Source organism: Triticum urartu, chromosome 4 (assembly GCF_003073215.2).
Source record: "Triticum urartu cultivar G1812 chromosome 4, Tu2.1, whole genome shotgun sequence".
NCBI lineage: Eukaryota > Viridiplantae > Streptophyta > Magnoliopsida > Poales > Poaceae > Triticum > Triticum urartu.
Window position 1 is genome coordinate 472340498 of NC_053025.1, and position 72089 is coordinate 472412586.

The 72089-nt window shown below is 42.8% G+C and overlaps 2 protein-coding genes across 3 annotated transcripts; both read right to left on the reverse strand.

The window, feature by feature from the left end:
• Positions 1 to 43748: 43748 nt before the first annotated feature.
• LOC125553959 (histone H2A) lies at positions 43749 to 44422 on the reverse strand. Its single transcript, XM_048717596.1, has one exon. It carries the CDS (start codon positions 44340 to 44342, stop codon positions 43872 to 43874), a length of 471 nt encoding a protein of 156 aa, XP_048573553.1. The 5' UTR covers positions 44343 to 44422; the 3' UTR covers positions 43749 to 43871.
• A 3538-nt stretch (positions 44423 to 47960) lies between these two features.
• On the reverse strand, positions 47961 to 53277 carry LOC125552117 (histone H2A-like). 2 transcript variants are annotated; one of them, XM_048715596.1, is made up of 2 exons: positions 53179 to 53277; positions 47961 to 48521 (listed from the first exon to the last, which is right to left on the reverse strand). In XM_048715596.1, exons 1-2 carry the CDS (start codon positions 53218 to 53220, stop codon positions 48087 to 48089), a joined length of 477 nt encoding a protein of 158 aa, XP_048571553.1. In that variant the 5' UTR covers positions 53221 to 53277; the 3' UTR covers positions 47961 to 48086. The 2 variants fall into 2 exon arrangements, with proteins under 2 accessions (XP_048571553.1, XP_048571554.1); XM_048715597.1 differs by lacking the exon at positions 53179 to 53277 and having other exon boundaries at positions 47961 to 48642.
• Between the last annotated feature and the right edge of the window lie 18812 nt (positions 53278 to 72089).

A 72089-nucleotide genomic window follows, 5' to 3' on the forward strand; every position in this document is an offset into this window, starting at 1 on the left:
CAATAAGCAAGGCTAGTTACATAGTGCATATGTATACATGATTGAAAGTAAATATCAACCATGAGTGACTAATATCTTGATGGAAAACTCGAAACTATGGAATAGTAGGGAAAAAATTGCATGGTTGGAAATACTAGCAATGTTCATGTGCGTTGCAATGAATCATAATTAGAATAATACTTATTCACAAACTTGATACAAAACACTCTAATTTTGATATACACATATCACTAGAGATATATTATGTTTCAATTAGAATATATTCCTTGGGTTGTTTTGGTGAGCTCAGGGAGGGATGTGGTTGGTTTTAAGATACTAATTATGGGTTTTTCTGCAAATTGGTAGACAAGTGGGATGTTTGTGAGAAAAGGCAACAACTTACCTCACAGTCGTTAGATGTAGATCTAATGGTCACAAACGACGGATGGCAGACACACCATCATCACCAACTTAGTCTTCTGTAGGAGTACTAGCAAGATCCGTGCATTGCACGGAACATCAAGATGCATTTTTTATAAAACCACTCGTTGTGATTGACCCATGCGGGAGTAATCCCATGTGTAAAAACTAATGATATCTCAAGAAATAGGATATAAGGTGAAGAGGAATGGGGCGTGGTGGTGATTGGTGGTCGGACTGAGCGGAGCCATGGGGATTGACGACGCCGGCAGCGGCCACCAGGACAGTTTGTTCCAGAGGCTTCCTTTCTTAATTGCTCAACAATGAGGTTGTTGGAGATAAGGATGAATGAGGGAAGGCCTTGTCTGCAAATGTGGAGAGGGGTGCGGGTATCTTTTAGTTTAATTTCCATCAGTCAGATATAGATCGGACGGTCTATATTGCAAGATGGCACGCGTACCATCATCACCAACTCGGTTTTTTATAAGAGAAGAAATATAAGTATGGAGATACAAATGTATTATCGATACTTGTTTCCGTAAACTAGCATCTACATTCTATTCAATGCCTCAGCATGTGAGGCCTTAGCACAATGACTTCTCGACTGTGTAAAACAAAGGTTTTCCCGTCGCCGATAAGGAGGGGGTGACGGTGGCGTGCTTTTTGGCTTGCTCTAGTCCTAGTAGTCATACTAGGTGGTCTAAGCACGTGTATATTTATTCTTTTTCATGTCTCGTGTTCTCCGTACTGCCACGACTGTTGATGAATAGATGATAAGTTATTCACGGGGAAACCCTTGTTGAGCGTGTTTGCAAGAGAGAGAGATAGTGTGCGTGTGTGATATGTCTAGAGACTGGGGCAATGATAACATATTCTTTGTGTCTATGTGTATGGAGGATAGAGAGAGACATGTACATGGGGCTTTGTGTTGTGTAACATGGAGACACATATACATAATTAGAGAGTGAGTGTGCGAGATACACATGCAGACATGGGGAGAGATGAGGATCCAGATTAATGGGTGTTTGTGCGCGCGTTTGTGTGTGAGAGGGAGTGTGTGTATGTGGAGTAGAGAGACCACTAATGATGTAAACCTAGTATAAGGGAAGGGGAATGGTGTGACATGTGTAGTAGCAGGATAGCATGGGTGCAGGCGGGGGGAGCGGACTATTTGGAAGAGACATCGATTGTGTGTGGGAGAGGGGTGTGAGAGCGAGAGAGAGAGCTAGCGACGGAGAGAGAGAGAGAGAGAGGAAGAGAGGGGGTGAGAAAGGGGCGTTTGTGTCCATAAATGGCGTATAGATAGGGAGACAATGTTGATGTTGTTTGAAATTAGCCTATGTACGGAGACGCAAGGGAAGCGAGTCATCGTGTGTGTGATAGGGACTTCATGAGAGATATAGAATAGATGGTGTAGAGAACAATGTGCGAGATCGAGAACGATGATACATTAGGGAGCTATGGAAAGAGTCACGACATATATGTATACAGGGAGGAGCTGGGGCGGGTCCGCATGTGGGAGAGATAGAAAGAGGAGAGTGGTGCACAAGGAGACAAAGTGTGCTTGTTTTGCAGTGGGGGTGGTGTGTGAGGTGAGTGTGCGAGAACCACATAACTAGGGAGATAGACGTTTGGGGGCGACGTTTTGTGTGTATGGGAAAGATACACTCTACATAGTGTGTGTGCTTGGGAAAGAAAGATGACGGGAGACCTAGCTAGAGAGTAGGGGAAGATATGTGTGCATGCCCAACAGACAAAGTGATAGAGACCTATATTGGGGTCCGGACTTTAGAAGAGAGAGGGGTGTTAATGTGCTCGTGTGTTGGTGTTTGGGGAGAGAACGACTTCTGTGTGGGGGGGCAACGAGGGGGGGCTTCAGATAAAGAGTGAGGTGTCTATATTTGAGGGACTTTAGCGTAATTGAGATATACAAGGTTAATAGTGTGTGCACTTAAGGTTGATCAATTTGTTTCACAGTTTGGACTATGAGATAACGATACTTTTGAACATGCATGATATACTTTGATGTACCATAATTACAAACCTAAGATTGGAATTTTGGAATTCGACTCCATCATTAGCTTTTGTAATTCATTTAAACGGAGGTACATTTTTAAGCCGGGATTTCATGATTTCAAATTCATATGTCAAACCTAGAGATATACACATACGGGCATGTTCAAACTTTATAATCATCCACTTTATTCATACACATACACAATTTTGCTTTTGTCATCATATTTAGGATAAACACATTTGGAATTTCATTTGAATTGGACCATATGATGGTATTTGCTTGTAGTAGCTGAATGATCCATATTTGAATTGAATGGAAAATCTAAGTTTCGAGTTGGAGATATTGATTTTCAAAACTTGCACTTTTTTGTGTGCAAAACAAACAAATTCTCGGCCATGATATCATAGTAGGCCGTACAAGAGCATAATATAATTTCAGGTGCCAAAAGCTTTCAAACTTCCCACTCACATCGAAATATCTCGCGCCCGAAAGTTTAGCCCTGCGATATTCCTGTTTTACCCCTGGCACATGAACGGAAAAGGGTTGCTTTGGTAACTCCATTATTTTCCTCTCTTTGCCCCCAACATTCTTCCCCAGAGCCCCTCCCCTTCCCCTCCTCGACCCCACCTCAACCACGGCAAACCACCGAATCTAGTCCTCCACCTCAGCGGTGGACCTCACACCCCGACGGATCTACCTTCCGCACCTTGGAACCCCCAACTGCCAACTCACCACTTCACCGGAGCCGCTTCAGGGACTGGCTTGTACACCGCTCAAGATCTCCTTGACCGCTATCATGGTCCATCGCACCAGACCTGCTTAACCGGCGTCCTCGTCCACCACAATGTAGGCCCTTCACTGACTCCCTCGTTCGTCCCTTCGATGGCCCTTCATACAAGCCCTCGTCCGCCGCAACAGATCCGCCTCACCGAAAGCACTGTACAACGCGCCTGCCGAAGCCTTCGTCCACTGTACCGGACCCGCTCCACGGCGCCATATTCAACTCCACCGGCCCTGTTTTACCGACGCCACAGCCTCATCAGGTTATTTTGCTCTGTACTCCTTCGGTTTTTCTCTTTATCGTGCAACAGTTCACTTACCACAGATGAGCTTTCTTGTATGTCGACGGGCGCCGCAATCGTAGCACCGGAGCCGCTTCAGCGACGACGATAGTCGGCCCAAACTCAACCGCAACACGAGCACCATTGACGATCCTTAGCTATCAAGTATGCCAACGATACCCATACGCCGCCGAGAATCAGGTACTATTATCCAACGGCCGGTGCCTACGTTCACTTTCTTAGCATAAGCACCGCACCTTTGAATTTCTTCAGCGCATCATTCAGTTTTTCATGAGACGCGTTATCCTGCTTGCACCTGTAGGGCCATACTTTTGGCAGTGGACATGTTACATGTGCTAAATTACATACCAGTGCACATATAGTTAATATGCTTTAGTTTTTTCCTAAGTATTACTATACTTCCTAGATATCACTGCCTACTATTTTACTTCTTGCATGCTATATTTATGATAATGGTGTTGTTCTAATGCCACCTATTGGTTCCATCATACTGCTCCATGTTCTCTATGCTTAATTACACATCAGCAAACTAGCATGTGGTTCCGCTGGTTTTTGTTCGTTTTACCCTACATATCTGATGCTAGCTATTGCATCACTGCTATGCGCCTCTGTTCATTAAATTTTTGTGTGTTCTTGATCTTCCCAAGTTGCATGACTAATTTGATGCTTCTATTAATTATGGAGCTGCCAACCCCATCAAGCAAAATATTTGTTCTTTTGGGGCTGGCACCTCGAACAAGCATAAAAATAGAGGGAAGCAGATATATTGTCGTGTATGCACACACCCTTCTTTCATTAGTTTAGATGAACCATTGATGATCAATTCAAACCAGTGCATGTGATTAAAATTAATTTTACCTAAATAGAGGGTGCAGAATAAACTACAACAAGTAGATTTGCAACCACGGGATGCTGACGATATCTTCAAAGAACATTGCAACGGCAGCGAGGCTTCACAGCAACATATGGTAAGCCAGTGTGTTTTAGTACATGTGAAATGTAATGTGTGTGGGCTGCTTTCTTGGCTTGTGCCCTCAACTTGTAATCCTACAGAATAACAAATAGTTCAGTTGTCTGCTTTGTTGTATTGCTTGATTTGAATGCTCGTTTGTTACTTGTTACGCTATACCTGAGTTGGCCAATATGTCAGAAGTGCCCGCTGTACTATCGTAAAGAAATGCATGCCTAGTTCATTTGAGTCCTTAACTTTTCCTTTAAACTTCATCACAAGACTGTCTTCGTAGTTTATTTGAGGCCACACTGTTAAGTGCTTTCTCAAATTATTTCAACTGCTTAGATGCCTTGGCAACTTAAATATAGCGGTGGTACACTCCCTTTCAACTAGGGATGTGAACTGGGTCCCGTTTAATACCGATTAAAGTCCACTAGTGGTATGATAGTTCAAAAGAGTTTTTGTTTTTTGAGGAAAATGAACCAGGGAGCTAGCAAAAACTAACTAGATGGGACTGGCGGATGTCGTTTATTTGCCACTTACATCCCTAGTTTCACCGTACCATTCTAAATTTCTTTTCGGCTGATGCTGCTTCGAACCATTTAAATATAGCTTGCCATGCTCGGCAATAATTTGTATGTCGTTTACCATGTAAGCTTACTGCCTGGATCATGCGATAACTATCTCTTACTTATGTCCAGCGGAAACCTTTCAGGATGCCGTTCACACTAGGACACAATGTACAACCCCAGAATCTATTTTTGGAAGCAGTGCGCCATCCATGTTACAAGATGGTAGCAGTTCAGAGGCAACACCGCCGGAGAGCAGTCTGAGCACATATATTATAGTTCTTGAGGCTCTACTAGAGGCAGAAAGAGATGGTGTGGCTGCCATGAATGAGGTAATCTCGATCTTGAAGCTGGAAATTATGCAATTAGCTGCACGCATTATGCAAGCAACCCAAGAATTGGAGGAAGTAAGAATGTTGCATTTGAAGACGAAGGAGGTACTGCTGCTTCTGCTATCTGAAGCCCAGGGTAATCCCAGTTCTTCTTTAGATAGTAGTTGAAATTGTCATTAGATTATTGTACTTGCATGTTGTGTCATGTCTCTGAATGGATTATGTTGTAAGACCCCCTATGTTGTCCATGTGTTGTAATGATTTGAATTTTTTAGGTGAGGTAATCCTCAGTACTTGTATGATTGACATAAGGTGAACTGTTTTTCGTGTGAGCATATTGTATTGGATGAAATAACTGTTTGACTCAAAGTGTATCCAACCTACTGAATTCGAAGATCACGGCATTTCTAAATCATAATCATATATAAAGGTGGAATAAATCTTTGTTGTGGTTTTGAAGAAATAAATAACAAAATGTAGAATTATTTGTGGATATTTGTAATCGAATAAAAATTGGATTTGGATTTAGTTGCCAGGGCCCAGGGCAAACGTTAATGCTAATTCTCCCAAGTTTTGAACGAAGCGGCTAAACACCCACCATCATTTGTGGGCTGCCCGAAGCAAGTGTTTGCGCGATGGAAATTATTGTCTACCCCTGACACTTGACATCCTTATCGACCGAATTTACACTGCTGTCGATAGGGGTAGACTAGTAACTTCAATCAGACGTGACACGACGGCTTCTGAACCCATTCAGACACGGTGGGCGCCAAACGTGGGCGGCAAAACACATTTGATTCAAGCTCGTCCGAAAGACATGTGTCTCTCCCTCCATTTCCCCATTCATCCACGATGGGTGGCAAAACAAACTCTCCTCGTCCGAAATCGATGTAGGCTAATATTTTAAATAGGGGCAGATGTGTAACTTCCCTCAGATGTGACACAACCGCCCTACCTGTCAGCCCCGTTAATACACCATGGGTGCCAACCGTGGGCGGCAAAACACCCTCTCCTCGCCCGAAATCGTTACCGGCAAATACTTGGGAGATGCGAGATTACCGTCCTATCCCCAACCGACGTGATGTCCGAAATTTTAAACGGGGGATAAGTTCATAACTTTCCCATATTTTAGACAAGCGCGTTGATATGTCTCCGTCGTATCTATAATTTTTTATTGTTCCATGCCAATATTATACAACTTTCATATACTTTTGGCAACTTTTTATACTATTTTTGGGGACTAACATATTGATCCAGTGCCCAATGCCAGTTCCTATTTGTTGCATATTTTTTGTTTCGCAGTAAATCCATATCAAACGGAGTCCAAACGGGATAAAAACGGACAGAGAATATTTTTGGAATATATGTGAAATATGGGAAGAAAATCAACATGAGATGGTGCCCGAGGGAGCCACGAGACAAGGGGGCGCGCCCCACCCCCCTGGGCGCACCCCAGACCCTCGTGGGGCCCCCGTAAGGTGGTTACTGCTCTTCTTTGGCCGCAAGAAATCTAATTTTCGGGGAAAAAATCGGAGTGAAGGTTTCAATCCAATCGGAGTTACGGATCTCCGGATATATAAGAAACGGTGAAAGGGCAGAATCCCAGAACGCAGAAACATAGAGAGACATAGAGACAAATCCAATCTCGGAGGGGCTCTCGCCCCTCCCATTCCATGGAGGCCATGGACCAGAGGGGAAACCCTTCTCCCATCTAGGGAGAAGGTCAAGGAAGAAGAAGGAGGGGGGCTCTCTCCCCCTCGCTTCTGGTGGCGTCGGAACGCCGCCGAGGGCCATCATCATCACCGCAATCTACACCAACACCTCCGCCATCTTCACCAACATCTCCATCACCTTCCCCCATCTATCTATAGCAGTCCACTCTCCCGCAACCCGCTGTACACTCTACTTGACATGGTGCTTTATGCTTCATATTATTATCCAATGATGTGTTGCCATCCTATGATGTCTGAGTAGATTTTCGTTGTCCTATTGGTGGTTGATGAATTGCTATGATTGATTTAATTTGCTTGTGTTATGTTGTTGTCCTTTGGTGCCCATCATATGAGCGCGCGCGTGGATCACACCATAGGGTTAGTTGTATGTTGAGAGGACTATGTATTGGAGGGCAAGAGTGACAGAAGCTTCAACCTAGCATAGAAATTGATGCATGCGGGATTGAAGGGGGGCCAATATATCTTAATGCTATGGTTGGGTTTTACCTTAATGAACGTTAGTAGTTGTGGATGCTTGCTAATAGTTCCAATCATAAGTGCATAGAATTCCAAGTCAGGGATGACATGCTAGTAGTGGCCTCTCCCACATAAAACTTGCTATCGGTCTAGTAAAGTAGCCAATTGCTTAGGGAAAATTTCGCAACTCCTACCACCACTTTTCCACACTCGCTATACTAACTTTATTGTTTATGTATCTAAACAGCCCCTACTTTTTATTTATGTGCTCTTTATTATCTTACAACCCTATCCAAAAACACCTACAAAGTACTTCTAGTTTCATACTTGTTCTAGGTAAAGCGAACGTTAAGCGTGCGTAGAGTTGTATCGGTGGTCGATAGAACTTGAGGGAATATTTGTTCTACCTTTAGCTCCTCGTTGGGTTCGACACTCTTAGTTATCGAAAGAGGCTACAATTGATTCCCTATACTTGTGGGTTATCAAGACATTTTTCTGGCGCCGTTGCCGGGGAGCCATAGCATGGGGTGAATATTCTCATGTGTTCTTGTTTGCTTTATCACTAAGTAATTTTTATTTGCTGTTCTAAGTTGTTCTCTATCTTTAGTTATGGGTAGGAAATGCAAAATACCAAAAAATTAGTTGTAGCTATTACACCAATGGTTGAAGAACCATTCAAAATCTATCACACCCCTAAAGCTTTTTACTTGGATCATCTTCGATCCCTTTGTGCTCATGCTGAAACCCCAACTAGCTTAGTTGAGGGCAAATCTTTAGATGAGCATGCTTGTTATGTGTGACACCGCTTATCTCAAAACGGGGAACTTTTACAGGACCAAATTCATCGTTTGCAGTGCTATGCTTGGAATTTATGTGAAATATATGATGTTACTTGTTGTTCTGAAAACCCTAAGAAACACCTTCCCTACCAATGTGAGTTTAGGAATCGTATCTTCTTGTGCTAAGGGTGTTTATAATTACTATGATGTTCAACAAATTGAAGAATTTGTTGCTTTTAAGGGTGCTTATGAGATTGCTTCTTTGATTGAAAAGTATGATGCTACTCTTTACAAATCTGAAAATTTTGCCATAATTAAATATTGTTATGATAATTATGCTTCTAATGCCTATGTTAAACCATATATTGAGGACTCCTCCGCTGTCCAAGAAGAAACTAATATTTTGCAGGAGTCTATGGAAGAAGAAATTGATGAAACTGTGAGCTCATTGGATGAAAAAGATGAGGAGGAGAGCGAAGAACAAAAGGAGGAAGAGCGGATTGATCATCCGTTCCCACCTTCTAATGAGAGTAACTCTTTATCCCATACATTGTTTAATTTTCCTTCGTGCTTACCGAAGGATGAATGCTATGATGATTGTTATGATCCCGTTGATTCTCTTGAAATATCCCTTTTTGATGATGCTTGCTATGCTTGTGGCCAAGATGCCAATATGAATTATCCTTATGGAGATGAACTTGCTATAGTTCCTTATTTTAAACATGAAATTGTTACTATTGCACCCACGCATGATAGTCCTATTATCTTTTTGAATTCTCCCGACTACACTATATCGGAGAAGTTTGCTCTTGTTAAGGATTATATTGATGGGTTGCGTTTTACTATTACACTTGATGATTTTGATAGATATAATATGCATGTGCTTGCTGCTCCTACTTGCAATTATTATGAGAGAGGAACTACATCTCCTCCTCTTTATGTCTCCAACACGAAAAAATTGCAAGAAACTGTTTATACTATGCATTGGCCTTTACTTTGTGTGCATGAATTGTTCTTGTATGGCATGCCAATGCATAGGAAGAGAGTTAGACTTCATCATTACATGATATATGTTACTTTGTGCTCACTACTAAATCACAAAATCATTGTTAATTAAAATTGGCTTTGATATACCATGGGATCCGGGTGGATCCATTACTTGAGCACTATATGCCTAGCTTAATGGCTTTAAAGAAAGCGCGGCCAGGGAGACAACCCGGAAGTTTTAGAGAGTCATTTATTTCTGTTGTGTGCTTTTATAAGGTTTAAAATAAAAATAATGTGCCAAGATTTGCCTTTAGGATGTTTACTTTGCTTGTTGGTTTGTACGGTGCATGACAATAACTTTGGCTGTAGTGCGCGATTTTACATTTTTTACTGGAATGTCAAACGGTTCTGAAACTTTTTGCAATGTATTTATATACAAATTTTTTATTTTCCTAATTTTGGTAGAATTTTTGGAGTACCAGAGGTATGCTGAATGTTAAGATTATTACAGACTGTTCTATTTTAGACAGATTCTATTTTTGATGCATAGTTTGCTTGTTTTGATGAAACTATCGATTTATATCAGTGGATTAAGCCATGGAAAAGTTATATTACAGTAGCTACAATGCAAAAACAAAATATGAATTGGTTTGCAACAGTACTTAAAGTAGTGATTTGCTTTATTATACTAATGGATCTTACCGAGTTTTCTGTTGAGTTTTGTGTGGATGAAGTGTTCGAAGATCGAGGAGGTCTCTATATGAGGATAAGGAGGAGAGACAAGAGCTCAATCTTGGGGATGCCAAAGGTACCCCAAGTAAATATTCAAGGAGACTCAAACGTCTAAGCTTGGGGATCCCCCGGAAGGCATCCCATCTTTCTTCAACAAGTATCGATATGTTTTTGGATTCATTTCGTTCATGCGATATGTGCAATCTTGGAGCGTCTTTTGCATTTAGTTTTCTTTTTTATTTTATGCACCATGCTGGTATGAGATGGTCCTTGGTTGATTTATAGAATGCTCTTTGCACTTCACTAAAATCTTTTGAGTATGGCTTTATAGAATGCTTCATGTGCTTCACTTATATCATTTGAAGTTTGGATTGCCTGTTCCTCTTCACATAGAAAACCGCCATTTATAAAATGCTCTTTTTCTTCACTTATATTTGTTAGAGCGTGGTCATATCTTTTGTAGAAAGAATTAAACTCGCTTGCTTCACTTATATCTATTTAGAGAGATGACAGGAATTGGTCATCCACATGGTTAGTCATAAAATCCTACATAAAACTTGTAGATCACTGAATATGATATGTTTGATTCCTTGCAATAGTTTTGCGATATAAAGGTGGTGATATTAGAGTCGTGCTAGTTGAGTAATTGTGAAATTCAGAAATACTTGTGTTGAGCTTTGCAAGTCACGTAGCATGCACGTATGGTGAACCGTTATGTAACGAAGTTGGAGCATGAGGTATTTATTGATTGTCTTCCTTATGAGTGGCGGTCGGGGACGAGCGATGGTCTTTTCCTACCAATCTATCCCCCTAGGGGCATGCGTAGTAGTACTTTGCTTCGAGGGCTAATAAACTTTTGCAATAAGTATATGAGTTCTTTATGACTAATGTTGAGTCCATGGATTATACGCACTCTCACCCTTCCATCATTGCTAGCCTCTTCGGTACCGTGCATTGACCTTTCTCACCTCGAGAGTTGGTGCAAACTTCACCGGTGCATCCAAACCCCGTCATACGATACGCTCTATCACACATAAACCTCCTTATATCTTCCTCAAAACAACCACCATACCTACCTATCATGGCATTTCCATAGCCATTCCGAGATAATATTGCCATGAAACTTCCATGGTCATCATATACATGACTTGAGCATTTATTGTCATATTGCTTTGCATGATCGTAAGATAGCTAGCATGATGTTTTCATGGCTTGTCCGTTTTTTGATGTCATTGCTATACTAGATCATTGCACATCCCGGTACACCGCCGGAGGCATTCATATAGAGTCATATTTTCGTTCTAGTATCGAGTTGTAATATTGAGTTGTAAGTAAATAAAAGTGTGATGATCATCGTTATTATAGCATTGCCCCATGAAAAAAAAGAGGTCAAAGAAGGCTAAATAAAAAGGGGGGCCAAAGAAGCCGGCAAAAAAGAGGGGGCAATGTTACTATCCTTTTACCACACTTGTGCTTCAGTGTAGCACCATGTTCTTCATATAGAGAGTCTCTTGAGTTATCACTTTTATATACTAGTGGGAATTTTCATTATAGAACTTGGCTTGTATATTCCGATGATGGGCTTCCTCAAATGCCCGAGGTCTTCATGAGCAAGCAAGTTGGATGCACACCCACTTAGTTTCCAGTTTGAGCTTTCATACACTTATAGCTCTTAGTGCATCCGTTGCATGGCAATCCATACTCCTCGCATTGACATCAATTGATGGGCATCTCCATAGCCCGTTGATTAGCCACGTCGATGTGAGACTTTCTTCCTTTTTGTCTTCTCCACACAACATCCATCATCATATTCTATTCCACCCATAGTGATATGTCCATGGCTTGCGCTCATGTATTGCGTGAGGTTTGAAAAGGCTGAAGCGCGTTAATAAGTATGAACCAATTGCTCGACTTGTCATCGGGTTTGTGCATGATTTGAATGCTTTGTGTGGTGAAGATGGAGCATAGCCAGACTATCTGATTTTGTAGGGATGAGCTTTCTTTCGCTATGTTATTTTGATAAGACATAATTGCTTGGTTAGTATGCTTGAAGTATTATTGTCTTAATGTCAAATGATAAACTATTGCTTTTAATCACTCGTGTCTTAATATTCATGCCATGATTAGATTACATGATCAAGATTATGCTACGTAGAATTCCACATCAAAAATTATCTTGTTTATCATTTACCTACTTGAGGACGAGCAGGAATTAAGCTTGGGGATGTTGATACGTCTCCGTCATATCTATAATTTTTTATTGTTCCATGCCAATATTATACAACTTTCATATACTTTTGGCAACTTTTTATACTATTTTTGGGGACTAACATATTGATCCAGTGCCCAATGCCAGTTCTTGTTTGTTGCATGTTTTTTGTTTCGCAGTAAATCCATATCAAACGGAGTCCAAATGGGATAAAAACGGACGGAGAATATTTTTGCAATATATGTGAAATATGGGAAGAAAATCAGCGTGAGACGGTGCCCGAGGGAGCCACGAGGCAGGGGGCGCGCCCCACGCCCCTGGGCGCACCCTTGACCCTTGTGGGCCCCCCGTAAGGCGGTTACTGCTCTTCTTTGGCCACAAGAAAGCTAATTTTCAGGAAAAAAAATTGGAACGAAGGTTTCAATCAAATCGGAGTTACGGATCTCCGGATATATAAGGAATGGTAAAAGGGCAAAATCCGAGAACGCAGAAATAGAGAGAGACAGAGAGACAGATCCAATATAGGAGGGGCTCTCGCCCCTCCCATGCCATGGAGGCCATGGACCAGAGAGGAAACCCTTCTCCCATCTAGGGAGAAGGTCAAGGAAGAAGAAGAAGGAGGGGGGCTCTATCCCCCTCGCTTCCGGTAGCGCCGGAACGCCGCCGGGGGCCATCATCATCATCGCAATCTACACCAACACCTCCGCCATCTTCACCAACATCTCCATCACCTTCCCCCATCTATCTACTGCGGTCCACTCTCCCACAACCCGTTGTACCCTCTACTTGACATGGTGCTTTATGCTTCATATTATTATCCAATGATGTGTTGCCATCCTATGATGTCTGAGTAGATTTTCGTTGTCCTATCAGTGGTTGATGAATTGCTATGATTGATTTAATTTGCTTGTGGTTATGTTGTTGTCCTTTGGTGCCCATCATATGAGCGCACGCGTGGATCACACCATAGGGTTAGTTGTATGTTTATAGGGCTATGTATTGGAGGGCAAGAGTGACAGAAGCTTCAACCTCGCATAGAAATTGATGCATACGGGATTGAAGGGGGACCAATATATCTTAATGCTATGGTTCGGTTTTACCTTAATGAACGTTAGTAGTTGCGGATGCTTGCTAATAGTTCCAATCATAAGTGCATAGAATTCCAAGTCAGGGATGGCATGCTAGTAGTGGCCTCTCCCACATAAAACTTGCTATCGGTCTAGTAAAGTAGTCAATTGCTTAGGGACAATTTCGCAACTCCTACCACCACTTTTCCACACTCGCTATACTAACTTTATTGTTTCTTTATCTAAACAGACCCTACTTTTTATTTACGTGCTCTTTATTATCTTGCAACCCTATCCAAAAACACCTACAAAGTACTTCAAGTTTCATACTTGTTCTAGGTAAAGCGAACGTTAAGCGTGCGTAGAGTTGTATCGGCGGTCGATAGAACTTGAGGGAATATTTGTTCTACCTTTAGCTCCTCGTTGGGTTCGACACCCTTACTTATCGAAAGAGGCTACAATTGATCCCATATACTTGTGGGTTATCAAGACCTTTTTCTGGCGCCGTTGTCGGGGAGCCATAGCGTGGGGTGAATATTCTTGTGTGTGCTTGTTTGCTTTATCACTAAGTAATTTTATTTGATGTTCTAAGTTGTTCTCTATCTTTAGTATGGGTAGGAAACGCAAAATACCAAAAACAATAGTTATACCTACTACACCAATGGTTGAAGAACCATTCAAAATCTATCACACCCCTAAAGCTTTTTATTTGGATCATCTTCGATCCCTTTGTGCTCGTGCTGAAACCCCAACTAGCTTGGTTGAGGGCAAATCTTTAGATGAGCATGCTTGTTATGTGCGGCACCGCTTATCTAAAAAACTGGAACTTTTACTGGATCAAATTCATCGTTTGCAGTGCTATGCTTGGAATTTATGTGAAATATATGATGTTACTTGTTGTTCTGAAAACCCTAAGAAACACCTTCCCTACCAATGTGAGTTTAGCGATAATGGAATCGTATCTTCGTATGCTAAGGGTGTTTATAATTACTATGATGTTCAACAAATTGAAGAATTTGTTGCTTTTAAGGGTGCTTATGAAATTGCTTCTTTGATTGAAAAGTATGATGCTACTCTTTACAAATCTGAAAATTTTGCCATACTTAAATATTGTTATGATAATTATGCTTATAATGCTTATGTTAAACCATATATTGAGGACTCCTCCGCTGTCCAAGAAGAAACTAATATTTTGCAGGAGTCTATGGAAGAAGAAATTGATGAAATTGTGAGCTCATTGGATAAAAAAGATGAGAAGGAGAGCGAAGAACAAAAGGAGGGAGAGCGGATTGATCACCCGTGCCCACCTTCTAATGAGAGTAACTCTTTATCCCATACATTGTTTAATTTCCCTTCGTGCTTACCGAAGGATGAATGTTATGATGATTGTTATGATCCCGTTGATTCTCTTGAAATATCCCTTTTTGATGATGCTTGCTATGCTTGTTGCCAAGATGCCAATATGAATTATGCTTATGGAGATGAACTTGCTATAGTTCCTTATGTTAAACATGAAATTGTTACTATTGCACCCACACATGATAGTCCTATTATCTTTTTGAATTCTCCCGACTACACTATATCGGAGAAGTTTGCTCTTGTTAAGGATTATATTGATGGGTTGCGTTTTACTATTACACATGATGATTTTGATAGATATAATATGCATGTGCTTTCCGTTCCTACTTGCAATTATTAGAGAGAGGAACTACATCTCCCCCCTCTTTATGTCTCCAACATGAAAAAATTGCAAGAAATTGTTTATACTATGAATTGGCCTTTACTTTGTGTGCATGAATTGTTCTTTTATGACATGTCGATGCATAGGAAGAGAGTTAGAATTCATCATTACATGATATATGTTACTTTTTGCTCACTACTAAATCACAAATCATTGTTAATTAAAATTGGCTTTGATATACCTTGGGATCCGGGTGGATCCATTACTTGAGCACTATATGCCTAGCTTAATGGCTTTAAAGAAAGCGCTACCAGGGAGACAACCCGGAAGTTCTAAAGAGTCATTTATTTCTGTTGTGTGCTTTTATAAGGTTTAAAAATAAAAATAATGTGCCAAGATTTGCCTTTAGGATGTTTACTTTGCTTGTTGGTTTGTACGGTGCATGACAGAAACTTTGGCTGTAGTGCGCGATTTTGTATTTTTCACTGGAACGTCAAACGGTTCTGAAACTTTTTGCAATGTCTTTCTATACAAATTTTTTATTTTTTCTAATTTTGGTAGAATTTTGTGAGTACCAGAGGTATGGTGAATGTTCATATTATTATAGACTGTTCTGTTTTAGACAGATTCTGTTTTTGATGCATAGTTTGCATGTTTTGATGAAACTATCGATTTATATCAGTGGATTAAGCCATGGAAAAGTTATATTACAGTAGATACAATGCAAAAACAAAATATGAATTGGTTTGCAATAGTACTTAAACTAGTGGTTTGCTTTATTATACTAACGGATCTTACCGAGTTTTTTGTTCAGTTTTGTGTGGATGAAGTGTTCGAAGATCGAGGAGGTCTCGATATGAGGATAAGGAGGAGAGAAAAGAGCTCAAGCTTGGGTATTCCCAAGGCACCCCAAGTAAATATTCAAGGATACTCAAGCATGTAAGCTTGGGGATGCCCCGGAAGGCATCCCATCTTTCTTCAACAAGTATTGGTATGTTTTCGGATTCGTTTCGTTCATGCGATATGTGCAATCTTGGAGCGTCTTTTGCATTTAGTTTTCATTTTTATTTTATGCACCATGCTGGTATGAGATAGTCCTTGGTTGATTTATAAAATTATCTTTGCACTTCACTTAAATCTTTTGAGTATGGCTTTGTAGAATGGTTCATGTGCTTCACTTATATCATTTGAAGTTTGGATTGCATGTTCCTCTTCACATAGAAAACCGCCATTTATAGAATGCTATTTTGCTTCACTTATATTTGTTAGAGCGTGGTCATATCTTTTGTAGAAAGAATTAAACTCGCTTGCTTCACTTATATCTATTTAGAGAGATGACAGGAATTGGTCATCCACATGGTTAGTCATAAAATCCTACATAAAACTTGTAGATCACTCAATATGATATGTTTGATTCCTTGCAATAGTTTTGCGATATAAAGATAGTGATATTAGAGTCATGCTAATGCGGAGTTGTGGATTGTAGAAATACTTGTGTTGAAGTTTGTGATTCTCGTAGCATGCACGTATGGTGAACCGTTATGTGATGAAGTTGGAGCATGATTTATTTATTGATTGTCTTCCTTATGAGTGGCGGTCGGGGACGAGCGATGGTATTTTCCTACCAATCTATCCCCCTAGGAGCATGCGCGTCGTACTTTGTTTCAATAGCTAATAGACTTTTGCAATAAGTATGCGAGTTCTTTATGACTAATGTTGAGTCCATGGATTATACGCACTCTCACCCTTCCATCATTGCTAGCCTCTTTGGTACCGTGCATTGCCCTTTCTCACCTCGAGAGTTGGTGAAAACTTCGCCGGTGCATCCAAACTCCGTGATACGATACACTCTATCACTCATAAGCCTCCTTATATCTTCCTCAAAACAGCCACCATACCTACCTACTATGGCATTTCCATAGTCATTCCGAGATATATTGCCATGCAACTTCCATCATCATCATATACATGACTTGAGCATTTATTGTCATATTGATTTGCATGATCGTAAGACAGCTAGCTTGATGTTTTCATGGCTTGTTCGTTTTTTGATGTCATTGCTATGCTATATCATTGCACATCCCAGTACACCGCCAGAGGCATTCATATAGAGTCATATCTTTGTTCTAGTATCGAGTTGTAATATTGAGTTGTAAGTAAATAAAAGTGTGATGATCATCATTATTAGAGCATTGCCCCATGAAAAAAATGAAAAAAAAGAGAGGCCAAAGAAGCCTAAATAAAAAAGGGGGCCAAAGAAGCCCGCAAAAAAAAGAGGGGGCAATGTTACTATCCTTTTACCACACTTGTGCTTCGGAGTAGCACCATGTTCTTCATATTGAGAGTCTCTTTACTTATCACTTTTATATACTAGTGGGAATTTTCATTATAGAACTTGGCTTGTATATTCCGATGATGGGCTTCCTCAAATGCCCGAGGTCTTCATGAGCAAGCAAGTTGGATGCACACCCACTTAGTTTCCAGTTTGAGCTTTCATACACTTATAGCTCTTAGTGCATCCGTTGCATGGCAATCCCTACTCCTCGCATTGACATCAATTGATGGGCATCTCCATAGCCCGTTGATTAGCCGCGTCGATGTGAGACTTTCTTCCTTTTTGTCTTCTCCACACAACCTCCATCATCATATTCTATTCCACCCATAGTGCTATGTCCACGGCTTGCGCTCATGTATTGCGTGAGGGTTGAAAAGGCTGAAGTGCATTAAAAAGTATGAACCAATTGCTCGGCTTGTCATCAGGGTTGTGCATGATTTGAATGCTTTGTGTGGTGAAGATGGAGCATAGCCAGACTATATGATTTTGTAGGGATGAGCTTTCTTTGGCTATGTTATTTTGGTAAGACATAATTGCTTGGTTAGTATGCTTGAAGTATTATTGTCTTAATGTCAAATGATAGGCTATTGCTTTGAATCACTCGTGTCTTAATATTCATGCCATGATTAGATTACATGATCAAGATTATGCTACGTAGAATTCCACATCAAAAATTATCTTGTTTATCATTTACCTACTTGAGGACGAGCAGGAATTAAGCTTGGGGATGCTGATACATCTCCGTCGTATCTATAATTTCTGATTGTTCCATGCCAATATTATACAACTTTCATATACTTTTGGCAACTTTTTATACTATTTTTGGGGACTAACATATTGATCCAGTGCCCAATGCGAGTTCCTGTTTGTTGCATGTTTTTTGTTTCGCGGTAAATCCATATCAAATGGAGTCCAAACAGGATAAAAAAGGACAGAGAATATTTTTGGAATATATGTGAAATATGGGAAGAAAATCAACGCGAAACGGTGCCCGAGGGAGCCACAAGGCAGGGGGGCGCGCCCCTGACCCTCGTGGGCCCCCGTAAGGCGGTTACTGCTCTTATTTGGCCACAAGAAAGCTAATTTTCGGGGAAAACAATTGGAGCGAAGGTTTCAATCAAATCGGAGTTGCGGATCTCCGGATATATAAGAAATGGTGAAAGGGCAGAATCCGAGAACGCGGAAATGGAGAGAGACGGAGAGACAGATCCAATATCGGAGGCGCTCTCGCCCCTCCCATGCCATGGAGGCCATGGACCAGAGAGGAAACCCTTCTCCCATCTAGGGAGAAGGTCAAGGAAGAATAAGAAGGAGGGGGGCTCTATCCCCCTCGCTTCCGGTGGCGCCGGAACGCCTCCGGGAGCCATCATCATCACCGCAATCTACACCAACACCTCCACCATCTTCACCAACATCTCCATCACCTCCCCCCATCTATCTACTGCGGTCCACTCTCCACAACCCGTTGTACCCTCTACTTGACATGGTGCTTTATGCTTCATATTATTATCCAATGTTGTGTTGCCATCCTATGATGTCTGAGTAGATTTTCGTTGTCTTATCGGTGGTTGATGAATTGCTATGATTGATTTAATTTGCTTATGGTTATGTTGATGTCCTTTGGTTCCCATCATATGAGCGTGCACGTGGATCACACCATAGGGTTAGATGTATGTTGATAGGACTATGTATTGGAGGGCAAGAGTGACAGAAGCTTGAACCTAGCATAGAAATTGATGCATAGGGGACCAATATATCTTAATGTCGTGGTTGGGTTTTACCTTAATGAATGTTAGTAGTTGCGGATGCTTGCTAATAGTCCCAATCATAAGTGCATAGAATTCCAAGTCAGGGATGACATGCTAGGAGTGGCCTCTCCCACATAAAACTTGCTATCGGTCTAGTAAAGTAGTCAATTGCTTAGGGACAATTTTGCAACTCCTACCACCACTTTTCCACACTCGCTATACTAACTTTATTGTTTATTTATCTAAACAGCCCCTAATTTTTATTTACGTGCTCTTTATTATCTTGCAACCCTATCCAAAAACACCTACAAAGTACTTCTAGTTTCATACTTGTTCTAGGTAAAGCGAACGTTAAGCGTGCGTAGAGTTGTATCGGTGGTCGATAGAACTTGAGGGAATATTTGTTCTACCTTTAGCTCCTCGTTGGGTTCGACACTCTTACTTATCGAAAGAGACAACAATTGATCCCCTATACTTGTGGGTTATCACGCGTCCCAAAGTTTGAGATCCCCCCCTCCCCCTTCATTTCTCCATTCATACACCGTCGGCGCCACGACAACCTCCCCACTGCGGCCAGCCTCCTCCATCCGCCACCCCACCTCTACCTTGCTGGAGCCGCTACCCCTACCCCGTCGTCCACTACAAGAGATGGACGTCTCTCATCCATGGGGCCGGACCAAGATCCTTTCATCGCATCGTCTCACTTCATAGGCGCCGTCGTCCACTTTGCCGTTGCCGCTCCTACGACCACCTCGTCCACGGCAACAGGATTTATCCCCCAACCCGGCCGTCTGCCATCTAAAGTCTTCTTCCCCGCCGCCGACAGCCATCGCACCCGCAGCACCCTCAACGTATCAGCAGGGGCCTACACGGCGTCGCGAGAGAGGTGGTACTCTTCCATATGTGCTTAAGTTATTGATCTTACCCGGAAAATAGATCTTAAATTGTTTACTGTACTTTTCTTGTCTGTACCAAATCGTAGTGGCTAGTTGAATGCAAACATTGGTTGCGAAGTAGCTTTGTCCGGTTTGCATGTTCAGATCCGCCATGTCACGGTCACTATACTCGTAAAGCTTAAGGTTTCCCCCTTTATATTCACTACCATCATTGTAGGCTCCTCAAGACCTCAACCCATCAAGCGAAACAACATGCCACTCATAATTCCAAAGCTTACGTGTTGAAATACGAATCTGATATGATGCTCATATTACTAAAACAGAGAATGTTTAATTGGTCACCTAATGTTCCTATATTCATTTCGAAAAGCATGTGCGCCACCCACTGGTCCAGCTAGTTCCACTTTCCTGATTTTACTCTTGATGCTTAGGGTTTTCCCCTTCTATCTACTCTACTATGATCTGTGTAGGTGCTTTCTGTCATACTAGCATTACTCCACCCTTCAAGCTAAACAACACAACACTCAAAATTCCAAAGCTTGGTTGTTCAAATATGATTGTGATATGATATTGATATTAGTTAACAGACACATTTAATTGGTTAGCTAAAGGTCCCACTTGAGTTTCCAAATGCATGTCGCGACATATAAAGAGACACCAGAATTGCATTTCTTTGTCACTTGTTGACTTTACTTTCTTGTCCATACCAAATATTAGTTGTTATTTCAAAGCAAATATTGGTTGCTAACTACCCTTTGCGCGGTTTGCAGCTTCAGATCTGCCATCCCACTGCCACGGTCAACACTATACTCATCATGCTTACGGTTTCCCCATTTTATGTTGACCACGATCATCCTACGTGGTTCATGTCGTAATAGCACTGCTCCACCCATCGAGCTAAACAAGCTTAGTTGTACAAATTCAAATCTGATATTATGCTGATATTAGTAAAACTGAGAGATGTTTAATTGGTCAGCTAAATGTTCCTACTTTAGTTTCGAAATGCATGTGAGCCACATATGGAGAGACCGGAAGGAATAGTATTTCTCTGTGCGCTCTGGTTCATCATGGGTGGCCAACCGACATTGTATAGAACGACTTGTAATATCTTCAATCTGCTTGCTCTTCTTCTCTTCTTTAAGATGATCCTCTTCTCTTGCGGTCGACTGGTCAGGTCGAGTTATTCTCCCTTAGTATATTTTGAATCTGTCAGGTCAGGTCGAGTTGTTCTTCTTTACTATATGTTGAAGTTGTCATCTGTGAAGTATCATCGCTTTTGGAGCTCTCATATTTTGAGTAGTAGGCCACATTATATTAATGCACACACCAAATTACAGCATGCATGGCACCTCTTAGAAGAATTGCAGAGATAGCACAAAGGGGTTTACAGGGAGGAAGTATTGGATTAGAATCACTTCTGCATTACAAAGATAATCTCACTTGTTTTTATGTTTTCATGCATGTCAGGTATTGAACATTATCAAAATGAATATGAGAATGGGCGCACGAGAGGAATATTGCAGAACAATCCACTGGCTAACAAACTTGGCATGGTGGAGGATGGCCTATCTTATTTACCCATCAAGGTGCATGCTCTAACTTGGCAAGGTTGTATTGGTCGCACGTATTTTGCATCTGACCTCTTGCATTACTTCTACTTTGTTACACCATCTGCTTAGTTTAAGCATCATATATGAGTATATGCCATACCTATCCATTTTCTGTACCTATTCCATGTGTCGTCATACTATGTTTTTCCAGTCAAATGTTGTTCTTTCGTAATAGATGTCCAAAAGGAAGAGGGTGATTGCAGATCCTCAAGGAGTACAAACTAGGTGTTTGGAAAAGGTAGTGATACCTATTAAATCAGATAGATCAGCAGCCACAGAAAACACAGGCCCAACTGTAATAGACTTTACCCCTACTCCAGTGGCCAAACCCCTATTAGAACTGCTGACAGCCCAGCGTCAGGTACTGTCTATGATATCAATTCAAATTTTGAACTCCTAAATTTCTGCATGTGCCTTACCTTCTCTCTTGTATGAAAACTAATTTCAGATGAATCTCCTTGCTCAAAGGATCATAGGATCTCACGACAATACTGGGCTCTGCATTGCTCTTGTCAGTACGTCTTGCCCTTTGTCAGCATACTTACACTCATTGTTGTTTGATTATGTAGCATCATTGTAAATGTTCGCTTCTTTATCCTTCCTTTGCTTGAAATTATAAGATCTATATTTACTCTTAGATAAATGTATAATTAACACAATGGTTATGAAGTTTTGGATTGCTCATGTAAGTACCTGTTGTCATGTACTCCCTCTGTATCGAATTAATTGTTGATCAATTGGATGTATTTAGAACTTAATAGTGCTAGATACATCCATTTGAGCGACAACTAATAACGGACGGTGGTGGTATTACTGTACATGCATCACGAGATAGTTGATTGTCTAGCATTACTCTGCATCTTATCTGCCCCGCCCTCCACTTTCTCCAAATTATCATATCTACATTTACTCTTACCAAAATATTGAATAAAGCCAATGCCACTGCACACGTTGATGTCTGCATTCCTCTTGTCGGTACCTTTTGCCTTGTAACGTTGTACTTAATTAATTGCTATTTGATTATGTATCATCAGTCTGAACCTGAGCTTCATTATCCTCTGTTTCTTCCAATATTATTTGATCTATATTTACTCTTTGCAAAATGTAGAATAATGGCAACGCTTATAAAGAATTTTCTTTGGGGAATTTATTGAATTATCTTTCCATCAACATGGAGAAGGGCTTTGTCCAGCCCATGTTAACATGTAATGTAAGTTCATCCTTCTCAAGCCTTCAAACTTTGTTCTAGTATAGATTTGGATAGGCATCATTTCCTCCACTGTTGTTTACATCTGATTGGATGTTTGCAACAATTACCAGTTTTAAATTGTAGTTGTAAAAACATGTTCCTTATGCAGAACAGATCCATTTATTTGCTTATATAATTGTGAAACCTATTACGTGTCTCCTTGTTTCTCTTTCAGCGTCGTATCTCTTATGCCAGGCAGAACTTTAGGAAAGATAGTGAGCCAAACCATCTTGAGGACAGCGAGATGACCCCAAGGTCCTGTCTTGATGAAGACAGTGAGTTGAAGCTACTCACCAGCAGGTGTGAGACAACCTCTGTGCAGTCGCTGCCTCAATCAGTTCGACTTCTTCAGTCTCAACTTAAAGCGGAAAGGCTTGCTTCATCTCGGCTCTGACTTGAAGTCAAAGATGTAATGAAGATGTCAGGGGACTGCCTTGCGCACTATGGTTCCATACAGCTAGGGATGAAGCATCTATCGTTGACACAACTGAGGTCTCATCAGCTTGTTCGGCTGCTTGCGGGGCCCGAGCTTACCAGGTCTAGTGCCTTTTGAAGTGCTCTCAGTTTTGTATATTCTTTTGTTGGCGCATTTATATGCACTGGTGGCGACCTTTGATGCCCAGTGTATGTAATCCGCGGTCATGTTGCACTTTATTATCACCGGTAGAGAACTTTGATTCCCAGTGGATGTAATATGTCGTAATTCTTTGTTGTATAGTCTAGGTTTATTCTTTGGTCGGTGTGCTGTAATTTAGGCCGGAAGGTTCAGTGGATCTCAGTGTTGTCGGTCTTCAGGCCGGCCCGTTACTCATATGGGCCAAAACATGGGCCTATAATCATCTTGGGCCATTAGCATGTCTAAACCTATAGTAGTTTCCCGACTTTAACAGGCCATGGGCTACATATTTACTGTAGTGACACTGGGCTTCCTACGGGCCGTAGAAACAATGGGCCTTCTACGGTCCGTAGAAACAATGGGCCTTCTACGGGTCGTACCATCAATGGGCCTTAGACGGGCCGTATGGTTGATTAGCCAAACATGGGCCAAAAATAGACCGCATTATGGTCGTAAACGGGCTAGAGTTGGAGTCGTCTGTTCATGGGCCGACCATAATGAGCCGTCATTAATAGGTCGTATTTGATGACGCTATGAGAACGGCCCAACGTATTAACGGGCCACAAACGGGCCGACTGTAACCACGGGTTGAATTTGGCCCACAAGTAGAAAATGGCAGTAACGGGCTATAAGTAACTGAATGTTGGAAATGAGCCCAAGAATAAATGGGCCATGAGAAGGCCGAAAGATAACATGGGCTGCAAACGGCCCAATGGATTAATGGTCGTTAATGGGTATAAAGTGATACACTGTTCAGTACGGGCCAGTTTCACCATGGGTCGTTAATGGGCCAAGAGTTACAAAGGGCCTCATATGGGCCGAAAGATGTCATGGGCCATACATGGGCCGGAACTTAAAATGGGCTGGAATCATATTGGATGGCCCAGATGACGCTACTGGGCCTAATTCGGATAGGTTGTAACGGGCCCTGGGTTAGCGGGCTATAAATGGGCTATATGCGAACAGGCCGTTAACAGGCTTTTCGTGGGCCGGCCCGCCATCTTTTGACCAAGTCAAACGGGCCGGCCTTTTCACGGGAATGGGCCTCTGTTCGATCGTGCCATGTGTCGACGTATCATAGGCGCCTTCGGTCCAATGAGTGGATGACATCTGTCCCAACGGTGAGCCGACACGTGTTTCCTCCAGCCAATGATGATTTTACACATGTAAAATCCCCATTGGTCGGGGCTGTTAGCGGGTTATCAGATCCAAAACCAGGCCCAATAACTAACGGTGTTCCTTTACGGTGGATTCCATGTGTCGATCACCCTTGACGAAAGCACTTTTGTGACGCGCGATTTATCGTCATGGAAGTGGACACTTCCATGTTCATGTAACACTTCTACGATAGCACAGGTATGACTATCTTGATTCTGTCATAAAATTGTTATGGATGTACATGCATGACAGAAAACGTGACCTACTGTGACAAACACGTATCATCACGGAAGTGTATTTTTTTGTAGTGGCTAGGCATGATGATTTTGATGATGCTCGCATAAAAGATAAGAATTGAAACATGAAGAGAGCATCATGGAGCATATGACTAGCATATTTAGGTCTAACCCACTTCCTATGCATAGGGATTTTGTGAGCAAACAACTTATGGGAACAAGAATCAACTATCATAGGAAGGCAAAACAAGTGTAACTTCAAAACAATCAACACATAGAGAAGAAACTTGATATTATTGAGATATGTAAGGGCATAAGTTCCTTTCTCATGATATTTTTCAGAGGCATCATGAATGGATTCAACAATATAACTATCACATACGGCACTCCTTTCATGATGCGCAAGCATAGCAAATTTATTACTCTTTATGGCATACATGTCATCATAATAATCATCACAAATAGCAACTTTGTTGTCATAGTCAATTGAAACCACTTCCAAAATAGTGGATGTATCACTAAATAAAGTCATGACCTCTCCAAATACACTTTCATTAATATTGTAATAATATTCAACACCCTCCAAAATAGTGGGATCACTACTACCTAGAGTTGATACTCTTCCAAACCCACTTTCATCAATGTAATCATCATAAATAGGAGGCATTCTATCATCATAATAAATTTTCTTATCGAAAGTAGAAGGAATCAAAGGATCATATTCATTAAGCAAAGCATCCCCAAGCTTAGTACAAGCATTATTTCCAGCAAATAAATCTTCAAAGGCATATCATAAGGATAATCACTCTCACCATTAATCATATGAATAGAACCAACGGTATAGCAAACTTTATTATCATAATCTTCCAAGCAAGTGCTAAAAGGATTTTCAAGATCATAAGGGATATCATTGTCTTCCCAATCATAATCATCACAACAAGCAATAGGCATAATAAAATCATCATCAATATCATCATCCTCCATCAACATATTTGATTCACTTTCATGAGGCACGATGGTGATGGGAGCAACACTATTTGGGAGAGATACCTTTTTACCTCTTTTCTTTCTTCTTTTCTTCTTCTTCACCACACCATGTGTGGGTTTAATTAATTCTTTCAAGCTTCTTGTTGAAGAGATTGATTGGATAGGAAGCTCCTCCTCGTTACTTGATTCATCATAACAAACACTAGGAGGGTATTGGGAAATATTTTCCCTTTCATTACTACTCTCTTCATATTCCATTTGTTTTCTTATCTTTAGATAGTTCGCAAAATAAGGATTCTCAATGCAATTTACCACACAAAACATATAAATTTCCTCTAGATCAAAACCAAGAAATCTCTCAGGATTTGGAAACCCCTTAGTTATATGTTTCATTTCTTCATACCCCAAAAGAAGACTAAGCTCTTTATGATGCTCAAGGGTAATCAAGTTATCACAATTTTTGGACACTATTTGATCATGAAAGAATTTGCACTGGAGATTTAAATGACCATGTTCATTGCAAAGTTCACAAGGATGGTGAAAAAAATTACATCTTTCAGCACAATCATCTAGCCTCTCTTGCAACCTTTTTGTTTCTAAATATGTATGCTTCTTACAAAATCTATCTTCCCTTTTTGGTGTGCAAAGGCACTCCCAATACATTCCACAAAAAGTGACATGCTTATAAGAAACATTTTTGTCATGACTTGTGCAATCACCACTGGAATTTGGGATATTCGAAGAATTCACACTGACAACATTGCAATCATGCTCATCATTCAAATATTGTGTGCCAAACATTTTATTGACTTCTTCTTCTAACAATTGAGCACAATTTTCCAAACCATCATTTTCAACAAAGATATTATAAAGATGATCAATAATATGATGCAACCTAAATTCCATTTTTTTTGTTTTCTTTTTGTAAACCAAACTAGTGATAAAACAAGAAACTAAAAGATTCAATTGCAAGATCTAAAGATATACCTTCAAGCACTCACTTCCCCGGCAACGGCGCCAGAAAAGAGCTTGGTGTCTACTACACAACTTTATCTTGTAGACACGTGTTGGGCCTCTAAGCGCAGAGTTTTGTAGGACAGTAGCAATTTTCCCTCAAGTGGATGACCTAAGATTTATCAATCCGTGAGAGGTGTAGGATGAAGATGGTCTCTCTCAAACGACCCTGCAATCAAATACAAGAAATCTCTTGTGTCCCCAACACACCCAATACAATGGCAAATTGTATAGGTGCACTACTTCGGCGAAGAGATGGTGATAAAAGTGTAATATGGATGGTAGAAATATATTTTTATAATCTGGATAAATAAAAACAACAAGGTAGCAAATATTAAACAGGCACAAAAAGGTATTTCAATGCTTAAAAACAAGGCCTAGGGTTCATACTTTCGCTAGTGCAATCTCTCAACAGTGCTAATATAGTTGGATCATATGATTATCCCTCAAAGTGTAATAAAGAATCACTCCCGAGTTCCTATTAGCGGAGAACAAAAGATAGGAATTGTTTGTAGGGTACGAAACCACCTTAAAGATATTCTTTCCGCTCGATCTATTTAAGAGTTCGTACTAAAATAACGCAAAGCTATTTTTTCGTTCGATCTATCCTAGAGTTCATACTAGAATAACACCAAAGCATATTCATATTCAAACTACTCAATCCACACAAAGAACTACAAGGAGACCCCAAAGTTTCCGCCGAAGAAAAGATAATAAAAACATGCATCAACCCCTATGCATAGATTACCCCAATATCACCGCGGGAATCCACGAGTTGAATGTCATAACATATATCAAGTGAATCAATAAGATACCCCAATTTTCACCTCAAGTATTCATACCGCAAGACATATATCATGTGTTCTCAAATCTGAACATTCAATCCGACATGACAAAACATCAAAGGGTAAAGATTCAATTCATCACAACAAGAGTATAGAGGGGAGAAACATCATATGATCTGACTATATTAACAAAGCCCATGATATAGATCACGAGAGAGAGAGAAAGATTAAACACATAGCTACTGGTACAAACCCTCAGCCCCGAGGTTGGACTACTCCCTCATCATCGTGGTGGACGCTGGGGTGATGAAGATGGCCACCGGAGATGATTCCCCCCCTCCGGCAGGGTGCCGGAACGGGTCTAGATTAGTTTTCGGTGGCTACAGAGCCCTGCGGCGGCGGAACTTCTGATCTAGGTTAACCGCGAGGGGTTTCGGAATATTTGGGAATTTATAGTGCAAAGAAGGGGTACGGGAGGCCACCGAGGTGGGTACAACCCACCTGGGCGCATGAGCCTATAGGGGCTGGCGCCCTAGCCCACTATGGGCTGGGTTCCCTCCTATTTCAGCCCATGGGGCCCTCCGGGATAGGTGGCCCCACCCGGTGGGCCCACGAGACCCCTCCGGTGGTCCCGGTACAATACCGATAACCCCGAAACTTGTCCCGATGCCCGAAATAGCACTTCCTATATATAATTCTTTACCTCCGGACCATTCCGGAACTCCTCGTGACGTCCGGGATCTCATCCGGGACTCCGAACAACATTCGGGTTACTGCATATACATATCTTCACAACCCTAGCGTCACCGAACCTTAAGTGTGTAGACCCTACGGGTTCGGGAGACAAGCAGACATGACCGAGACGACTCTCCGGTCAATAATCAACAGCGGGATCTGGATACCCATGTTGGCTCCCACATGCTCCATGATGATTTCATCGAATGAACCACGATGTCGAGGATTCAATCAACCCCGTACGCAATTCCCTTTGTCAATCGATATGTTACTTGCCCGAGATTCGATCGTCGGTATCCCAATACCTCGTTCAATCTCGTTACCGGCAAGTCACTTTACTCGTACCGTAATGCATGATCCCGTAACCAGACTCTTGGTCACTTTGAGCTCATTATGATGATGCATTACCGAGTGGGCCCAGTGATACCTCTCCGTCATACGGAGTGACAAATCCCAGTCTTGATCCATGTCAACCCAACAGACACTTTCGGAGATACCCGTAGTCTACCTTTATAGTCACCCAGTTACGTTGTGACGTTTGGTATACCCAAAGCACTCCTACGGTATCCGGGAGTTACATGATCTCATGGTCTAAGGAAAAGATACTTGACATTGGAAAACTCTAGCAAACGAACTATACGATCTTGTGCTATGTTTAGGATTGGGTCTTGTCCATCACATCATTCTCCTAATGATGTGATCTCGTTATCAATGACATCCAATGTCCATAGTCAGGAAACCATGACTATCTGTTGATCAACGAGCTAGTCAACTAGAGGCTTACTAGGGACATGTTGGTGTCTGTTATTCACACATGTATTACGATTTCCGGATAACACAATTATAGCATGAATAAAGACAATTATCATGAACAAGGAAATATAATAATAATGCTTTTATTATTGCCTCTAGGGCATATTTCCAACATCTCCCACTTGCACTAGAGTCAATAATCTAGTTACATTGTGATGAATCGAACACCCATGGAATTCTGGTGTTGATCATGTTTTGCCCTAGGGAGAGGTTTAGTCAACGGATCTGCTACATTCAGGTCCGTGTGCACTTTACAAATCTCTATGTCTCCATCTTGAACATTTTCACGAATGGAGTTGAAGCGACGCTTGATGTGCCTTGTCTTCTTGTGAAACCTGGGCTCCTTGGCAAGAGCAATAGCTCCAGTGTTGTCACAGAAGAGCTTGATCGGCCCCGACGCATTGGGTATGACGCCTAGGTCGGTGATGAACTCCTTCACCCATATTGCTTCATGTGCTGCCTCCGAGGCTGCCATGTACTCCGCTTCACATGTAGATCCCGCCACCACGCTCTGCTTGCAACTGCACCAGCTTACTGCCCCACCATTCAAAATATACACGTATCCGGTTTGTGACTTAGAGTCATCCAGATCTGTGTCGAAGCTAGCGTCGACGTAACCCTTTACGACGAGCTCTTCGTCACCTCCATAAACGAGAAACATTTCCTTAGTCCTTTTCAGGTACTTCAGGATATTCTTGACCGCTGTCCAGTGTTCCTTGCCGGGATTACTTTGGTACCTTCCTACCAAACTTACGGCAAGGTTTACATCAGGTCTGGTACACAGCATGGCATACATAATAAAACCTATGGCTGATGCATAGGGGATGACGCTCATCTCTTCTATATCTTCTGCCGTGGTCGGACATTGAGCTGAGCTCAATTTCATACCTTGTAACACAGGCAAGAACCCCTTCTTAGATTGATCCATATTGAACTTCTTCAATATCTTATCAAGGTATGTACTTTGTGAAAGACCTATGAGGCGTCTCGATCTATCTCTATAGATTTTGATGCCTAATATATAAGCAGCTTCTCCAAGGTCCTTCATTGAAAAACTCTTATTCAAGTAGGCCTTGATGCTGTCCAAGAGTTCTATATCATTTCCCATCAATAGTATGTCATCTACATATAATATGAGAAATGCTACAGAGCTCCCACTCACTTTCTTGTAAACGCGGGCTTCTCCATAAGTCTGCGTAAACCCAAACGCTTTGATCATCTCATCAAAGCGAATATTCCAACTCCGAGATGCTTGCACCAGCCCATAGATCGAGCGTTGGAGCTTGCACACCTTGTCAGCATTCTTAGGATCGACAAAACCTTCCGGCTGCATCATATACAATTCTTCCTTAAGGAAACCATAAAGGAATGCCGTTTTGACGTCCATTTGCCATATCTCATAATCGTAGAATGCGGCAATTGCTAACATGATTCGGATGGACTTTAGCTTCGCTACCGGTGAGAAAGTCTCATCGTAGTCAACCCCTTGAACTTGTCGATAACCCTTAGCGACAAGTCGAGCTTTATAGATGGTCACATTACCATCCGCGTCTGTCTTCTTCTTAAAGATCCATTTATTTTCTATGGCTCGCCGCTCAACGGGCAAGTCAGTCAAAGTCCATACTTCGTTTTCATACATGGATCCTATCTCGGATTTCATGGCTTCTAGCCATTTTTCGGAATCCAGGCCCGCCATCGCTTCTTCATAGTTCGAAGGTTCACCATTGTCTAACAACATGATTTCCAAGACAGGGTTGCCGTACCACTCTGGTGTGGAACGTGTCCTTGTGGACCTTCGAATTTCAGTAGGAGCTTGATCAGAAGTATCTTGATCATTATCATTAACTTCCTCTCTAGTTGGTGCAGGCACCTCAGGAACATTTTCTTGAGTTGCGCCTTTTTCCGGTTCAAGAGGTAATACTTCATCAAGCTCTACTTTCCTCCCACTTACTTCTTTCGAGAGAAACTCTTTCTCTAGAAAGGACCCATTCTTGGCAACAAAGATCTTGCCTTCGGATCTGAGGTAGAAGGTGTACCCAATAGTTTCTTTTGGGTATCCTATGAAGACGCATTTTTCCGACTTGGGTTCGAGCTTTTCAGGTTGAAGTTTCTTGACATAAGCATCGCATCCCCAAACTTTTAGAAACGACAGCTTAGGTTTCTTCCCAAACCATAATTCATACGGTGTCGTCTCAACGGATTTCGACGGAGCCCTATTTAAAGTGAATGCAGCAGTCTCTAAAGCATAGCCCCAAAAAGATAGCGGTAAATCGGTAAGAGACATCACAGATCGCACCATATCTAATAGAGTGCGATTACGACGTTCGGACACACCGTTACGCTGAGGTGTTCCAGGCGGCGTGAGTTGTGAAACTATTCCACATTTTCTTAAGTGTGTGCCAAACTCGTGACTCAAGTATTCTCCTCCACGATCTGATCGTAGAAACTTGATTTTCCTGTCACGTTGATTCTCAACCTCACTCTGAAATTCTTTGAACTTTTCAAAGGTTTCAGACTTGTGTTTCATTAAGTAGATATACCCATATCTACTTAAATCATCAGTGAGCGTGAGAACATAACGATAGCCACCGCGAGCCTCAACACTCATTGGACCGCACACATCAGTATGTATGATTTCCAATAAGTTGGTTGCTCGCTCCATTGTTCCTGAGAACGGAGTCTTGGTCATCTTACCCATGAGGCATGGTTCGCACGTGTCAAATGATTCATAATCAAGAGACTCTAAAAGTCCATCTGCATGGAGCTTCTTCATGCGTTTGACACCTATGTGAGTGACCAAGGCGGCAGTGCCACAAGTATGTGGGACTATCATTATCAACCTTACATCTTTTGGTATTCACATTATGAATATGTGTAGCATTACGTTCGAGATTCATTAAGAATAAACCATTCACCATCGGAGCATGACCATAAAACATATCTCTCATATAAATAGAACAACCATTATTCTTGGATTTAAATGAGTAGCCATCTCGAATTAAACGAGATCCCGATACAATGTTCATGCTCAAACTTGGTACGAAATAACAATTATTAAGGTTTAAAACTAATCCCGAAGGTAAATGTAGAGGTAGCGTGCCGACGGCGATCACATTGACCTTGGAACCATTCCCGACGCGCATCGTCACCTCGTCCTTTGCCAGTTTCCGTTTATTCCGCCTGCTTTGAGTTACAAATATGAGCAACTGCACCGGTATCAAATACCCAGGAGTCACTACGAGTACTAGTAAGGTACACATCAATTACATGTATATCAAATATACCTTTTGTTTTGCCGGCCCTCTTGTCTGCTAAGTATTTAGGGCAATTCCGCTTCCAGTGACCGCTTCCCTTGCAATAAAAGCACTCAGTCTCGGGCTTTGGTCCATTCTTTGGTTTCTTCCCGGCCCAGCAGCTTGCTTGCCGGGCGCGGCAACCTCCTTGCCGTCCTTCTTGAAGTTCTTTTTACCCTTGCCTTTCTTGAACTTAGTGGTTTTATTGACCATCAACACTTGATGTTCCTTGTTGACTTCTACCTCCGCTGATTTCAGCATTGAGAACAACTCAGGAATGGTCTTTTGCATCCCCTGCATGTTGAAGTTCATCACAAAGCTCTTGTAGCTTGGTGGAAGCGACTGGAGGATTCTGTCAATGACTGCATCATCCGGGAGATTAACTCCCAGCTGAGACAAGCGGTTATGCAACCCAGACATAGTGAGTATGTGCTCACTGACAGAACTATTTTCCTCCATCTTACAGCTGAAGAACTTATCGGAGACTTCATATCTCTCGATCCGGGCATGAGCTTGAAAAACCATTTTCAGCTCTTCGAACATCTCATATGCTCCATGTCTCTCAAAACGTTTTTGGAGCCCCGGCTCTAAGCTGTAAAGCATGCCGCACTGAACGAGGGAGTAGTCGTCAACATGTGTCTGCCAAGCGTTCATAACGTCTTGGTTCTGTGGGACGGGAGCTTCACCTAGCGGTGCTTGTAGGACATAATCTTTCTTGGCAGCTATGAGGATGATCCTCAGGTTCCGGACCCAGTCCGTATAGTTGCTGCCATCGTCTTTCAGCTTGGTTTTCTCTAGGAACGCGTTGAAGTTGAGGACTACATGGGCCATTTGATCTACAAGACATATTGTAAAATATTTTAGACTAAGTTCATGATAATTAAGTTCATCTAATCAAATAATTAATGAACTCCCACTTAGATTAGACATCCCTCTGGTCATCTAAGTATTACATGATCCGAGTTAACTAGGCCGTGTCCGATCATCACGTGAGACGGACTAGTCAACATCGGTGAACATCTTCATGTTGATCGTATCTTCTATACGACTCATGCTTGACCTTTCGGTCTTCTGTGTTCCGAGGCCATGTCTGTACATGCTAGGCTCGTCAAGTCAACCTAAGTGTTTGCATGTGTAAATCTGTCTTACACCCGTTGTATGTGAACGTCTGAATAAAACACCCGATCATCACGTGGTGTTTTGAAACAGCGAACTGTCGCAACGGTGCACAGTTAGGGGGAACACTTCTTGAAATTTTTATGAGGGATCATCTTATTTACTACCGTCATTCTAAGTAAACAAGATGCAAAACATGATAAACATCACATGCAATCAAATAATAAACGTGACATGATATGGCCAATATCACATAGCTCCTTTGATCTCCATCTTGGGGCTCCATGATCATCTTGTCACCGGCTTGACACCATGATCTCCATCATCATGATCTCCATCATCGTGTCTCCATGTAGTTGCTCGCCAACTATTACTTCTACTACTATGGCTAACATGTTTAGCAATAAAGTAAAGTAATTTACATGGCGTTTCTCAATGACACGCAGGTCATATAAAAGAATAAAGACAACTCCTATGGCTCCTGCCGGTTGTCATACTCATCGACATGCAAGTCGTGATTCCTATTACAATAGCATGAACATCTCATACATCACATATAGATCATTCATCATTCATCACAACTTTGGCCATATCATATCACAAACCACTTGCTGCAAAAACAAGTTAGACGTCCTCTAATTGTTGTTGCAAGTTTTACGTGGCTGAATTAGGGTTCTAGCAAGAACGTCTTCTTACCTACGTTAAATCCACAACGTGATTTGTCAACTTCTATTTACCCTTCATAAGGACCCTGTTCATCAAATCCACTCCAACTAAAGTGGGAGAGACAGACACCCGCCAGCCACCTTATGGAACTAGTGCATGTTAGTCGGTGGAACCGGTCTCACGTAAGCGTACGTGTAAGGTTGGTCCGGGCTGCTTCATCCCACAATACCGCTGAAGCAAGAAAAGACTAGTAGCGGCAAGAAAGTTGACAAATCTACGCCCACAACAAATTGTGTTCTACTCGCGCAAGAAGAACTACGCATAGACCTAGCTCATGATGCCACTGTTGGGGAACGTTGCAGAAAACAAAAAATTTCCTACTCGTTTCACCAAGATCCATCTAGGAGTTCATCTAGCAACGAGACATCGGATGCATCTACATACCTTTGTAGATCGCGCACGGAAGCGTTCAAAGAACGGTGATGATGTAGTCGAACACGACGTCATCCAAATCACCGATGACCAAGCGCCGAACGGACGGCACCTCTGCGTTCGACACACGTACGGGACGGGAGACGTCTCCTCCTTCTTGATCCAGCAAGGGGAGGAGGAGAGGTTGATGAAGATCCAGCAGCACGACGGCGTGGTGGTGGATGCAGGGCGTCACAGTAGCAGGGCTTCGCCTATACTACGAGGGAGAGACGTAACGGGGAGAGAGGGAGGCGCCAAGGCTCAGGTATGAAGTCCTCCCCTCTCCTCAACTATATATAGGGGTGCCAAGGGGGGGCGCCGGCCCTAGTAGATGGATCTACTAGGGGGGGCGGCGGCCAAGGGTGGGGGGCTTGCCCCCCAAGCAAGGGGGCGCCCCCTCTAGGGTTTCCCCTCAACCCTAGCCGCATGGGCCCTAGGGGAGTGGCGCCCCAGCCCACTATGGGCTGGGTTCCCTCCCACTTCAGCCCATGGGGCCCTCCGGGATAGGTGGCCCCACCCGGTGGACCCCCGGGACCCTCCCGGTGGTCCCGGTACAATACCGGTGACCCCGAAACTTGTCCCGATGGCCGAAACAGCACTTCCTATATATAATTCTTTACCTCCGGACCATTCCGGAACTCCTCATGACGTACGGGATCTCATCCGGGACCCCGAACAACATTCGGGTTACTGCATACACATATCTTCACAACCCTAGCGTCACCGAACCTTAAGTGTGTAGACCCTACGGGTTCGGGAGACAAGCAGACATGACCGAGACGACTCTCCGGTCAATAACCAACAGCGGGATCTGGATACCCATGTTGGCTCCCACATGCTCCACGATGATCTCATCGGATGAACCACGATGTCGAGGATTCAATCAACCCCGTATGCAATTCCCTTTGTCAATCGATATGTTACTTGCCCGAGATTCGATCGTCGGTATCCCAATACCTCGTTCAATCTCGTTACCGGCAAGTCACTTTACTCGTACCGTAATGCATGATCCCGTGACCAGACTCTTGGTCACTTTGAGCTCATTATGATGATGCATTACCGAGTGGGCCCAGTGATACCTCTCCGTCATACGGAGTGACAAATCCCAGTCTTGATCCATGTCAACCCAACAGACACTTTCGGAGATACCCGTAGTCTACCTTTATAGTCACCCAGTTACGTTGTGACGTTTGGTATACCCAAAGCACTCCTACGGTATCCGGGAGTTACATGATCTCATGGTCTAAGGAAAAGATACTTGACATTGGAAAACTCTAGCAAACGAACTATACGATCTTATGCTATGTTTAGGATTGGGTCTTGTCCATCACATCATTCTCCTAATGATGTGATCTCGCTATCAATGACATCCAATGTCCATAGTCAGGAAACCATGACTATCTGTTGATCAACGAGCTAGTCAACTAGAGGCTTACTAGGGACATGTTGGTGTCTATTATTCACACATGTATTACGATTTCCGGATAATACAATTATAGCATGAATAAAGACAATTATCATGAACAAGGAAATATAATAATAATGCTTTTATTATTGCCTCTAGGGCATATTTCCAACAACGCTAACGTGCCGTTTCTTTGACATTTTTGCCCCTCCCTGCCGTACATCTTGGCCCAACTAACGGTTCACTCTCTCTCCCCTCTTTCTTCTTCCTCGCGACGACAGGGGCATTTTTGAGCACGTACTGGATCGGGGCGTTTCCGCGGTCGAGAGAGAGAGGGGCAGGTCAAGCACGGCGTGGTGAGCGATGTCTACGGCGGGCACGGCGGGGATGTCTTCTACGAGCTCGTCGGTGGCCGCCAATGTAAGTTTCAGTGTCGATTTGGGGGAGATATGGGCATATTGCGAAATTAGGGTTCATCAATTTGGTTTTTTTGCTGCTGTTAGGTTGATGGTGTCGGCATAGTTCAGTTTCAATCGGAGTTTTACATCCCCGATCTGACATTCTGTGGCCTTGAGGTTCGCTCGATGCAGCGGTGCCTGGCCACGGGCTTATTCCTGCTCGTCGTGTCGCCTGGGGAGGAGCAAGCTCCGGCAGAAGGTTTCTCGGCTGCCCTCTTGATGTAAGTGTTTGGCTTTTAAGCTTGATTCGATTCTGCTCTTTCCCCTCTTTCTAATTCGATCATTGATTTTGCAGCTTCCTGATGAATGTGAGTGGGTTGTATGGATTGACCCGCCACCGACCGAACGTGTTGCTCGTGCATTTGAGGAGCTTCATGCAGGATTGGAGAAGAGCTGGCTAAAATCTCATGATTTAGAGAGGAGGGTGATGTATCTAACCGAGAAGAACAAGAAACTGAAGCTGAAGATGAAAAAGAGGAACGAGCTTATGCAAGCATGGGGATTTATCATAGTTCTTGGTATTAGCATTGTGGCCACATTTGTTTCTGGGTGGTCTAATAATCCATACTAAATGGATTTCTCTTTGTAGTGTATGTTGTGATGGAGCTTGGTGTGGGTATGTATTATCACAGGACAATGCTGTGATTTGGGAATGTTGTGATGTTGCTATTTGGAAATGACTCAAGAATCTTGCTTTGATCGATGACTGAAATAGCATAGATTGAAATATTTGAACAAATGATATGTTGTGACAAAATAGGAGCTCACAAAAATATTTGAAACTAGCATCTCACAAGATAGCAGCTCACAAATAGCAACTACATATACAAAAGGAGCATTGCACATTCAAGATAGTAGCTCACAAGTTCACCATTACATAAGTTCACAATTTCAGCATCACACACTTAAGATAGCAGATAACAAGTTCACAAATAGTTGTTAAACAACAAAAATAGCAGTAAATGATTCCAGTCACAGGTCTTTCATCTTCTTGCTCCTGGTGTTGCAAGCAGGGTTTGTTAAGAGCCTTGAACTCCTCCTTGTGGTGACAGTTTTGCTCACTTCTTTGCTTAGCTGGTTGCTTCCAGTTACAGATCCTACTGTAGGATCTGGTGCAAAATTGAGTCTCTTCTTGGCTGGTGACATCCCTCTATCAGCTGCCTTTTTGTAGTTCTTCCTTGGGCTACAATGAAATGAGAACATTAAATGCAGCAAAAAAGGAAATGAGAACATCAAACATAAGCCTTTAGAAAAGGTGAGAACATCAAATAAAGCAAAAATTGAAATGAGAACATCTATAGCAGTTGCACCTTACAGCAGATGACACTGTTGGTGCATCTGTAGCAATTGGAGCATCAGGTTCAACCTCTATAGCATTTTCAGCATCAGGTTCAACCTCTGTAGCATTTTCAGCATCTGTTTCAACCTCAGTAGCATTTTCAAGCATCTGTTTCAGCATCTAAATGATCATCTGTTGCATTTTCAGCCCCCCAGTGCTCTTCTTCCCCAGAAGCTGGGTCAATGGATTCCTTGCAGGAGTGCCACGATGGCCAAGCCTTCCACACCTGCCACATTTCTTTCTCCTTCCTCCAAGTCTTTTCCCCTCGGATTTTGCCCTATTCTTGTCTTCCTAGGTCTACCCAGGGGCCCTGTTTTGCATGGATGCAGACAATTTAACCCAGGGTCCCACCAATCCCCTGTTTGTTTGCCCCTCCATTGCAGGTCAAATTCAGCATAAGTAGCATTGAATCTAGCAACAGAAAAGTACTCATGTACATACTGATCAATCTCACTTACTGGGCCTCTCATTGAAGTAATAAAATACAAAGCATGTATGCAAGGCTGTCCAGTTAACTGCCACTTTCTACAACTGCAAGTCCCAGTGGCCAAATTTACTGGATATCTCCACTCTCTCTTTTCCTTGTCAACTGCTGTGATCTCTGCCTCTATGTGCTTCTCTTCACTATCTCATCAAGGTCCTTAGATTTTGCATGAAGCATTTTCATGACTTTGGGGATTATGATGTGGCCATGAATGTAGCAGCTGCAATCTGCTGTCTGAGATCAAACTTCTCCATTATAAAACTGTCTTATTTTGTCTAGCAAGCAATGTGTAACACCCTTCCATTTTTTAATCTTTTAATTAAAGGACTCAGCTAGATTTTTATTAACATAATCTACTTTACATACTTCATTGAACAGTGACCTTGCCCATAGCTATCTATGATGCTCCTCTAAGTACTCCTTCACACCAGCCTTACTGTGCAACTGCCTAAGATGGCAGTTGTGTTTCTTTATGTTGTATGTCAATGAGCAGGGCCGTAAATTTTCATCAAAGAATTTTCCTCTAAACTTTTTTGTGAAATTTGCAGCCAAATGCCTCATGCATTCTCTATGGCTCCACACCTGGGAACACATCTTCCACTGCAGTCTCCAGGCTTTGATGCATTAGTATGGATAACAAGACCTGGTGGGTGTCCTATAAGCTCTCTTAAGTTCTGAAAAAACCAAGTCCAACTGTCTATGTTTTCACCCTCTAGAACTCCATATGCAACTGGGAAGATCCAATTGCAAGCATCCACAGCACATGCACTAACTAGTTGCCCTCTAAATCTGCCATTTAATGCAGTGGCCATCTACTGCAAGATAAGGCCTACATCCATTCAAAAACCCTTGCCAACATGCTTTGAAAGAAACAAATACTCTTCTAAAGCACTCTTTCTGTCTCTCTTCCCATTTAGTTTGTACTCTGCACAGTGTGTTTATCAATGGTAACTACACTACAGGAGATGCTTTCTCCACTTCTGCCTTGAAGGTATACAGTAACTGGAAAGAGTCAACCCACTTACCATAGATATTGTCAAGTGCCATTTGCTTCCCATAGAATACTCTCATATATGGAACTGCCAGGCCATACTTCTTCTTCAAATTTTTCTGCAATTCTGTTGGTCCCACTTCTGAATCCTCTAAAACCCAGGTCTTCACAGCATCAGCAACCCATCTACTCTTAGCTGACTTCAATCTTTTTCTCCTGTTCACACTGGGACATGTATGAGCAGTTTTGTTCACCTTAAACCTGCATTCATGAAAGTTCAGACACATGTTAGAACCCTATGTACTGCAAAGCAAACAAAATACAGTATCAATGCTGCTAACTACAAATGCAATGTTAGTTGCTATATTTGATACCTGAAACAGTGTGCTATGTCTCATTAAGGAGGCATGCATCCTCCATTGACACCTCTTATAAGCACAATGCACTGTCAACCTAGTACTGTCACTCTTGTCTATCACAAATTCACTTTGAGTCTTTATTGAGAAGGTTGCAAGAGCATTTCTACAGTCTAAAGCACTGGAAAATATTGTTCCCTGTGCCAAAGAAGGATCATCTCTATTGTATTGCACATCTGGTCTTTCCTCATCAGATGTTTCAGAGTATCATGTCCCTGTCCTCCTCCTTCTCATCTTCACCTGCCTTAGCAAACATGCTTAAGGGGGTGGAACATAATCTTCCCCCTCATCATCTTTCTCCTTGCCCTTCTTCCTTGTTACAAACTGTGGAAACAACTTTTCATCCTCATCATCACTTGGCAATCATCTGGTAGTCCCTCTTCAGTATAGGGGTCAACTGAATCTCTACTATGAGAGGGACCTGCATTCTTAGGAACTTCTACAGTAGGTGTTCCCTGGTGCCTGCATGGAACTGCTGCTGCCTCTACTATGAGCATTTTTTTCCTGCCCCTTGATTGGCTGGTCCTACCTTTATCTCTAGACCTAGACTGAGATCTTGTTCCTCTGCTCTCTGGCTCTCCTCTCTTCCTTTGTATGACACTGATTTCTAGTTTAGCAGGGAAATAATCATGTATTGCAAACATGATACCAAGCTCATCATCACACTGGACAGGGACCCAAGCTGTTTTGTCAATGTCCCAGTACCTGAATTCCACTGCATCATATAGACCCCATGGATATTGAGCACATATGGCAGATCTAAACTGATTAAAAGTCCATTGATTGTCAGCAACAAAAGGAAAAGAGAATCCTGTATTGGTTGCTTTTGTGCCAGCTCTAGCTAAAAGTGTGGTTTCCATTCTACATTCCATCCCAACTGCTCTATCGGGGTCGATCCTACGATGACCATGGAAAACAGAGACAGATCCCAACGCCATGAGCACTATGAACTAGGTCAACAAATCCCAAATCGAACTACAAATGGCATGAGACTCCGCCAGATTAGAAGAGAAACTTACCCCGCTGAAGCATGCTTCTGTGGCTGCGGTGTGCTCCCTCGTTCGCCGCTGCCGCCGCAACTGCTATCCCCATCCATCCGCCGCCGCCGCCGCCGTAGTAGAGTGTCGCGCAGAGTCAAATCTGAAGCTCCACCATGGCTGCCATCAGGAGATCGAGCCTTGCGAGTTGGATCGAGCGAGCTAGGGTTAGGGTTACGACGGGAGGCGATTTGGGGGAGAAAGAGAGAGCGTGCGGCTCAGGCGAGAGAATGAGAGGGAGAGAGAGTGAACTGATGACCTGGGCCCAGGTGTAAGGATGGAGGGGCAAAAATGTCAAAGAAACGGCCGCTTACCAGTCAAACAACCTTGACTGGACGGAAACGGCACGGAAGGGCAATTCTATAAGGAAACATGACGGCGGAGAGGTATTTTTGAGCAGGCTTGCGAATTAGGGGCAAATGTGAGTAGTGGGTTCGAGTAAGGGATACAGATGTAAAAGACCCATTCTAAAAACCTACTAAAATATAACATATATTTTAGGAAATTGTTTAGCATGTGTTTTATAAAAAGGTTCGATATATATAATAAAAAAAGTTCACCATATATGAAAGAAATGTTTAGTGTGTATTAGAAATGTATATTAAAAAGTGTTAAATGTGACTCGGATGGAGCAGTCATTTTCTCAGCATATCATTATCTTTTCTTTTGCAAAGATACGCTTGAATCCGAGATCAGTGCTGTTTTAGAAGAACGGAGAATGAGCATGCAACGGTCAAGATTACCTATTCCTATTCAATCTGACGGTTTGCTGCATTGACGGACAACTGGTTGGATCTTTCAGCTTATGGACATCTAATACTGGAAATCAGAAAGCTTCTGGAACCTCATGGGTTTATTCCGCAGAAAATTGAGTGTCGTTAATATAGGTTGCTCATAGTCTTGCCAATATTCGTCGTACATGAGGTAGCACCGCTTGTTAGTTGCACCATATTCCAGACAGTGTTTCTAACTTTGTATCAGCAGACTGTAACACTATTACCGAGGAATAAAACCCACCATTATCATGTAAAAAAAATGTTTATCATATACTATTACCGAGTATTATACAATAATGTTGAGTGTGTATTTAAAAAATTATCATATACTAAAATGTTCAGTGTGTATATTGAAAAAAGTTCACCGTATATTGCAAAACCTATATAAAAATAAATATGCAAAATAATAAAAAGAAAAAACCAAAGAAACCTAAGATCTGAAAAAAATAAAAAGAAACAAAAAACAAAAAAAACACATAATAAAAAGATAACAGTCAGAAAAGTCAGCAAAGGCGGCGAGCGAACTAGGACGTGTCTGAAACTACGGTATAGAAACAAATCTGCCTCTACATTGGCACAAAAAATCGAATGGTACAATCGTCAAGCGCCTAGACTTCTAATATCGTGGCCAGGGAGATTGAATGGTGACCTTGCCCTCCTCCAAGGCCCGCGCGTCCGGCGGCGCCCGGTGCCTCCTTCGGCGTTAGGCGTGGCTCCCCTTCCTACAGTTGCAGCTCCGACCTATGCTAAACTTCCGCTTCTCCGGTCCGTGCTCCGATTGCTTGTGATTGCTTGGATGGTGGCCAGGGAGAAATCCCTGCATCCTATGCTAGCAGCGGCGACACTCGCGGATGCCGTTTTCTTCTTGGAAGCGCTGTCATGGTCATTATGTGTGCCCCTCTTCGAGCATCAGGGGAAACTCTAGGTCTGGGTTTCCCGATCAGACGACGACGACGTCTTGATGTCGTTCTCCTTCATGAAGGCGTTGTCTTGTTTGCTCGTTATGTCCTCGGTATTGGATTTGGAGATATTGGTCGTCAAGTTGTCAGTGGGGCTGCTTCTTTGGTCGGCGAGTTTAGCCATGTTATCTTTATTTGGGTCAAGCATCCCATGTCTCTTTATTTTCGGTATCATGTTCATGCCTCTTGCGTTTGTATCATGTGTTGTATTATCTTTTGTATTCATTCTAACTTCTTCTATTAATGAAAGGATACGCAAGCTTTGCGTATTTGCGAAAAGAAATCCTGTCACGGGTTTGAATCACGGCAGAGCGCCCTATTTTTTGTTGCTTTTATTTCCCTGTCTGACTGACAAGTAGGACCCATACAAGGCAGAGGGAGAGTGCCAGACAGCCAGGCGAGTTAACAGCGACACCGTTAGGATTAACGGAAATTGTATCAAATTGTGTTGTTAGATAAGTTATTGTACCATTTTTCTGGGTTTTTAGTTTTTGTATGATTCTGTTAATTCGCTGCAAGTTCTTGTACTACAGGTGTAATTAACTCAAAAAAATTGCCCACTGCCACAGATAGAGCAACTGGGCGATTAAGCTCTCTGGATAAAGATACTGAATGGGAGGGACAACTACTCTGGAAAAACTTTGCAGAGGCCACAGCACCTCACCATCTCAGATAAAATTAACACATGGTGTAACGACAGACCATGATTCAATCAGTCAACGGCAAGGCCGTCGAGCCGAGCAGCATCGGCACGAACATGTTGCCGCACTCTAGCAACATTGATGGGGCCGACAAGCTGACAGCGGCCAAGTGGTGTTGTTTCGACGCCATAGCTCTTGTCAAGCATTCCGTCGAGCAAGACAGGTGCACAGAAGATTCAGCCGCGGGCAGTTTGCACAGACACCACTTGACCGTGGCTTACGGTACCGCCGGACGCCATGGCGGTGGATGGAGTTGCCGGAGTATACCGTGTGGGGATTTCTAGGCACGGAAGGGATCGCCGAAGTGACAGCCGTAGCTACGCGGTGCTACCGTGCAAACTTCCCTTCCATCTCATCTCCGGCGCTGTCTACCGGAGATCGAGCACCTGGTGGGCATTGCTGTTAGGGAAATGTCAAAACCGAGCACTGGGAAACAAGAACAGTCGACAGAGCAAAGAATTTAGGCAAATCAGAGAGATTTCTGACATTTCTCTTAGCAACGAAGATTACATCGGCACCATTAGCCGAACAACGACCACTGTTACAAAGCATTAAACAGCCTACAGCAACCTGTGCGTGTCTCTAAGCCTTGGTTGCCTTCTTGGGGGACTTGGTCGCCTTCTTGGGAGACTTGGGCTCCTTGCCCTCCTTCTCCGCGGTCCTCTTGGGGAGGAGCACCGGGTTGATCTTCGGGATCACGCCGCCGTGCGCGATGGTGACGCCGGCCAGCAGCTTTCCGAGCTCCTCGTCGTTCCTGACGGCGAGCAGCAGGTGCCGCGGGATGATGCGGCTCTTCTTGTTGTCCTTGGCGGCGTTCCCGGCGAGCTCCAGCAGCTCGGCGGCGAGGTACTCGAGGACGGCGGCGAGGTAGACGGGGGCGCCGGTGCCGACGCGCTGGGCGTAGCGGCCCTTCTTGAGGTAGCGCCCGATGCGGCCGACGGGGAACTGGAGCCCGGCCTTGACGGACCGCGTCACCGACTTCTTCCTGGGGCCGCCGGCCTTGCGCCCGGCCGCGCCCTTCTTCCCCTTCGCTGCAACGCCTGAGGCCTCCATTGCTAACGACGGCGCTTTTGAAGAAGAGCTGGAGAGGGGCAGAGAGATTTGGTGATGGTGGATTGCGGGGTGAGTTGGTGAGAATGGAGCAGAGGAGGCAGAGTATTTAAACGGTGCGGGGAGGCGGTGGTGGGTCCGTCGATCCGCGTGCGCGCGCATCGGACGGTTGGATCCAGAGGGGAATGGACGGCCGCGATCGCCAGAATACCCTGGGCATCCCGGATCGGTGTATGCAAACAAAACAGAAGGAGAAAGTGATAGTGACAAGGTTGGAATAGTACTACGTACTAAATTCCGACGAAATTTGAGGGGGGCCGTTGGAGTTGCTCTAAGTTTACAGAATTTTTGTAAAGATGTCCAGCTGACTGATGAAAACGACACTGTTAGATGGAAACTTACTGGGTCAGGGAATTTTACTGTTAAATCCATGTACAATATGTTGAAAGCAGTCCAAGAGGATTGTCCCTTTAAGAAATTATGGTTTGTTGTGGTACCTCTGAAAATTAAAGTGTTATTGTGGTTAATGTTTAAAATAGCATTTCTCACTAAAGACAATGCTGAAGAGGGGTTGGTCTGAACGGCAAACCATCTTTTTTTGCACTACTTTTAGTTAGGTATGATTTGAGTGTCCTTAAATGTGCTTTCAGAGATAATATGAATGTTACTTTTGTTCAATGTACTTAACTGGATGGATAGTTGAGTTATCACCGGTCCGGATTTACATCAACAAAGCCTCGAGAAGAACCTGACTTTGCATTAACAAAGCCATTAACGGCTCATGCCATGGGGAAAATACAAAAATGGGCCTCACACCCAGCCTGTAAGCGGAGCACAAAATAGTATAGTGTATGGCGTTTGTTAGATACTCTAAATTGGTTCCACGACAAAATAAACAATATGGTGAAACACATATGAGAAATTGCAAATAACTTCAGGATAATGGATATCAGGTGGTTGTCAATTTTGTCTCAACATACCCTAAATCAACGCATACAAGTGACAAGAGGGTATACATTGTAGAGATTTCCCCCAGAAAAACATTCTCTCATTTGAATTTTTGTATATCCGAATTGTGACGCACACGAAGAGCTAATCTATGTTTTTTGTAGCATTACACAAGTCATGACATCTCAAATAGCTTCGAAATAATGGATATCCAGGACATGTTGGTTTGGCCTCAACATACCCATATATTTAACAGTATGGTAGACATTATAGTAACTTCCCCAGCAATAAAAAAGGCCTCTCTTTTTTGAAACTTTGATTAAAAATACAATGAAGCAGACAAAGTGACAGTTTCCAAATTTGCAAGGGCGTGTTTCTTGTAGGATTACACAAGCCATGCCATCTCAGGTATATCTTTGAAATAATGGTTATTTGGTACATCTGTACAAGTTAGTTTGACCTCAACATGTCGACAATCAATCCATACAGCATCATCACATATATTATGAATGTTACCACTAACATCTGGTGACATCGTTTATTCGCAGGAAGCAAAAACACTGTTATAGGCCATTTTGATGTCCACATAGATGATATTTGGAGGGCCTGGTTATTTGACGAGTGATTGCCCAACAAGATGTGGGCAATCAAATTTAGATATCCAAAAAATGGTGCATTCCAATGTTTCGCGCAATTGATTTTTCGAGCTTTCCTTTTTGATAATTTGTTGAATTATAGTACAGACATTAGGAGGAAATGTAACCCAAATTTTAAATCTTGATCTTTGAAAATGTTAACCTATTTAGATTTTAAACTTATTAAATATTAGAAGTTTTCCATAGGGAAACAAGATAGAGAACACATATGAATATGAGCCCCACACAGGAGAGAAAGAGGGGTGAAGGAGAGAGATGTGGATAACACAAGTGTGTGGGCCCTGCTCGCATCTCATGTAGCAACGCGCAATGCTAAATCGCCCACCTGCCTCGCCTGTTTTGAGAAAGTATGCGTGTATGTGCCCCTTCCCCGTCCCAACTATGCATTCGGCACTCGACAACTACCAAGGAGGCGCTTCACCTAAACCTCTTGGCACGTGCTTTACACACACAGATAACCATGTAAACATGTAGTATTATGAATTCCTTTCCATAAATATATAAATTCATACTTTTGGTGTATATCATATCTTATGTCCTAATCACTCATATTCAATGATGAGAACATTGGTTATCGATGGGAGTGTCCCGACAAGGGGTTCACTCCGAGCATGCCAAATCTTGCGGCGCGGATTTGTGACTTGATGTGGCCATTTTAGTGATGACTTAGTCATTGACAGCCATCTGAGCATGGATCGAACGACGAGATCCACTCATGTGCGTTATATTGTTATTCACAACGATATAACGGTTTCACGGGTTAGAATCCACCACTTTCTTAACACTCGTACTTGCATCTTATGAAGGTATTATATTCTCTTAGAAGAAAGAGGTCTATCTAGTTTTGAAAATTGCTAAATAATAGCCACAAACAAGTTTTCAAAAACAAAAAGGTAACGGTAAAACGAGAAACATTCACCGGCCGTAAATGTTATTGTAGCTACGGATAGCATACACAAAATCTATATTTTTTTATTAAGAGCTGAAACATGATTTGAAATTAAAAGCATTATTTACAAAAATGCTAAATATTTGACATCAGATTTTTAGGCATGACAAATCTAATATTTTTATGGCAACAAGGGGTTGGCTGTGACCGCAGAGAGAAGTGTTGGTACCTTTCTGCAAAACTGCCACGGTGTATTTTGTATGCGTGAGATGTAGATCCGATGACTCAGTGAAGGATGGCAGACGCATCATAATCAACAACTCGTTTTTTTATAGAAGTGGAGATTTGTGATGTCGTGAAAATGGCAATTTCCTTCTGCAAGCATAACAATTCCTAACAAAAAAATCTGAACATGGCAAGGATTTGCCATGCTTGCTAAAAGAAATTTGTCATCATCGTGAGTTCGTGACAACATAGTCTTTCATCTTAGGCGTTCTATCTGTCATGCTAAAAATCTTATGATCAATTGTAGCGAAATCTTTATTTTAACTTCCGCCCCAAAAAAAACTTTATTTGAACTGTATTTCTAAACGTTGTGTTGAGATTGTACGTTTTGATAGTAAAGAAATTGATTCGTTCCTTGCTTACAAAGGATAGCTGTTTGGTACTAGTGGAGAAAATAGCTAGTGTACCAATCAAACTAGCGTGAATACAGAATAGGTCAGAAAAAAACATGAATGATGTTCTGAGTTCAACAATTAATCCATAATTTTTCAAGGGCTTTCAAAGTTCGGTCACTTATAGTCCATCTTCGTGCTGATATTCAGAAAATTCCAGCAGCAAGCATAGTTCAGCCCAAGCCAACACATACAGTTTTGAGCAGTGGGCTTTCGTGCAGCCACGAACGTTCGCAAATGGCAGCCCACGACTATTGATATGACTGCTAATTATCTAATTCAGATCTTACGACTTGGCACTGACATCTTTGGGATCAAAGCTATTTAGCACTGAGGTGGTGCAGCAAAACAGAATCAAAGAGAACTATAAAACCTTGTGCCAAGGAGCTTCACAAACCGCAGAGTCAGAGACGTCGCAAAATGGCAAATCAGAGTCAGAGACGGCACAATATTTGAGCAAGTCAGAGAGATTTCTGACGTTCTTCCATTAAACATGCACATAACAAGATTAACCGACACCGCTACAGGAACACAACCGGACCACTACTAAGAACACTACGACATGGAATGGGTGGATCTAAGCCTTGGTGGTCTTCTTGGGGGACTTGGTCGCCTTCTTGGGAGACTTGGGCTCCTTGCCCTCCTTCTCCGCGGTCCTCTTGGGGAGCAGCACCGGGTTGATCTTGGGGATCACGCCGCCGTGCGCGATGGTGACGCCGGCCAGCAGCTTTCCGAGCTCCTCGTCGTTCCTGACGGCGAGCAGCAGGTGGCGCGGGATGATGCGGCTCTTCTTGTTGTCCTTGGCGGCGTTCCCGGCGAGCTCCAGAAGCTCGGCGGCGAGGTACTCGAGGACGGCGGCGAGGTATACGGGGGCGCCGGTGCCGACGCGCTGGGCGTAGCGGCCCTTCTTGAGGTAGCGCCCGATGCGGCCGACGGGGAACTGGAGCCCGGCCTTGACGGACCGCGTCACCGACTTCTTCCTGGGGCCGCCGGCCTTGCGCCCGGCCGCGCCCTTCTTCCCCTTCGCTGCAGCGCCTGAGGCCTCCATTACTGACGACGGCGCTTTTGAAGAAGAGCTGGAAAGGGGCAGAGAGATTTGATGGTGGTGGATTGCGGGGTGGGTTGGTGAGAATGGAGCAGAGGAGGCAGAGTACTTAAACGGTGAGGGGAGACGGTGGTGGGGCCGTCGATCCGCGTGCTCGGGCGTTGGACGGTTGGATCCAGAGGGGAATGGACGGCCGCGATGGCCAAAATACCTTGCGCGTCGCGGATCGGTGAATGAAAAAAAGAAGGAGAAAGTGGTACTCCGGCGAAATTTGAGTGCGGCTTTGTTGGAGAGTTGCGCCAGGGATTTTTGTAAAGATGTCCAGCTCACTGATGAAACGACACTGTTAGATGGAAACTTACTGGATCAGGGAATTTTACTGTTAAATCCATGTACAATATGCTGAAAGCAGTCCAAGAGGATTTTCCCTTTGAGAAATTGTGGTTTATCAAGGTACCTCTGAAAATTAAAGTGTTCTTGTGGTTAATGTTTAAAAATAGCATTTCTCCGGTAGTGATAAGTGTAAATTTTGTAATTATAAAGGAAACAGTAAACCATCTTTTTTTGCACTGCTCTTTAGTTAGGTATGCTTGGAGTGTCGTTAAATGTGCTTCTGGAGTTAATATGAATGTTACTTCTGTTCGAGACTTAAGTGGATGGATAGTTGAGTTATCAACCAATCTGGATTTACATCCACAAAGTCTCAAGAAGAGCCTGACTTTAACAAAGTCATTAACGGCTCATGCCATGGGAAAAATACAGAAATATGCCTCACACCCGGCCTGTAAGCAGAGCACAAAATCGTGTAGTGTATAGCGTTTGTCGGGGACTCTAAATCAGTTCCACAACAAAATAAACAATACAGCGAAACACATATGAGAAATTTGAAATAACTTTAGGATAATGGATATCAAATGCTTGTCAATTTGGTCTCAACATGCCGTAAATCAACGCATACAAGTGACAAGAGGGTATACATTGTTGAGATATCCCCCATAAAAACATCATTCTCGCATTTGAATCTTTTGTACTCCCTCCGGTCCTTTTTAGTTCGCATATAAGATTTGTTTGAAATCAAACCTCGTAAACTTTGACCAAGTTTATAGAAAAAATACAAACATTTAGAATGTGAAATCAACAACATTAGATGCGTCATGACTTTACTTTTCATATTGTATAAATTTAGCATTATAAATGTTAATATTTTTTCATATAAATATAGTCAAACTTTACGAAGTTTGACTTCAGACAATTCTTATATGCATAGTAAAAAGGACCGGAGGGAGTATATACGAATTGTGACGCACACAAACAGCTAATCTATGTTTCGTGTAGCATTACACAAAGCCATGACATCTCAGATAGCTTCGAAATAATGGATATCCAGGACATGTTGGTTTGGCCTCAACATTCCCATATATTTGACAAGATGGTAGATGTTATAGTAACTTCCCCAACAATAAGAAAGGCCTTCTCCTTGCCGAAACTTTGATTAAAAAGATATTGAAGCAGACTGACAGTTTCCAAATTTGCAAGGGTGTGTTTCTTGTAGGATTACACAAGTCATGTCGTCTCAGATATAGCTTTGAAATAATGGTTATTTGGTACATGTCAGTTTGACCTCAACATATCGACAATCAACCCATATAGCATCATCACATATATTCTGAATGTTACGACTAACATTTGGCAATGTTGTTCATTCGCAGGGAGCAAAAACATTGTTATGGGCCATTTTGACGTCCTCATAGATGATATTTGGAGGGCCTGGTTATTTGACAAGCGATTGCCCAACAAGATTTGGGAAATCAAATTTGGACATCCAAAAAATGGAGCATTCAAATTTTTAGCGCTATTGATTTTTGGAAATTTCCTTTTTGGTAATTTGTTGAATTATAGTACAAGCAGCAGGGGGAAATGTGGCCCAAATTTTAATTTTTTATCTTTTGACAATATTGACCTATTGAGGTTTTAAACTTGTTGAACTTTAGAAGCTTTCCCTAGGCAAACAAGGTAGAGAACAAATATATGGATATGGGCCCCACACAAGAGAGAGGGGGGGGGGGTGAAGGAGAGAAACGTGGATAATACGAGTGTGTGGGCCTTGCTCGCATCTCATGCAACAACGCGCAATGCTAAATCACCGACATGCCTCGCCTGTTTTCAAAAAGCATGCATGTGTGGGCCACTTCTCCATCCCAACTATGCACTCGGCACTCGACAACTGTCAAGGAGTCGCTTCGCCCAAACCTCTTGGCACGTGCTTTACACACAGATAATCCTGTAAACATGTGGTATTATGATTTCCTTTCCATAAATATATAAATATATACTCTAGGTGTATATCATACTTTATGTCCTAACCACTTATATTCAATGTTGCGAACATTGGTTATTGATAGGTGTGTCCCGACACGGGGTTCACTACGAGCATGCCAAATCTTACAACGCGGATTTGTGACTTCATGTGGCCATTTTAGTGGTGACTTAGTCATTGACAGCCATCTAATCTTGGATCGAAGGGCGAGGTCCACTCATGCGATGTTTATATTGTTATTCATAGCAATATAACGGTTTCACGGGTTGGAATCCACCACTTTCTTAATACCCTATACTTGCATCTTATGAAGGTATTATATTGTTCTCTTAGAAGAAAGAGGTCTATCTAGTTTTGAAAATTGCTAAATAATACCCACAAGCAAACTTTAGAAAACGAAAAGGTAACGGTAAAATGAGAAACATTCACCAGCCGTAATATTATTGTAGCTACGGATAGCATCCATAAAATCTACATTTTTTTATTAACAGCGGAAACGTGATGATTAATAGATTATCTATGAAAATGCTAAATATTTGACATCAAGATTTTTAGGCACGACCAATCTAATATTTTTATGGCAACAAGGGGTTGTCTATGAACATGGAGCGAAGTGCTAGTACCTTTCTGCAAAACTGCCACAGCTTACTTCGTATGCGTTAGATGTAGATTTGATGGCTGCCAGTGGAGGATGGCAGGCGCACCATTTTTTGTAGAAGTAGAGAAGTAGAGATTTATGATGTCGTGAAAATGGCAACTTCCTTTTGCAAGCATGACAAACAACAAATCTGAAAATGGCAACTTCCTTTTGCAAGGGTTTGCCACCGTCAACGACGAGACGCCTACGGTGACTTTGTAAATCTCAAGATGATATGCCGGCTCAGTCTCTCGAAGGTGCTCATAGGGATATGGTGTGCGTGTGTGCGTTCATAGGGGTGAGTGTATGCACGTGTATATGAGCGCTTGTGTCTGTACTGATGCTCAAAAAAAAGGGTTTGCCATGCTTGCTAAAAGAAATTTGTCATCCTTGTGACAACATAATTTTTCAAGCCTTGCTTACAAAAAATCTCAGGCGTTCCATTTGTAGCAAAATACTTATCTTAACTTCTGCACACAAAAAAAAACATTAATAGAACTGTATTTCTAAACGTTGTGTTGAGATGGTGCGTTTTGATGGTAAGGAAATTGGTTCAAGCATTGCTTACAAAGGATAGCTGTTCTGAGTTCAACAATTACTCCATGCTTTTTCAAGGCCTTTCAAAGTTCGGTCACTTATAGTCCATCTTCGTGCTGATATTCAGAAAACTCCAGGAGCAATAGCTCAGCCCACGAACGACAGATACACAAAACCTAGAGCCATGTCTCCCTGTTATGCATACGCTCGCAAATGGCAGCCCACGATTTGATACCCCGCTGTCGACTGTCGATATGATTGCAAATTATCAAATTCAGAGGTTTTGAGACAGCAATGGCATATTTGGGATGAAAGTTATTTAGCATGATGCGCTGCAAATAAGGTGGAGCAGCAAAACTGAATCAAAGAGAACTGGAAAACCTTCTGGCAAGGAGATTCACAAACCACAAAGTCAAAGACAGCGCAATATCTGGGCAAATCAGGGAGTCAGACACAGGGAAATTCGCGAAGAGTCAGACACGGCACAATATTTGCGCAAATCACAGAGAGTCAGAGACGCCGCAATTTTTGGGCAAATCAGAGAGTCATAAACGCCGCAATATTTGGGCAAGTCAGAGAGATTTCTGACATTCTTCCATTAAACATGCACACAACAAGATAAAACAACACAACTACAGGAACACCACCGGACCACTACGAAGAACACTACGACAGTCTACGACATGGAACGCGTCGATCTAAGCCTTGGTGGTCTTCTTGGGGGACTTGGTCGCTTTCTTGGGAGACTTGGGCTCCTTGCCCTCCTTCTCCGCGGTCCTCTTGGGGAGGAGCACCGGGTTGATCTTGGGGATCACGCCACCGTGCGCGATGGTGACGCCGGCCAGCAGCTTTCCGAGCTCCTCGTCGTTCCTGACGGCGAGCAGCAGGTGGCGCGGGATGATGCGGCTCTTCTTGTTGTCCTTGGCGGCGTTCCCGGCGAGCTCCAGCAGCTCGGCGGCGAGGTACTCGAGGACGGCGGCAAGGTAAACGGGGGCGCCGGTGCCGACGCGCTGGGCGTAGCGGCCCTTCTTGAGGTAGCGCCCGATGCGGCCGACGGGGAACTGAAGCCCGGCCTTGACGGACCGCGTCACCGACTTCTTCCTGGGGCCGCCAGCCTTGCGTCCGGCCGCGCCCTTCTTGCCCTTGGCGCCAGCTCCGGTGCCTGAGACGTCCATTGCTTGCAGGTGATGCTCTTGGGGCTCGGGGCGCGGAGGAGGATTGGTTTTGTGATGGGAGATTGGGATTGAGAGCTGTGATGGAAATTGTGGAGGGGCGGGGGTATTTAAACGGCGCGGAGGGCGGGTGGTGGGCCCGTCGATCCGCGGGCGCGGGCGTTGGGCGGTTGGATCGGGAGGGCCTTGGACGGCCGCGATGCGGCTTTGGGAGGAGCGATCCGTGGGAGGCTTGGTTGGACGAATCAGGTGCGAGGAAATTCTGGAGCCCGGAAATTTCTGCCCACAGGTTTCCCGCCTGCCAATTCGAGGCCTGGGCGCGTGATTGAAGTTTCTTTTTTTTGCGTGATTGAAGTCGTTCATTTATCCCGAACAAGATTTGGTTCACACTCAAACCTTGACCGGTCATTTATTTCCCTCACAGCGTGTTTGGCAGTCCGTGGGAAAAGGCATGGGAATTTTTAAGTGGGAGTTAGCTGAGAGATTAGACATGGAAAGTGAACTATCAGTCACAATCCCTCGTTTGGTTTGGGGGTGGGAGTTAGTCGTGGGAATCTTATTTCCGCAGCTTGCGGGACGGGAGCAACGAACATAGTGATTGGTTTTTTCTCTCTCATTTCCCATTCCCTCCTCCAATTACCAGGCCCCCCGTGGGAAGAGATAAGTGGGAGTTTGACTGGCAACTCCCTTTCCCCGTTCATCATCAATTCCCCTGTCCTCCAATCAAACAAGGGAATTTAAACCCCACGCCCTTCTAATTCCCATTCCCTAATACTACTTCCGCCGAAACAAACAGACTGTCAAAACAATACTAGGTCGTTTCTTTGTTTTTTTAACCACACACATTATTATTAACCAATAAACGGAGGATGCGTTTGGTTATCTGCATTATTTTTTTGCCCTTTTGCATACCTGTCTCACTTGGGTCTAGTCGAGCGTATGCAGGTGAAAGACCAACATCTGCATTTTGATTGGTTGTTTGCATCTTCTCTTCCTGCATCGTAGCACCGCCTTTACGCAACATGTTTGGTTGCTCGTATTGGTTGTGCTCATACGGGTACACGTTGGTTGATTGTATACACTGGACATGATTAAGAGTTAACAGCTATACATAACACAGTGTTACACGATGAAAGGCCGTGGTCAAAGTAAACATGTTGTCTAGCCGTGCACGCCTGGTCGTTGATCTCCACTGACTTGCCTCCGGATGGCTTCCCGCCTTTGCTTGACCCGGCCCTTCATGTGTTGCCCTCATGGCCTGGCTAGACTTAATGCAGCCTACCAAACGCATCTGGAGTACAATTCTACATGCATGTGAAAACTACTAGAAAGACTGGGACATGACAAGTGTCCAGGAAATTATTCAAGAGCCCCAAATAAAAAAAATTAGAAACAAGTCCACTAAGGTCCCTGCAAACAAGCAAATCTGAAACCGTCTTCGACCACCAGCGTCGCCAAGACGCACATGGGAGGAAGAGATGGAACACCAACAAACCAAAAATCATGCCAGTGGCATGGCCTTGAAGGCGTTGAGAGTCGAAGACCAGACCTGCAGAACAAGCACTTGGCGATGTGACGTGTCGACCAAGGGTGTTTCCCACGCTGACCTGGATCCAGATTTGATGAATCCCGTCGTTGTTGCCAGGAAAGAACGGCAGATCCGCCGCCATCAGGGCCACCGGCCTTGAACTCGCACCAACATGTCCCACTTGCCTACGATGCGTTGAATGGCAACATCCGCCAGACACAGGAAACAAAAAGCTCACCGCTCCAAACAAACAGCAAGCGAACATGGCCGTCGGCTCAACGACACCGCCAGAGAGAACGTCATCATGGTGAGGGGAGACCTAAGGGCTAAGACATCTTATTCAACGAAGCACCAACCTCACCAAATTGTGCTACTAGACAAATACGAGATCTAAAAATATGGACTAACTTGAGGAGAAGCATGAGCACACTATTAGAAATATGCCCTAGAGGCAATAATAAATTGGTTATTATCATAATTACTTGTTCATGATAAAGGTTTTTATTATTCATGGTAGAATTGTATTGACCAAAAACTTAAATACATGTGTGAATACATAAACAAATACTATGTCCCTAATGAGCCTCTACTAGACTAGCTCATTGATCAAAGATGGTTAAGGTTTCCTAACCATAGACATAAGTTGTCATTTGATAACGGGATCATATCATTAGGGGAATGATGTGATGGACAAGACCCAACCGTAAGCTTAGCAGTTGATAGTATCAGTTTATTGTTATAGCTTTCTTCATGTCAAGTATCTATTCCTAAGACCACGAGATCGTGTGACTCCCTGACACCGGAGGAATACTTAGTGTGTATCCAAACTTCACTTAGTAACTTGGTGATCATAAAGGTGCTCTACAGGTATCACCGAAGGTGTTTGTTGGGTTGGCACGGATCAAGACTGAGATTTGTCACTCTGTGTGACGGGGAGATATCTCTGGGCCCTCTCAGTAATACAACATCGTAAAGAGCATGCAAGCAATGTAGCTAATGAGTTAGTCATGAGATCTTGTATTACGGAACGAGTAAAGAGACTTGCCGGTAACGAGATTGAACTAGGTATGGAGATACCGATGATCGAATCTCATGCAAGTAACATATAGCTGGACAAAGGGATGCACATGGGATTAACCGAATCCTTGACATCGTGGTTCAACCAATAAAAGATCTTCCTAGAATATGTAGAAACCAATATGGGCATCCAAGTCCCGATATTGGTTATTGACCGGAGAGGTGTCCCGGTCATGACTACATGATTCCCGAACCCGCAGAGTCGCACACTTAACGTTCGTTGACGCTGGAGTGGTATTTGGATATTTGATGATTGGTAACCGAATGTTGTTCGGAGTCCCGGATGAGATACCAGACGCCACGAGGAGTCTCGGAATGTCCAAGAGGTAAAGATTTATATATGGAAAGTCATATTTTAGGTTCGGAAAAAAGGTGCAGTTTTTTCGGTATTGTATCGGAAGCTTCCAGAGGGATCCGGAAGTCCACAAGTGGGTCCACCACATCCAATGGGCTGGCATGGGCTCAGGGGAGGTGCCCTGGCCTTATTGGGCTAGGCGCACCAAGTCCTCAAAAGCCCATGCGGCTAGGGAAGGGAAAAAAGTGGAGTCCTAGTAGGAATAGGATTGGGGTTGGAGTCCAAGTCCTCTCCCCCTTGGCGCCAACTCCTATTAGGAGTAGGGCTGGACTCTTAGCCCTCACACGCATATAAATATACAGGAGGGGCGCAGCAGGGCATCCCAAGACATTGGCCTTGGCAGCTACCCCGTCTCTCCCTCCCGGGATAGTTCTCGTCCATGTTTTTTTTGCTTAGTGATACGTCTCCGTCGTATCTACTTTCCAAACACTTTTGCCTTTGTTTTGGACTCTAACTTGCATGATTTGAATGGAACTAACTCGGACTGACACTGTTTTCAGCAGAATTGCCATGGTATTATTTTTGTGCAGAAATAAAAGTTCTCGGAATGACTTGAAAGTCAACGAAGAATTATTTTGGAATATACAAAAATACTGGAAGGAAGATCCACGCCAGGGGGGCTCCACCTGTCCACGAGGGTGGGGGGCGTGCCCTACCCCCTGGGCGCGCCCCCTGCCTCGTGGGCCCCTTGATGCTCCACCGGCCTCAACCCTGACTCCATATATTCACTTTCGGGGAGAAAAAAACCAGGGAGAAGAATTCATTGTGTTTTACGATACGGAGCCGCCGTCAAGCCCTAAACTCTCTCGGGGGGCTGATCTGGAGTCCGTTCGGGGCTCCGGAGAGGGGAATCCGTCGCCATCGTCATCATCAACCATCCTCCATTACCAATTTCATGATGCTCACCGCCGTGCGTGAGTAATTCCATCGTAGGCTTGCTGGACGGTGATGGATTGGATGAGATTTATCATGTAATCGAGTTACTTTTGTTAGGGTTTGATCCCTAGTATCCACTATGTTCTAAGATTGATGTTGCTATGACTTTGCTATGCTTAATGCTTGTCACTAGGGCCCGAGTACCATGATTTCAGATCTGAACCTATTATGTTTTCATCAATATATGAGAGTTCTTGATCCTATCTTGCAAGTCTATAGTCACCTACTATGTGTTATGATCCGGCAACCCCGAAGTGACAATAATCGGGACCACTCCCGGTGATGACCGTAGTTTGAGGAGTTCATGTATTCACTATGTGTTAATGCTTTGGTCCGGTACTCTATTAAAAGGAGGCCTTGATATCCCTTAGTTTCCAATAGGACCCCGCTGCCACGGGAGGGTAGGACAAAAGATTTCATGCAAGTTCTTTTCCATAAGCACGTATGACTATATTCGGAATACATGCCTACATTACATTGATGAATTGGAGCTAGTTCTGTGTCACCCTATGTTATGACTGTTACATGATGAACCGCATCCGGCATAATTCTCTATCACCGATCCATTGTCTACGAGCTTTCCATATATTGTTCTTCGCTTATTTACTTTTCCGTTGCTATTGTTATCATCAATACAAAACACCAAAAATATTACTTTTGCTACCGTTACCTTTTACCACCGTTACCACTACTATCATATTACTTTGCTACTAAACACTTTGCTGCAGATATTAAGTTTCCAGGTGTGGTTGAATTGACAACTCAGTTGCTAATACTTGGGAATATTCTTTGGCTCCCCTTGTGTCGAATCAATAAATTTGGGTTGAATACTCTACCCTCGAAAACCGTTGCGACCCCCTATACTTGTGGGTTATCAAGACTATTTTCTGGCGCCGTTGCCGGGGATCATAGCTCTATTCTTTGAGTCACTTGGGATTTATATCTGCTTATCATTATGAAGAGCTTGAAAGATCCAAGAACCAAGATTTATCCCTCAACTACGAGGGGAGGTGAGGAACTGCCATCTATCTCTGCACTTAATTCACCTTCAGTTTTGAGTAAGCTTGCGACACCTAGACCTACTTCTGCTATTAATTCTGATATGTCGCATGTTATTGATGATGCCACTTCTGCAATGCATGATACTTATGATGAAACTACTTCTATGCTTGATACTACTGTGCCACTTGGTGAATTCTTGATGAACAACTTGCTAGGGCTAGAGAGAATGAAATTATTGAAACTGATAATATTGATGAAAGTGATGATGGAGATTCTCCCCCTAGATATGAATTGCCTGTTGTTCCTGAAGGTTATGTTATGGATGAAGAAACTGCTAGAGACTTTCTTGCTTGCAATGATAGGAGTGATCTTAAGAAGCTTTTAGCTAAGCTGAAACAAAAAACTTTGAATGCTATAATGAAATATGATCCTGCTTATGCTACTTCACCTATCTTTGTTACTGATAAGGATTATGATTTCTCTGTTGATCCTGAGATAATTACTTTGGTTGAATATGATCCTTTCTATGGCTATGAATCTGAAACTGTTGTGGCACATCTTACTAAATTAAATGATATAGCCACCCTGTTCACTAATGATGAGAAAACTCGCTATTATTATATCCTAAATTATTTCCGTTCTCATTAAAGGGTTATGCTAAGACATGGTTTAATTCTCTTGATCCTGGTTGTGTGCGTAGTCCCCAGGATATGATTTATTACTTCTCTACTAAATATTTCCCCGCTCATAAGAAACAAGCTGCTTTAAGGGAAATATATAATTTTGTGCAAATTGAAGAAGAGAGTCTCCCACAAGCTTGGGGGAGGCTTCTCCAATTACTTAATGCTTTGCCTGATCATCCTCTTAATAAGAATGAAATACTTGATATCTTTTATAATGGACTAACCGATGCTTTCAGAGACCACCTGGATAGTTGTGCTGGTTGTGTTTTCAGGAAAAGAACACCAGATGAAGCTAAAATTCTATTGAATAATACGTTGACTAATGAAAATAATTGGACACTTCCCGATCCAATCCCTGATCCAATTCCTGAACCAACTCCTGAGCCAACTCCGAAGAAAAGGGGTATTCTATTTCTCAGTCCTGAAGATATGCAAGAGGCAAAGAAATCTATGAAAGAAAAAGGCATTAAAGCTGAAGATGTTAAGAATTTACCTCATATTGAAGAAATACATGGTCTTAATTTACCGCCTGTTGAAGAAGTACATGGTCTTGATAACCCGACATAGGTAGTAAAGGTAAATTCTCTCTATAGATATGATAAAGCTTAAATCCCTCCTACTAAGTTTGCTAGCCAATGCTTAGATGAGTTTGATAACTTTATGGTTAAGCAAGAAGATTTTAATGCTTATGTTGGTAGACAATTGAAACATAATGCTTATATGATTGAACACTTGAGTGATTATATGGCTAATGTTAAAGGTGAACTAAAACTTATTAGTAAACATGCTTCCATGGTTACCACTCAAGTAGAACAAGTACTTAAAGCTCGGAATGATTTGCTCAATGAATTAAATGGTAAGAAAAATGATAATGTTGTTAGAGTTATGACTAGAGGTGGTAAAATGACTCAGGAACCTTTGTATCCTGAAGGCCATCCTAAGAGAATTGAGCAAGATTCTCAGAGAAATAATATTGATGTACCTAGTCCTTCTAAAAGGAAGAGAAAGAAAAATGATAGGACTTTGAATGCTTCTAGTGAACCTGTTATTGACACACCTGAGAATCCCAATGATATTTCTATTTCTGATGCTGAAACACAATCTGGCAATGAGCATGAACCTAGTGATAATGTTAATAATGATGTTCATGTTGATGCTCAACCTAGTAATGACAATGAAGTAGAGATTGAACCTGCTGTTGATCTTGATAACCCACAATCAAAGAATCAACGTTATGATAAGAGAGACTTTGTTGCTAGGAAGCACGGTAAGGAAAGAGAACCATGGGTTCAGAAACCCATGCCTTTTCCTCCTAAACCATCCAAGAAAAAGGATGATGAAGATTTTGAGTGCTTTTGCTGAAATGATTAGACCTATCTTTTTGCGTATGCGTTTGACTGATATGCTTAAAATGAATCCTTATGCTAAATATATGAAAAATATTGTTACTAATAAAAGAAAGATACCGGAAGCTGAAATTTCCACCATGCTTGCTAATTACACTTTTAAGGGTGGAACACCTAAGAAACTAGGAGATCCCGGAGTACCAACTATACCATGCTCCATTAAAAGAAACTATGTTAAAACTGCTTTATGTGATCTTGGAGCCGGTGTTAGTGTTATGCCTCTCTCTGTATATCGCAGACTTGATTTGAATAAGTTGACACCTACTGAAATATCTTTGCAAATGGCTGATAAATCAACTGCTATACCTATCGGTATTTGTGAGGATGGGCTTGTTGTGGTTGCAAACATTACTATTTTAACGGACTTTGTTATTCTTGATATTCCCGAGGACGATAGTATGTCGATTATTCTTGGAAGACCCTTTTTGAATACTCCAGGAGCTGTTATTGATTGCACCAAAGGCAATGTCACTTTTCATGTTAATCGTAATGAGCATACGGTACACTTTTCGAGGAAACAACCTCAAGTCCACAGTATCAATTCTATTGGAAAAATTTCAACAATTACTATTGGAAGTTTTGAATTTCCTCTTCCTACTATCAAGAAGAAATATGATATTCTTATTGTTGAGGACATGCATATCCCCGTTGAGGTAACCTAGTGTTATTCGAAAATTCTCCAGTTCCATGTTATTCGGAATGAGTTTGTTAACAATACCTGATCAACCTTGTTAGTGGATTCCTTTTGATGAGCATGAGATGGATGAATTTAGAAAACACAACTCTCTATACCCTCTTTTTACTTTCTGCTATTTATATTAAATAAAGCAAAAATAGAATTTTTCTGTCTGTTTTCTGAATTATCAATGCCATAAAAATACCCCAAAAATAAAAGTTCTCCAAATGCCCTGAAATTTAAATATGTTTTTTTTCTGGAATATTTGAGAATATCTGGCACTAAAAACACACCAGGGGGAGCAAGCACCTGGCCACGAGGGTGGAGGGCGCGCCCTACCCCCTGGGCGCGCCCCTGCCTCGTGGGCCCATTGTGGCTCCCCTCCACTTATTCCAGCTACCACACACTCATTCTTCCTCCCACAAACATCACCAACCAGCTCAAACCCGAGTCCAAGCTCATTTTGCTGCCATTTTCGATCTCCTTGCTCAAAGCTCCATTCAAAAAACTGTTTGGGGGATTGTTCCTTGGTATGTGACTCCTCAAATGGTCCAATTAGTTTTTGTTCTAGTGCTTTATTCATTGCAAATTTTTGCTGCTTAGGTGACCCTGTTCTTGAGCTTGCATGTCAAATTTATGTGGTCAAAAGTAGTTTTAATGCATGATATATCCTCTAGGCACTTGTAGGAGTAGTTGCTATCAATTTTGTTGAGTTTGGTTCACTTTTATTTTGAAGTTACTAAAAATTTCAGAAATTTTCAAAAAAAGATGAAGAGATTTTTGAGGGGCTCATCGAGCCAAAGCTCGAAGGATAAACAAAGTGAAGAGAACAAGACGCCCAAGTATAATCTCCCTCGCACCGCGGAGGTCCGGCCATGTGAATGGCCTTGTGATGATTTCTTGAGAGCAGCCAGGATTTATGATGATTTCTATGAATTGGCTGAGAATGTAGGCCTCACCGCCTTCCTCCACGATCAACGTGAACAGTATCTCTTACTCACCAATATTTTTGTGCAAAACTTTCATTTCCATGCTAGGAGCTCACCACCTACGGTGGAATTTTATTTGTATGATGAGCATAAGGGGATGTCACTTCGTGATTTTTGTCGGGTTTGTTTGATCCCTTTCGAGGGCAGCGTAGAGGAACCACATCGTGACGATGTGGATGGGTTTATTGATACCATTGTTGTAGGGGAAACGGGGAAGGTTTCCGACGCACGAATTACTAGCATACATTTTCTTGTTTCATGTTACTTCGCAATATTTGCTAGGAGATGCTTAATTGGTCGCGGAAACTATGGCAACCTTAGTGTCCCTGATATTGTTATTTTATGACATGCCTTGTTCTGTGATGACACATTTATTATGGGCGCTATTGTTGCAAAGTGGTTAAATCTTAACCGTACTAAGGGCCCCGTCCTTGGAGTCATCTTCGCCTCGTGCCTCGCTGCACACTTTAACATACCTATTAGGCATTATGAGAAAGAAGAAAAATTGTTGCCTCCTGTTTATCTAGATTATAAGAGTATGGTAGCACATGATTTTATTGTTAAGAATAGGGAAAAGGCGTTCAAGTACAAATTAATATTTGGTAAAAATCATCCTGAGACTATTACCTTGCCTGCTGCTTCCTTGTTTGATTTATCTGCAGGCAAGTACCTTGTTTCGTTGGAGGCTATTCACGCCTACCGGAACCCTACATCAGCTACAGAGCCAGAGCCGGAACCACAATTTGATCCTCCATGACAGTCTGATTTCCAGCAGGATCTGGAGGTGATTGCCAACCAATGGCAATCCGAGGCTTCTTCACAGTACGACCCCAACTATAACTTTGGATATCCGCCAGGCCAGTCGTGGCCAGTGGCAGAGCTACTAGCAAAAAGCTGGGCGGGCCAGGTTGCTAAACATGGCCCTAAACTTGAATTGCTGCATGCTCACTCGTCTTGTGTGTCTGTGGGCTGAGCAGTAGGCTTAGGTATAAATATTTTTTTGGAAAAGCTGGGCGGGCCACGGCCTTGTTTGGCCCTAACGTAGCTCCGCCGGTGGCCGTGGCCATAGACCAACTTAGGCCAAAAGCCTAAGCTTGGGGGAGTACGTATTTCTCGCTGACATTACATTCATGTTCACACACTCATTGCTAGTTGTCGGTGCTCATACTTTTTCACTGTATCATCCATGCTAGTTTACTTTCCTTTTTATGCTTTCTTTTTGTGTGTTTAATAAACCTTAAGAAAAACAAAAAAATAGTTGTAGCTTTTAATTAGTTTACTTTGCATGCTTGTAGTAGTAACTAAAAAGAAAACCCCAAAAAGATTTCTCGTTCTTCTTTTGCTTGTTGGGAGCTTTCCCGTGTAAATAGTTTTATTTCTTTTCTTGTTCTATGGGGGTTGAGAGGAGAAGACCATAATTAAAATGTTAAAGTGGCTCTTATATGCATTATCGTTGATCTGACAAAGAGCCCATATTACCTTGTCTTCTCTCTTGAATTGAATGCTTGCATATTCCAGCTTAGTCCAATGCACGTGCACTATTATTATTATCCACACTATTCGGTCGTGCAAGTGAAAGGAAATAATGATGATTATATGATGAACTTATTGAGATGATAAAAGTTGGTATGAACTCGACCTCTCTTGTTTTTGTAAATATGATTAGTTCATCGTTCCTGATTCAGCCTATTATGAAAGAAACATATTTGCAATGACAATTAGAGATTGTAGTTGCTTATGTCATGCTTAATTAGCTAGGAGCTTATAATGGTTTACCTTGTGTGCCAACATGCTATTAAAATGGTTGTGATGTGGTATGATAGGGTGGAATCCTCTTTTGAACGATTCGAGTGGCTTGACTTGGCACATGTTCACGCATATAGTTGAAACAAAATCAACATAGTCTCTACGATATTTATGTTCATGGTGCATTATATCCTACTCATGCTTGCATTCGGTGTTGATTAATTTTAATGCATGTTCATGAGTGTTGTCGCTCTCTAACTGGTCGCTTCCCGTCTTTTGCTAGCCTTCATTTGTACTAAGCGGGAATACTGCTTGTGCATCCAATTCCATAAACCCCAAAGTTGTTCCATATGAGTCCACCATACCTACCTATATACGGTATCTACCTGCCGTTCCAAGTAAATTTGTATGTGCCAAACTCTAAACCTTCAAATAAACATTCTGTTTTGTATGCTCGAATAGCTCATGTATCAACTAGGGCTGTCCATATCTTCCATGTTAGGCGGGCTATTCTCAAGAGGAGTGGACTCCGCTCCTCACTCACGAGAAAATGGTTGGTCACCGGGATGCCCAGTCCCATGCTTTATGCAAATCAAATCAAAATAATTGCAAACAAAACTCCCCCGGGACTGTTGTTAGTTGGAGGCACTCGTTGTTTCGAGCAAGCCATGGATTGATGCTTGTTGGTGGAGGGGGAGTATAAACTTTACCATTCTGTTTGGGAACCGCCTATAATGTGTGTAGCATGGAAGATATCACCATCTCTCGGTTGTTATGTTGACAATGAAAGTATACCTCTCAAAATATTATTCATATATATTTCAAAACCGAGCTCTGGCACCTCTACAAATCCCTGCTTCCCTCTGCGAAGGGCCTATCTATTTACTTTTATGTTGAGTCATCATCCTCTTATTAAAAAGCACTAGTTGAAGAGCACCACTGTCATTTTCATTCATTACTGTTAGTTTACATTGAGTATGACTTGACTGGATCTCTTTTACCATGAATTACAATGTCTAGTCAGTCCTTGATCTTTAAAGGTGCTCTACATTTATGTTTTGCGGTCTCAGAAAGGGATAGCGAGATACCACCCTATTATATCATATCATGATTGTTTTGAGAAAGTGTTGTCATCCGAGATTTATTATTATTGCTCGCTAGTTGATTATGTCATTGATATGAGACCTAAATGTTATTGTGAATATGGTTAGTTCATAATCTTTGCTGAAAACTTGAATGCTGGCTTTACATATTTACAACAACAAGAGCAAACAGAGTTTGTAAAAGTTTTTCTTTATCACTTTCAGTTTATCAACTGAATTACTTGAGGACAAGCAAAGGTTTAATCTTGGGGAAGTTGACACGTCTCCGTCGTATCTACTTTTCCAAACACTTTTGCCCTTGTTTTGGACTCTAACTTGCATGATTTGAATGGAACTAACCTGGACTGACACTGTTTTCAGCAGAATTGCCATGGTGTTATTTTTGTGCAAAAATAAAAGTTCTCAGAATGACCTAAAAATCAACGGAGAATTATTTTGGAATATATAAAAAATATTGGAAGGAAGATCCATGTCAGGGGGGCCTCCACATGTCCACGAGGGTGGGGGGCACGCCCCCTGCCTCATGGGCCCCCTGACGCTCCACCGACCTCAACCCTGACTCCATATATTCACTTTCGGGGTGAAAAAACCAGGGAGAAGGATCCATCGCGTTTTACAATATGGAGCTGCCGCCAAGCCCTAAACTCTCTTGGGAGGGCTGATCTGGAGTCCGTTCGGGGCTCCGGAGAGGGGAATTCGTCGCCATCGTCATCATCAACCATCCTCCATCACCAATTTCATGATGCTCACCGCCGTGCGTGAGTAATTCCATCGTAGGCTTGCTGGACGACGATGGGTTGGATGAGATTTATCCTGTAATCGAGTTAGTTTTGTTAGGGTTTGATCCCTAGTATCCACTATGTTCTAAGATTGATGTTGCTATGACTTTGCTATGCTTAATGCTTGTCACTAGGGCCCAAGTTCCATGATTTCAGATCGGAACCTATTATGTTTTCATCAATATATGAGAGTTCTTGATCCTATCTTGCAAGTCTATAGTCACCTACTATGTGTTATGATCTGGCAACCCCGAAGTGACAATAATCGGGACCACTCCCGGTGATGACCGTAGTTTGAGGAGTTAATGTATTCACTATGTGTTAATGCTTTGGTCCGGTACTCTATTAAAAGGAGGCCTTAATATCCCTTAGTTTCCAATAGGACCCCGCTGCCACGGGAGGGTAGGACAAAATATGTCATGCAAGTTCTTTTCCATAAGCATGCATGACTATATTCGGAATACATGCCTACATTACATTGATGAATTGGAGCTAGTTCTGTGTCACCCTATGTTATGACTGTTACATGATGAACCGCATCCGGCATAATTCTCTACCACCGATCCATTGCCTATGAACTTTCCATATATTGTTCCTCACTTATTTACTTTTCCGTTGCTATTGTTATCATCACTACAAAACACCAAAAATATTACTTTTGCTACCATTACCTTTTACCATCGTTACCACTACTATCATATTACTTTGCTACTAAACACTTTGCTGCAGATATTAAGTTTCCAGGTGTGGTTGAATTGACAACTCAGCTGCTAATACTTGAGAATATTCTTTAGCTCCCCTTGTGTCGTATCAATAAATTTGGGTTGAATACTCTACCCTCGAAAACTGTTGCGATCCCCTATACTTGTGGGTTATCACTTAGCGAAGCGCTGCCGTTGTTCCACCACCACGCCGTCATGCTAGTTGTGATCCCATATACTTCTTCGCCTTCTCTTGCTAGATCAAGGAGGAGGAGACGTCATCGAGCCACACACGTGCTAAACTCAGAGGTGTCGTCTGTTCAGCACTAGATCGGTTGGATCATGATCAGGTCGCAAAGAGTATGCCTACATCAAGCACGTTATATATGCTTCTGCTTTCGGTCTACGAGTGTATGTAGACACACTCTCCCCTCTCGTTGCTATGTTTTTCCTAGATAGATCTTGGGTGTTCGTAGGATTTTTTTAATTTTCATGCTTCGTTCCCCAACACACACCCCTCCTCCAACCATTGGAGCGATGGATGGGGAGATGTGGAGATCACTGCCTCTCCGACGTCCAAAGAAGGTATGAATTGTCGTTGCTCTATCGCCAAAAGGCATAGCGAAGCGATTCTTGGGTGAGAGACAGGCGCGCTTCACAATGGGTCGTTTCTTAATAGTATTCTAGGATGCAACTTTTTGTTCCAAATTCTTCTCCAAGACACAAATTGACAGCCATGCTGGTAGAAACATTTTGGCTTCCAAAATTAAAGCAAACGAAATTGTGCACAGACAAGATTTCAATTGCTAAGGAGACCACACACCCGAATCTCCCTACACCCAAAAAGCTTTTTTCTGGAGGAAAAGGAAAGAATTTACGTACGTCCAAGTTATTGATTCTTTCATTTAAAACAATAAATGAAACTAACATACAATACCTCTTGTTGCATCCTTGTTGGATTGTACCTCATTTGATGATGAGAATTAGCGCGCGGGAAGCGGAAATGTTGGCAAGGATGTGTACTTGAATTAGGGTGGTGATGAAGACAATAAGTTGGGAGGGAAATTTTAGAATTAGGGTTCAATGTTGCGTATGGGAGGAGGTGAGTTATCAAGCGAGGTGTGGAGACAAGATTGTTGGTCGAAGGTTAGGGTGTGGCAATTTATAGGTGCTTGTACGATGGGCGGCTGCGGAAAGTAAGTCAAAGAACTAGGGTGTGGCCTATGGCATAATAGTGAGTAAAGACATAAATGCCCCCCGCCCCGCGCCTATAGATTGGATGGTCATAAATCCACCACAAAATTCCATAATTCGATTGCCATGTTACGACGTCATTCAAAAAACATTTTTATGTTGTAGACTAAGCAGCTTGAGTTGATTGATCCAACATGGACTTTTCATATACGAGGTCCAACTAAAATGACCTCAACTATCGACTAAAGGGGGTTGATATAATACATTTTTAATAAAGTGCTGAATATCATATTACCAATTTCTACGAATGAATACATTTCTCATGTGTAGATTTATGATGAAAAATGTAGGCGTTTCTTTCGAAAACTATCTTGATTAACCATGCTTTCATGACATTTTCTTACCCATTGCATATTGCTCGGGAACTGCATGCACCCTTTCCTGATTCAACCATTGTCCTGATTAGGAATAACCACCACACGTCATTAATTGCATGGGTGAAATATTTGGAATAAGTACCATGCAAGATTTGAGGAGAAGGGACACGAGATTGGGTGGTTTTGGAAGAAACAAACCAAAAAAAGATTTACATTGTTCTTTTGAGGAATATCGCCAAATAATCATGTGGTTCTTCTGAGAATGTAGGGGTTGCTTACCAGATTAGCGATCTCGGTGATCTATAACATCCTGAACCGTGCATGCTAGTGAACCAGACTTGCACAATAGAAAAGACCAAAGTAATGACGCAAGTCAAGAGAAAGCTACATCCATGTGGTTTGAAGCAGCATCTTTATAAATTCCCAAGAGGCCAAAACCATAAAAGTGTTAAAAATCACATCTATAAATTCCTCTAAGTGGTTTGAGGCAACATCTAACCACTGTAGCCCGTTGACTCGATGTTTTGTAGATAGGAAGTGCCTCTTCACTTGGAGGCAACCTCTGATGAATAAAACAAGAGAGGGAAAGAGAGCGTAAAAGAAAGAATATGCTAGGTTTTCTCAAAATAGATACCTTGGAGGTAAGATTGCCTCAAAACACTTCAATATTTGGTGCTAAGCTTGGCAGCTTAGGTGGGTCCCATGCCTCTCAAGACCTTGGATGCCACAAGAAAAGTCCCCGTACATAGTTGAAAGGATCGAGATGTACTTAGAGGGGGTGAATTGGGACAAATACAAAATTTATTTGATTATTAGCAAGTCTAGGTAATGCGGAATATAAAGTGTGAGCATAAACAATTGCCTAACTATTTGGTTTAACAAGTCATGGTGAATGCAAGGCTAGATAGCCAAAGCAAACTAGAAGTAGGGAGCTATGGTTATAGATAACCACATGCACGAAGACGAGGATGTATCCCGATGTTCACTTACTTGGAGGGAAGCTAGTCATCCTTGGAGGGGTGGGTGTTACCGCAAATGCTCCTGATGACCTACAAGTGCATATTATTGTAGCACTATGATAAGTAGAGTGTTGAACCCACATGGAGCATAAAGGAAGGCACCACAAACCTCGCAACTACGTTGTCACTTAACGCGGTTACGTACGCGCCCAAATCGGAGTTTGGAGATAGCCTATGCTATAAGATGATAGGAAACTGGATAAAAGGGTTTTACTACACTAAGAACAAGAAGGTAAAAACAAGAATAAAAAGATACTATGTAGTAGAGACGTGCTTGAGTAGTAAAGTGTTCTCGAGTGTTCCAAAGTCACTACCACAAATATGACCCGCACATCAAGTGTGGAGCAAACACTTTGTATCATATCCTCTATCCATCCTTCATGTGCAAAAGTAGGCGGTTCCCGGTACAAAACATGTTCTGCTCTAATGTAGGCTATCTGGCTATGGACTCTTTGGTAGGAATTATGTGTTGCGATGATTGTTATCTGAGCCAATTCATTGTAAACCCCTTTGATCCGCTCTTAGAAGTGTGGATCCCTATAACTCAAGAGTTTAAAGAAACCCGATGCTTCTCTTCCTTGTTGCACCTCTCTTGATTCATATTCATTTTGGGAGGTCAATGATCTGTTGGGGAACGTAGTAATTTCAAAAAAAATCCTACGCACACGCAAGATCATGGTGATGCATAGCAACGAGAGGGGAGAGTATCGTCCATGTACCCTCGTAGACCGTAAGCGGAAGCGTTATGAGAACGCGGTTGATGTAGTCGTACGTCTTCACGATCCGACCGATCCTAGCACCGAAGGTACGACACCTCCGTGATCTGCACATGTTCAGCTCGGTGACGTCCCGCGAACTCTAGATCTAGCTGAGTGTCGAGGGAGATTTTCGCCAGCATGACGGCGTGATGACGGTGATGATGAAGCTACCGGAACAGGGCTTCGCCTAAGCACTGCAATGATATGACGAAGGTGGATTATGGTGGAGGGGGGCACCGCACACGTCTTGGAACAATCAACTTGTGTGTCTTTGGGTGCCCCCGCCCCCGTATATAAAGGAGCAAGGGGGGAGGCCGGCCGGCCTTGGTGTGCCCCAAGGAGAGGAGGAATCCTCCGAAAAATGCCAACGAAGGCCGAGCTCCAGTGAGCTCGTTTTCAAATTTTATTTTTTTGGGGCGCGAAAAATTCCAAATTTATTTTTTGAACACACATGCACATGTATGCTATGTATATGCAAAATTTCACAGTATTATACATTTACGTGTGGCGTAGAGAAAAAAGACAAATACATATTTTTAATGGGCCTTTTATTTTTGTTATTGGGCCAGAAATTTGTTATTTTTGTACAGCCTACAAATCACAGCATTTTTCGACGAAACTAAACAGTTCTTGCGGAATACATATATGTTTTCATGGAATTTTTTCAGGTTTTTTTCGAACTTTTAAGTACACTTTTTGATTTTTGTTTTCAAAATACGGAGCTCACTGGAGCTCGGGCTCCAAAAATCCGCACCCAGGAATCCTCCTCCTAGTAGGAGTAGGATTCATCCTTTCCTAGTCCTACTAGGAAGGGGGAAGGGGGAAGGGAAGAGAGGGAGAGGGAGAGGGAAAGAGGGGCCGCGCCCTCCTCCCCTAGTCCAATTCGGACTCCTCATGGGAGGGGGCGCGCCACCTCCTGGGCTGCTGCCCTCTCTCTCCCCTCAGGCCCATTAAGGTCCAATACTTCCGGGGGGAGGGGGGTTCCGGTAACCCCTCTGACACTCCGGTTTTCTCTGAAAACATCCGGAACACTTTCGGTGTCCGAATATAGCCGTCCAATATATCAATCTTTACGTCCTGACCATTTCGAGACTCCTAGTCATGTCCATGATCACATCCGGGACTCCGAACTACCTTCGGTACATCAAAACACATAAACCATAATACTGATCGTCACCGAACTTTAAGCGTGCGGACCTTACGGGTTCGAGAACTATGTAGACATGACCGAGACTCATTGTCAGTGTCAAAACCGGCGGATCTCGGGTAGGGGGTCCCGAACTGTGCGTCTAGGCCGGATGGTAACAGGAGACAAGGGACACAATGTTTTACCCAGGTTCGGGCCCTCTTGATGGAGGTAAAACCCTACATCCTGCTTGATTAATATTGATGATATGGGTAGTACAAGAGTAGATCTACCACGAGATCAAGGAGGCTAAACCCTAAAAGCTAGCCTATGGTATGATTGTTGTATGATGAAGTTGTCCGACGGACTAAAACCCTCCGGTTTATATAGACACCAGAGAGGGTTAGGGTTACACAAAGTCGGTTACAATGGTAGGAGATCTTGAATATCCACATCGCCAAGCTTGCCTTCCACGCTAAGGAAAGTCCCATCCGGACACGGGACGAAGTCTTCAATCTTGTATCTTCATAGTCCTTGAGTCCGGCTGAAGGTATAGTCCGGCTACCCGAACACCCCCTAATCCAGGACTCCCTCAGTAGCCCCTGAACCAGGCTTCAATGACGACGAGTCCGGCGTGCAAATTGTCTTCGGCATTGCAAGGCGGGTTCCTCCTCCAAATTCTTCATAAAAGTTTGTAAACACCAAGAGTAGTGTCCGGCTCTGCAAAATAAGTTTCCATGTATTGCCACAGAGAGAATAATATTAGCACAAATCTAATCTGCCAACGTATTCCGCAGCGTGACATCACACTACGGCCAAGCCTTTGTTTGAATCGTTTTTGCTTTTCCACCTCAGCGTGTTTCGCGAGGCGGTTTCCTTGGCACGTCTTGTCAAAGCAGAGATCGTGTCCCCTTTATTTACGGGATTCTCATCAATACGGACGTGGGTAACCCAATCATGCCCGTTAGCATGTTTTCTCGATTAAAGGCGAGTCCCAAACGGTTACGGGGAGGGCTCCTGGTATTCAACCTCTTATAAAGAGACCAAGGCCTTACTCCTTTTCTCCAATCTCAAAACAAGTTCGCCTGTCGCCTCGAGTTCCAATACCCTAGGCTCCAGATTCCAGGCGCTTCGGACCTTCGACAATGTCCGGTTCCGACCTTCAAGGCCGATGGATGCCCTCCTCCGTCACGAAGGAGGACGTGCTAAGGTTGAGAGAGGCTAAGTTTTTGACCGCCGAAATTTCGCATAGGTTGCCTGCTCAAAGGCAGGCTATTCCCAGTCCCCAGCCTGGTGAGAGCATAGTGTTCATGTCTCACTTCCTTCGGGGTTTAGGCTTCCCGATGGATCCCTTCGTGAGGGGGCTGATGTTCTATTATGGGCTGGAATTTCATGACCTAGCTCCGGAGTCCATCCT

Coding starts and splice junctions, on each gene's coding strand:
- LOC125553959 (XM_048717596.1), bottom strand. CDS start 44,342: ATGGAGGCCTCAGGCGTTGCAGCGAAGGGGAAGAAGGGCGCGGCCGGG.
- LOC125552117 (XM_048715596.1), bottom strand. CDS start 53,220: ATGGACGTCTCAGGCACCGGAGCTGGCGCCAAGGGCAAGAAG. Junction 48,522..53,178: donor CTGGCGCCAAGGGCAAGAAG/GGCGCGGCCGGA, acceptor AAGGGGAAGAAG/GGCGCGGCCGGGCGCAAGGC.